General features: G+C 42.3%; 2 protein-coding genes and 1 pseudogene across 2 annotated transcripts; 1 reads left to right on the forward strand and 2 right to left on the reverse strand.

Moving 5' to 3' along the window:
• Positions 1-21,083: 21,083 nt before the first annotated feature.
• CH25H (cholesterol 25-hydroxylase) lies at positions 21,084-22,899 on the reverse strand. The gene has a single exon (XM_028513718.2). It carries the CDS (start codon positions 22,438-22,440, stop codon positions 21,628-21,630), a length of 813 nt encoding a protein of 270 aa, XP_028369519.1. The 5' UTR covers positions 22,441-22,899; the 3' UTR covers positions 21,084-21,627.
• Positions 22,900-30,468: 7,569 nt separating this feature from the next.
• Positions 30,469-56,155, reverse strand: LOC114497479 (lysosomal acid lipase/cholesteryl ester hydrolase-like). Its single transcript, XM_036026967.1, has 10 exons — positions 56,132-56,155; positions 55,767-55,878; positions 54,703-54,820; positions 45,858-46,056; positions 44,657-44,766; positions 42,867-43,003; positions 38,896-39,042; positions 37,850-37,921; positions 31,519-31,590; positions 30,469-30,699 (listed from the first exon to the last, which is right to left on the reverse strand). The coding sequence occupies exons 1-10, from the start codon at positions 56,137-56,139 to the stop codon at positions 30,469-30,471; spliced, it is 1,206 nt and encodes a 401-aa protein (XP_035882860.1). The 5' UTR covers positions 56,140-56,155.
• A 6,879-nt stretch (positions 56,156-63,034) lies between these two features.
• On the forward strand, positions 63,035-63,632 carry LOC114497072 (annotated as a pseudogene).
• The last annotated feature ends 8,457 nt before the right edge of the window (positions 63,633-72,089 follow it).

Here is a 72,089-nt window from a genome sequence, read left to right on the forward strand (position 1 = left end):
CTCCAAATCTCTACAAAAAAAAGAGAATCTTTCCAATTCCCTGATCCCTGAATTTTATGACCTCCTATCCTACAATGATTGTGTCCACCACGCGCTACCTTAGTCACTCACTCCTATAGTCATAACCTAGGTGTCATTACCAGTAACTTTTTACACCAAGACCTAATTTCAAAAATCCCATCTTTCACCACCCCACCACCTATCTTTGTACCCCACTCTTCCTAAAACCCCAGCTCCATCTGTCCTTTGACCTCATTAAGATCCTTAATCCATATGTTCTTCCCACTTTTCCATAGCCTCACCGTGGCATAGTCTCACTTTCCTCTTTCCCCAGGTGAAATGCAGTGGTCAGTTATTACAACCCTTCCTTTGTTTCCTCCCTCATTTTCCTTACCTTCTATTTATTAACATAGTTGCTTGGCAAAGACCCAAATTTGTTCAATCCAACTCGCTACCTATTTCACACCTGCCCCCACACAAACACTTGGACCCATGAAAAATGCATTCATGCTAGCTGGTCATGATTGAAATGCACAACCACTAACTCCAAATGGGACCTTCATATTGCTCGGCAATCACACTGCTTTCCCCTAGCCCACTTACTTTTCTGCTCACCTACATGGGATTTGTATTCCTTCTCCTCTTCCTCACGCTTCCAGCCCCTTTTCCCTCATTTTGTCTCTCAGCTGATGATTTTGATTTTTCACTTCACTGAGAAAATAGAAGTAACCACACAGAAACTTCCACAGGCTCCCACCCCCACATCTACCCACATAGCTGCATGAATGCACATGTGGCTGCCTTCTCTCCTGTTAGTGGGGAAAAGAACGTCCCATACTCTCGTTAGGGCCAGCAGAGCATCCCCGTAAGCACACTGGACACTGCCTTCTCCTATCCCCTCAGGGATACAGGTCTTAGCAAGAGCTTCCGCTTTTCTCCATCAGTAATTTCCATGACCACACAATCTGCTCTTATTTCACTTGTTTTCAAAAAAAGCCTTGTCTCCATTTTCCTCATTTCTCTCCTTTCTTTTAAACTAAGATTCTATGTAGAATGCCTACACTTGCTGTCTCTAATTTCTATCTTCCCATTCCCCTTGGGCCCACTCAAATCAGGCTTCCACCCTGACCACTCAAAGTGTCTCTTGTTGAGATTGCCAGTATCCCTACATGGGAAAATCTTGTGGCCAGTGCTCAGTTGTCCGCTCACTTGGACCATCAGCTGCATTTGACAGAGTAGCTCCCCTCCTCCTTTAAACGACCTTCTCTTCACTGAGCTTTGAAGATATTACACTTGCCTGGTCTTATTCCTACCTCTCCATCCTCTCCCTTTCTATCTTCTTTGTTTACTCCTCACACTAAATATTGCAATGATGTCTCATGTTTTCTAGTTATACTATTTCCTTTGTGAATCTCATTGAGTTTCATGGGTTAAAATGTTTTCTACATGCTTATCACTCTCAAATTTATATTTCTGGCCCACATTTCTCCATTGAAGCCTATATTCACATATCCACCTGCTTAAATGGAATGTCCATCTAGATTTGTATAGACATTTTAAACCTAATATATCAAAAACTAAGCTTCTGCCTCTTTTCTTATCCTAAATGCTGCTGCTTCCATAAGTGCACCCATTTTCATAAACCAACATCTCAGCCTTTCACTTTCTCAAACCAAACTTTTTTATTTGTCTTATACTTTACATTCAACGTGTGAATCCTGTCTGTTACACCTTTAAAATTTATCCAGAATCCAAACTCTTCTCACCCTCTTCACTCATGCATCTGGGTCCCAGTTGACACCATCTCCCAACTCTCTACTCAGTTCCAATTTCTGTAGCTTATTCTCATACAACAGCCAGAGTGAGTCTGTTAAAGAGTCAAAACATGTTACTCCTCTGCACAAGCCCCTCTTACGTCTTTCCATGGAAGGATAAAGTCCAGAGTCCTCATACCAGCCTATAACTAAGCCTATAACCTGGCCTATGACCTGGCCTCTTTGGCATCCTCTCTTATATACTCCCAGACACCGATTCCACTTTAGTCTTTCTGTTCCTCACAAGCTCTAAGCATGTGTCCACCTCAAGCCATTACCCTTGGTAGTCCCTCTAACTGGGATTCTTCCAGTTGGGTCCATGAACCCCTCACTTCCTCTAAGGCATTATTCTAACGTCACCTTCTTAATGAAGCCTTCTCTGGCTACCCTACAGAAAACTGTGTGGCAACTCCCACCACCATCCAAGCCAACATGTCCTTTATTCTTTCCTTGCTTTATTACTACTCCCCTCAGCACTCAGAAATCTCAAATATACTACACATCTTACGTATTCACCCTGATTATTGTCTGTCTTCCCCACTACAATGGGATGTTTGTTTACTCATAACTATATATGTCCCAGTAATTAGACAGTCTCTGGTACATGGCAGGTACTCATTTGGTGAATGAATTAATAAATTACCCCTAGCTGGTATGGTTCAGTGAATTGAGTGCTGGCCTGCAAACCAAAGGTTGCCAGTTTGATGTCTGGCACATGCCTGGTGTGTGGGCCAGGTCTCCAGTAGAGGGTGCATGAGAGGCAACCAGACATTGATGTTTCTCTTCCTCTCTTTCTCCCTCCCTTCCCGTCTCTAAAAATAAATAAATAAAATCTTTTAAATAAATAATCCTTTAAAAATAATAATAAATTAATAAAAACATGCATATTTGCTAGACATTAAGAGCTAGAGTGGCCATTGAAACACCACTCCTGTCTTTGGGATTTTAATGGTACTGAAGAGATGTTAAATGTACACAGATCACTGTAACACAAGGCAGTATGTGATGAGTCCATGACAAGAAAAAGTGCGGGGTGGAGAATAGAAATCACAAGGCAGGTTGAGAAAGCTAAGAATGTGTGATGAGTTGCCACTTTGTTCCAAAGAAGGCAGACCTGGATTTGATTAATTAGGTTTGGACTGATTTAAGATTAGAATAATTACGTGGAATTTCAAGTGACTATATCCATTTATTCTATACAAGTCACTGGAGATTCAGGGGTGAATGTGTCAGACATGATCCTTCCCTGCCCGAAATTTATAACCTAGTTATAGAGAAACTGGCTTCAACCTGGATTGGAGAAATCAATGTAAGCATCTAAAAAATGTAGATTGAACAGCTTCAACATTCAGAGCTTGAAGAGCTAGTCTGCATTATAACTGAATCAGATCTGTAAAGAAAATGACTTAAGGCTTAAAACTTTAAGTTAGAGCAACTAAATAAAACTATAAGTATGTAATTTTTACTCCAGTGGCCCATAAGAAGTTTTGCACTCTATTTTCTATGAAAGTAGTGTTAATAGGGGCAGGGGGAGTAAGGTCATGAAAGAGACAGGCTGTAGTCCTAAAGAAGCCACTTGGTTAAGTGACCCTTCAGTAGATGTAGAAGAAAGAGCTGCAGTGTTCTGAAACAAGATATCATCAAGAGTGGTATTTATGATGGGGGGTTGGGGGTGGCTAATATTGATTAAGGTTATCAAGGGTAACTTTATGCAAGAAGTTAAATAGTTGATAGGTATACAGGATACTTAAATTGTTAAAAAGAGGGAGTAAGTTGCCAGAGCTGAATAACCAGCCAGATCAGAGGCACAGATGATGGAAGAAGGTGTGAGGGACCAGGTCATCCTCACCAAGCAAGGCTACATTGCCCAGGACCATAGAATTATATACAACTGCTGATGTTCAGCTCCGTGCACAAGTATGGTCTTACCAGACATGAAAATATTGAAATACAACTTACCCTCATTATTCAAAGACTCACAAATTTAAGAATTTGCCTACTTGCTAAAGTTCATTTGAAAATGCCACAAAATCATTTTTCATGGCATTTTCAGTTACCCATGGATATAAGAAGAGCAGCAAAAACTTTGAGTCCCAGCTGAGCTTGAAGAAGGTGGCACGCCGTCCTCCTGTTTCAGCTCCCATACTGTGACTGTAAGCACATATTCTGTTTGTGGTCTACACAGTGCTATGTTTTAAGCATTTTTGTGCTTTTTGTGGGTAATTTTACTGTTTTAAATGGCCCTGAAGTATAGTGGTGAAGTGCTGTCTAGTGTTCCTAAGTATGAAAAGGCTGGATAGTGTGCCATAGGAGAAAATAAGCTTAATTCAGGCTTGAGTCATAGTGCTGCTGGCTGTAAGTTCAATGTTAATGAATCAATAATATATATTTAAAAAGATGCCTTTACAACACACACACATACACACATTCATTTTCTTCCACCAGTACTGCTGCAAACTGCACAACAGATGTGCCAGGGAAAGAACACACTTGTGGACCCTTCCTGTGACTGTGGATCTCCCGTGGAGAGTGAAGCCATTAGCAGCAGTTATGCGATCAGAGCTCTGATTTGGCTCTGTGTGCTTGCCTGTGTTCTTGTACCAGATCTTAGCTAGGTGTTAGATTAGCACCGATCACGACCCTTTGTACTTTCCTTTGCTCTTTCCTGTGCAGCGTTTTCACTCTCCACAGTCCCGCCTGAGAAAATTATCTGACTAGGAAACAAGCCAGCTACTTTACATTCCCCATCAGTCAAGATCACAACGTATAACTCTATTGCATTTCTGATTGTATTACAACTCATCAGAGCTGGAAAGGAAATTAGCAGTTGAGGTTCATGAATAAAAAATGAGGGAAACCAACAAGGGAGGCAAATTGTGCAAGGCTCTACCTGGTGGGATAGGGCCATGGAGACGAAGAAAACCTGTCATTTCTTTAAACTTCTATACCAAAGTTCTTTATCACACAGGTTTATTCTATTCTCTACTTGCAGAACATTACTTTTAAGAATACCTACTAATAGAAGACTTCATCGACGAAAGAGTGCTTCTCAAAGGATAAGGAGAGAAGGCACTGAATCGGGGCAAGATGGAATTTGAAATTTAAATGTTAATTAAAAGGGAGGTATATGTTTCCAAAAGCTTGAAAAATATTGTTTGGGTAAGAGAACTCAATAAATACCAAAAGGCTTCTTAACAGTCATCTTGTTTCCTTAGAAATGTGTGTAAATTATGCTAATGGATTTTATAAATTTTGTTGTGTTGTTTCCCATGCAGCTATTTCTGAGTAGAGGTGACAAGATTGAGGGGTAGTTGGGATGACAGACATCATCAATAATCTGGGGATATCTTGACTATAAAAGACTGATTTTTTGAAACAAGAATAACATAACTGAGTCATTTCAATGAGACATTATAGGACTAATTTACACCTCTTACAAAGACGTCACTGTCTCCCAGAAACCTCTGGAGGTATGGGCAAGGAAGGGGATGAGGGGATCTCTTTTAACCCACCTTCATAGGTTTTTGTCTGCTACTTATTATTTCAACCGTCCTCTCAGGCATTAAAAACTATTTTCTGACATTGGAACTGATTATGGAGCCAACATCATTTATGAAGATGCTTTCTTGTTTACAAATTGCTTAATATTCTAAAACCACATCAGCCATACCTACCTCTCAAAGCTTCTTTGTGGATTGATTGATTAGCATAACCCTTTAAAAACACTTATTATGTACAAATGTCAGTTGTTTTTACCCTCTAAAGCTCACACCTTTATAGTCATAATATTTAGCAACTAGCAAATTAACATAATCACCAAGGAATTTGGTTTTTCCATTCTGTCCTGATAATAGATTTTGAAAGACATTGGTAATAAGATGACTTTCTTTGAAAGAATGTGATTACAAAGATTTGTATTGTGTTGTTCTGTCATTCTTTCCACATTCTTTTGAACACATTTTGACTATTACTTGATATTTTGGGGGCTATTCCAGACTTTGAAAAAAAATGTGTCAAAAACCTAAAGCTATATACAGATTCAATGCAATCTCTATTAAAATACCTATGGAATTCTTTTCAGAATTAAAACAACTAATTCTAAAATTGATATGCAACCATGAAGGACCCTGAATAGCCAAAGAAGTTGAGAGAGGACAAAGAGAGCGGTATCACACTCCCTGATACCAGACTATACTACAAAGCTATAACAATAAAAACAGTATGTGCCGGCATAAAAACAAATATATAGATAAATGGAATAGAATAAAAAGCCCAGACACGAATCTTCACATACACAGTCAATTAATCTATGATAAAGGAGGCAATAATATACAATGAGGTAAAGATAGTCTCTTCAATAAGTGGTGTTGGGAAACTGGACAGATACATGCAAAAAATTAAATTGGACCACTTTCTTATACTATGTACAAAATCAACTCAAAATGTACCAAATGTAGGACCTGACACCATAAACTCCTATAAGAAAATATAGACAGTAAATTCTCTGATATTTCTCTTAGCAATATCTTTTTAGATATATCTCCTCAAAAAGGGAAACATAAGTAAAAAATCAATAAATGGGACTATATCAAACTAAAAATGTTTTTGTACAATAAAGGAAATGATCGACAAAATGAAAAGACAACCTACTAAATGGGAGAGGATATTAGCAAATGATACATCTGATAACTTAATATCCACAATATATAAGAAACTTACATAATACACTTAACACCAATAAACAATCTAATTAAGAAATAGGCAGATGACCTAAACAGACTTCTCTAAAGAGGACATACAGATGGCCAACAGAAATGAAAAGATGTTCACCATTACTAATTATCAGGAAAATGCACATTAAAACCACAATTAGATTCCACTTTGCACCTGTCAGAATGGCTATTATCAATAATCAATAAACAACAAGTGCTGGTGAGGATGTGGGGAAAGGGAACCCTTGTGCACTCTTGGCAAGATTGCAAATTAGTGCAGCCAATGTGGAAAACAGTACAGAGATTCCTCCAAAAAATTTAAAATAGAGCTGTCATATGATCCAGCAATACCACTTCTGGTTATTTATCTGAAGAAAACAAAAACACTAATTCAAAAAGATATATGCACCCCTATGTTTGTTGCAGCATTACTAGCATAGCCAAGACATGGAAAACATGATATCCATTAATAGATGAATAGATAAAGATGTGGCATATATATATACTTATATATATATAAATAATATATAAACTCAAATATACTTATATATAAATAATGGAATATTATTCAGCAAGAATAAAAGAGAATGAAATCTTGCTACTTGGACACCATGGATGAACACAGAGGTTATTATACTAAGTGAAAGAAGTCAGACAAAGAAAGATACCATATAACTTCACTTATATGTGGAATAAAAAATAAATAAGTGAATAAACAAAACAGAAACAGACTCATAAATAAAGAAGATAAATGGATTGTTGTCAAAGGGGTGGGGAAAGGGGGAATGGGACTTTTAAAAATATGTCAAAAGAGCAATTCAGCCTACAGCTGCAGCTGGAGCCATCTTCCCAGGCCTTGATCACTGCAAACCCCACAGCCGGGGGGTGAGCTGGGAAGCAGGAAAGGTGGAAGTTACCATTTTGGGGATCTCTGGAGAATAGAGGTGGGTGTAAGATAGCCTTTAAGACTGGCTCTGAGATTCTTAGTTTGCCTAGAATTGAAAAAATCTGGAAATGTAGTTGTCACTTCCAAGAACAAACAGTCACCTCCTCTCTCCTGCAAAATTTCAACCAGGATCTCTCCAAGTGTGGCCCACGTATGAGGACTCCTAGTCCCTATCCCAGACCTGCTGAATCAGAATATACAGAGTACAGCTCAGGAACCTATGTTTTTTATGGTTTCCTGGAGTGATTCTTATGTATTTTAAAATTTGAGGACCATGGTTTTACAGGTTCTCAAAGCCTACTTCTAAGGTGCTTCTAAACTAGACTTGACAATATATCAAGGTAAAACTTCATCAAGCTGAAAGATTCTTTAGTGTTATGTGTTTTATTCTTTATTAGGACCAATTAGCAAGAAGTACCTCTCTAGGTAGGCAATTATGAGGATATGAAGACATACTCATCCTCCTCAATATGTGTACTTTCCCATGCTCCCTTGGTTTTAGGTAATTTTACCACTCAAATGCAGATTTTTAAAACATATTTTATTTATTTAGTTTTAGAGAGAAGAGAATGAGAAAGAGAGGGAAAGAAACATCAGTGTGTGGTTGTCCCTCCATACCCACAACTGGGGACCTGGCTGAAAACCCAGGCATGTGCACTGACCGGGAATTGAGCTGGTAACCCCTTGGTTTGAAGACCAGGACTCAATCCACTGAGCTATACCAACTGGAGCTCAAATACAATTTTTTAAAAAATATAGTCATTTAAGTGTTGCAGGTTCGATTCCCAGTCAGGGTACATGCCTGGGTTGCAGACCATGACCCCCAGCAACCACACATTGATGTTTCTCTCTCTCTCAATCTCTCTCTCTCTCTCTCTCTCTCTCTCTCCCCCCCTCCCTTCTCTCTCTAAAAAATAAATAAATAAAATCTTAAAAAAATATAGTCATTTATGTAATGAATTGCTAAACTACCCAGCAGCTACCATGAGACAGGTCTTCTGTTTGTCATCAACAATACAGAAATTAACATACTAGGATTCTACCCATCAGGAGTTCACAGTCTAATCCTTTTTTCCTGGTCTCTAGCAATCGCTACAGAACCACCACCTCATTTCCCACAAAGAAATTCCAGAAATTCCCTAGTCCACTGGTTGTTCACTGTGTACCTTGGAGCTCTGAAGTGCCTCAGATGTTCCCCAGGGGATGTGTGTGTGCTCAATCAAGACGGCTCCGTGCAACCACCTGCCACTCACCCATAACAACTCCAGTTTTCTCTACTTAGTTTGTATTACATGTCCACGTGAAATTTCAAGATGAGAAAGAAACTTTTTAAAATATCACCCTAGAATAGATATATTTTCAAGTGTATATTTCTAACAAAGAGTTTTAATGCTGTACTCTGCTCTGTCCCAATCTCTCCTTCTTGTTTATTTTTTCAATCCTCACCCGGGGATATGCTCATTCTTAGGGAGATAGGGGAAGAGAGTGAAACATCCAAGTGAGAGGGAAACATCAATCAGCTACCTCTGGTACGTGCCCTGATGAGGAATCAAATCCACATCCTTTGGGTGCACGGACAATGTTCCAGCCAAGTTAGCCACCCAGCCAGGGCTTGTCTTCTTTTGATATTTCTGGTTAAGAGAATACCTCAAGTTGGTGCTGACATGTCATAAACTTCCCACCAGCTATAATTTGATAAAGGTGTTTGCCCTCAAGGGACCTGGAGGCAGTTAGAAACACTAACTTTCAGTGAAATAATTGTCTTGGTATTTCACTTGGAAAAAGCATTTTTGAAACCATGTCATACCATACAAGAAAATTCAAAACCACAAACCCTAGTTTACCCATTTCCTGCATTCTCATTTCAACCTGCTCCAGTCCTGGTCTAAGCTCATCTCTTTGCCAGACTTCCCATTGAGCTAGAATTAGAAGATGTTTCCATTTTCTAAATAATATTTGCCTTTCACACCAAAATCCTAGCTTTGAGTTAGTCCAATCATTCACAAGAACCTATTTGTTAAAAGAGAACTTGGGGGGCCTCTTGTCTGTCATAGTTAATGATGTACACGAATGCATATGCTTCTATCAGCGTGCACATTTAGACACGAAAGTGCATGGACCCCAGGCCACATTTAAAGACAGGAGGTGGACGGGACCATTTAGGGTGTGTAAGCACTGGTTTCTGAAGGGATGAAGTATTGCCAAGTGCCTGAGAATGCATATAGCGTCATAGTCTGGCCGAGTGACAATCAAATAGGCTGGGCTGTTTGGCTCTCTATCTCCCTATACCTCCGTAGGCCAATAGGGGCTGCTTGTTTACGTGGGGGTAAGAATACCTGGTTTTTCTTGGGGTAGCTCTTGTCTAAACAGTTCTTAATAGATGGAAATGGAGTTCTGCCCTTTATTGTTCATGTTGGCTCTTGAAATGATTAGGGTTACAGAAAGGGCTATTTCTGGAGAAGGCAGTTTGCAGAGACATGGATTTATTCTACTAGAATACTCACTGAACTCTAGTCTAAAGTCACTATAATTATTTGGACGGGTTTTAAGTGTGCTTCCCAATGTTGTATGAGTCGTTGGGTTTCGAACTTGGGAAAAGCAAAGGATGTAAATCCTCATGACCTCTGAATGAATGCAGTGATTGACACAGGCATTCTGGGATGCAAAGCACAGGCAGGTCCCGGGGCTCTGATTTGCTTTGTGAACTTGGATGTCTTGTTTGATGTCTCTAGCTTCATATTCCAGATTTCTCTTTTGAAAGACATAACATTATCCATCCATCCTCGTAGGATTATGATATGGATCAAAGTTCTTGACTGTGAGAGCATTCAGTGAAACTCTATATAAATGTAGGGAAAAGATGGCCATCTTTTTGTAAATATTACTGAGGTCATTAAATAAAATCATTAACTGGACCCAGCCTAGACCATAGACCCTTCTCCAAGCCACTGAAAGTTAGGATTTCTATGGCCTCCCGCTCCCTGGGTGCAGACACCATCGTTAAGGCTCAGCTGGCAGAGAAAGGCCTCTGTGGACTATAGCATTTAGGAAGTTGACCTAGAGAAGAAGGAAACATGCCCCCCCCAACAAAAAACTATTCACGTCCTCTAACTTATTCCTAAAGTCATATTTCCTACCCATACTCATATGAGTAAAGGCACAGCCAAAACCGTAGAGCAACGCTAACCTGCATTTTCTGGAAAATGAGACATGAAAGGGCTCATTTCATGGAAGACTGCCTGTGAGACATTTAGTGGCTTAAGCACAGACAAGCACATGAAGAAAATCTTCCAAGGTGGACTGAACGAAAACAGCTCACTTTTGCCTACGTGTTGGCATCATACTGCCAAACGGAACTAAGTACACAATTTCTTCTGCAGTACTTTTTGGAAGGCAGCAGACATGCAGGGGCATGCAAAAGGTGAATACCCAAATAGTACAAATGCAGGCATATCCACCTGATGAGAAGTGCTGTGGTCAGGTCACTTCAGGTCATTTGCTGAGAATTAAAAAAGCATAAAAACACCTCTGAGAATGATTGAAAAGAAGAATTCAGAGGTGACAGTAGCTGTCAACACAGTAGAGGAGAGGTCACTGTCAACAAAACCCCTCCTCTCTCTAGCTGCACCAGGGCTTCCTCATGTATGTCTGAAAGTTGTGTTCTGCGTACCTTCAAGGGGGCGCCATTCACATTAGTACATACACAATAGTACATACACATTAGTACATATGAAAATGATACTCCCTGTGCTTGTTCAATGTACAACCTGCATGGCAGTACATAGCAGGCCCAGCAGAGCCTCTTGTTTATTCAAGGGAGGGAGTGAAGGGGAGGTGAGTGGAAGAAAGAGGGTTCACTCACAGGTTGAATTCATGTTCTGGTTTCCATATACACTCTAGACATCATCATAGACAAGTTGTCATGTAACCTCTCTGAGTCTGTTTCTCCTCTGTAAAAAAGTGATAATAAAAAGCCTCCTGGCTTAATAGTTCAGTTGGTTACAGCATCATCCCAATATGCCAAGGTTGTGGGTTTGAGCCCCAGTCAGGGTACATACAAGGATCAATCAATGAATGCATTGGTAAGTGGAATAACAAAACAGTGTTTCTCTCCTTCTCTCTCTCGCTCTCTCCCTCCCTCCCTCCTTTCCTTCCTCCTTCTTTTCCTCTTTCTCTCTCTAAAATCAAAGTTTTAAAAAATTTTAAGTCTCTACAAGGTTGCTGGGGTAAACAAGGACTCAGTGAGATCATATAGATAAAAGTGCCTAACACAGGAGGGACGCCCCAACTGACAATTACAAAACACACCACTTAACAGTGGAAATACATCCTGAGAAATGCATCGTTAGATGATTTTTGTCATTGTGCAAATGCCATAGATTGCACTTACACAAAGCTAGGTGGTACAGCCTGCTATGTGCTGTCCTTCTGTACAACTGGCTGCACAGTATGTTTTTTGACACCAGCATACCAGAAACATGAGTAATGAGTAGTGTGTTGCACTACCACTTTAGGATGGGTGCAAATTATGGACAGCTACCACATTATGATGGTTGTGACGTTACCATGGCTATGATATTACGATGCTAGGGTGGCTGTAATGATGCTAGGGTGACATCAATAGGTAATAGGAATTTTTGAGCTCCATTATAACCCTATGGGAACACCATCAAATATGTGGTCATTGACAGAAATATCGTCATGCAGCACATGGCTGTATTAGCATTGACTCAGTCTGCTAAGCAGATACTAGAGGAAGGAGGCTGCCTTTATTTGTAAAGAGTGATAATAATTATGATCAGAATAGTCCTTTAAGTAGTGTTTTATGTATTACTATCACAATAACCTTTTGTCTGATGTATTACTATCAAAATAGTGCTGTTTTGTAAGTGCTATTAGTAGATCCATTTTACAGATTTAGTTAAGTCACTTCCCCCAAATCACAAAGCCAGCAAGTGGAAAAGTCAAAACTCAAATTCCTTGTCTTGATTCAAAGTCCAATGCCCTATCTCTGAGTCACTGAGTAAGAAACAAAGGGTGGGGGTGCGGGGAGTTGTAGGAGGCTCCTGAATGAAACTCTGTTGGTAAAGTCAGTTTTGCTACTGAGCTTCTTTGGCAATGGACTTTAAGGAGTCGTGAAAATTTATTTAAGATGCCTTCCTTTTCCTCATCAGCTGCCTTGGGACTCTTAGGGACAGACAAGAACAATCAGTTCTCAGGCCACACACAAAACACCGAGAAAACAGAATAGAGACATGGAACTTAAATGTTGGCTCCAGCACAAATTACTCCTAGTTTGATAGGAAATGTGTTTTGTTTTCTCACCTAATAATAGATGTGTGTGATATGCCAAAATATGAACCAGTTCAACAACTACCACAAAACACAGAATTTTCAAAGGAGCTTATACTCTAATCACATTTCTTACCCTGATCCTGCCCCAAATTTAAATCCTAGCGTACTAGTCAAAACTGAGGACTCTGAAATCTAACTGCTTGGGGTTTTATCCTGCTATGTTAAACTTGGTGCAAGGTTCTTCACTGCTTTGTACACCAGTTTTCTCCTCCTCTCTAAAACTGAGATAGTAAATACTGAATAAGCCCTTACAATGAAGGAGTTTATGTATGGAAAGTAGGCAAAAGAATGCTTGTTACATAGTAGGTGCTCAATAAATGAAGATTGCATAATAATCCTAAATGTTTCTACAGCTCATATAACAGATTTCAAAATACATGAAACAAAACCTGATAAAACCGAAGAAGAAACAGGCAGATACATCCACAATTTGATCAGAGATCTAAAACACCCACTTTCAATAACTGATAGACCAAGTGCAAAGAAGAAACAGATGTAGAAGACTTAGGTAACACTTTAATCGAGTTGATGTAATAATTGAAAATTACAGAACACTTCACCTAATGGAATACATATTCTTCACAAGTACTGTTATGGACGGATGTTTGCGCCCCAACTCCAATTCCCATGTTAAATCCCTGCTCCCCAGCAGTAGGTGTGGGGTCTTTGGAAAGTAATTTGGATTAAATGAGGTCATGATGGGACCTCCCATGATGAGCTTAGTGTTCTTATAAGGGCGAAAGAGGGACCAGAGCTTTCTTTCTCTCTCCCTATCATGTGAGGACATAACAAGGAGGCTCTCAGCAAGCCAAGAACAGGACCCTCACTAGGAACTGAATCTACAAGCCTCTTAATCTTGGATTTCTCAGACTCCAGAACTCTGAGAAATAAATGTCTGTTACTTAAGCCACCCAGTCTATGGTTTTTATTGTGTGTATGTGTGTATTGTTATAGCAGCTCAAAGCTAAAATATAGTACATGAAGTCCTAGATTAATTTTTCATCATTATTGTTATTATTCAGTATGATTGATAGACAATACACTACCCATATTTAAAGTGTACAATTTGATAATTGTACACTTGTAATTTTGCTATACGGATATACCTGTTAAACCAACACTACGATTGAGATATGAACATCTCCATCACTTGTGAAAATCTGCTCGTTTCCCTTGGTTATCCAATTTTCTTCCCTCTCCCTCTTCCAAACAACTACCCATTTACTTTCCATCATAATGGATTTGTTTGAAATTTTCTGAAATCTTATGTAAATGGAATCATATAGTACATGTTAACATTTTTTGGTCTGGACTTTTTTACTAAGCAAAATTATTTTAACACTCACCTTTGTTGTTGCACGTATGAACAGTTCATTCCTGCTTATTGTTGAATTGTATTCCATAGTATGTATGCTCTTTAGAAGATTTCCTAAACAGAGAGTTTTAGAGCTCACATAAATAAAATAAATGTCCACATCAATTACCACCAAAGTTACATGGCAGGGTAGATCTTAGCAAAATTTGAAATAATCACTTCTCTCAAGCTGCTACAAATGAGCAGAGCTGTTTATGTTGTTTCATGCAAATGGTTTAAAAGAATATGGATGATTTCTAATAATGTCCCATAACCACATTTCTGGTCCTTAGCAAGAGATAAGGTGGCTCCGAGAACACAGCGCCTGGGAGGGACGCAGCTGGGAGAAGCAGGAAGAGCACAGGCCTTTGAGTTCTAGCCCAGCTGTGTGATTCAGGCAAACACACTTCTCATTTGAGCCTTGGTTTCCTTATTTATGAAATAGGGAAACTGGACAGTGGTGTCTGAGCCTTGGCGTTCCTTGACTCTCTGACCTTGCCTGGTGTCAGCACATGAGCTCTCTCCCCTTGACCATGCTGTATCTCAAGCTAATCAAACCCACTGCCAAGGAGGAGCCACTTGTTCTCTTCTCCACCTAACTGGGGACTCAAACTGCCCAGTAGGAGGTGACATTTTTTTGTTGCTGTCCGACTGTAGCAGGCTCTTTCTTTCAAAAGCCCTTCGCTGACAAATTCTACTTAGTAGCAGACTTGGCTTAGAGCCTGTCCTTGGCGTGTCTTAGTTGATATTATTTCCAACTCTGGCACAAATACTACTGCTCTGGCTACTTCTGCAAACTGTGCTGACCTGTGGCCAATTTCCCCTAACTCTGGTCCCTTTGAGGCATCCCATATTCTCCTGAGAGTCAGCAGAGAAGCAAGAACTGGTGGTAGGGCATCGCAGAGGAGAGGAATACAAGGAAAGGAAGCTGGCGTGGGGCCTGAGAGGCAGTGGCTGGACTGAGAAAGCCATGAAAGGGCATCTTTATGGCAGAGATGGAAAAGGACAGGAGCTGTTGTACCTCTGTGCCTTCGTAGCTGCCCAAGCTCCACACTGTCACACTCTCTTACAGAACGTTTCTTCATCCACTCAGCATCTTCTTCATTTGATCTTCACAGCAGCTTGAGGAAGTAGGCAAGGCCAATTGTTATAACCCCAACTTCCACCCCTTTCACAAAGAAAAACTGATGCTCAGAGTGGTTCAATGATTTCCCCCAGACAAAAAATCAGGCAGCTCAACCCCAGCTGCTTCGGGCTCCAAATCCTAGAGCCTACACTCCAGTGACACTGACTGAGTACCTTCCAAGTGTAAGTAAGCTCCTTGAAGGAATCAAAGATCCATAAGACACGGCCTCTTCTTTCAGAGACCTTCTTTTCCAGTAGAAAAGGCACAAAGTGGGATTACTGTAAGAGCTGCCAGTGAAGTAGGCAGGAGAAGAGGAGAGCAAGGGAACTGTGCCGCGGCTGCAGCCTGCTGTTTCAGGTGCAGAGCAGTCACAGTGCCAAGCCAGCCTTTCGTGGGAGCTGGGGAAGAGAGACAATTTCAGTTTCTTTTCTTGTTTTGAGCAGTGATCAAAAGATGTAAGAAGAAAGAAATAAGCAAAATCTATTTAGAGGGGAAATGCCTTGGGCCTTTGTCTAAAAAACTTTTGTTAACACTAACTTGCATTTTTTAACTTCTAAACACAAATTAGTGCATCCGAGCTGAAAGGGAGAAAGACACTCTGAATGACTGATTTCTGGTTTGGTGAAAAAATGATTAACTTGGATTATACCTGCAGTGGGAACAAATTCATTAAATGGGCACAGGAGTTACATTTTACTTCACGCTGTTCTCTAGCTTTTGAAAGTTTGACATCAGCATGTGTTACTTTTATGACTGGAGAGAAAGCCATTTCTTCCTCCACACCTCACCTTCACTTTTTGGGGGTCAAGCATATTGTCTCCCGTCACCCATACCATAACCTTTTTGTAACAACTGGTAACAAAAGAGCTTCTATTTACCAAGTGTTTGCTATAGGTGAGGCCAAGCTAAAGTCTCTAAATATCTTACTTATTCCTTACCACAATTCTAAGGGCAAAGACTACCACACTCATTTTTACAGATGAAGAAATGGAACCTCAGAGAGATTAAGTGACTTGCTCAAAGTCACAGAGTTCATTGGCAGTGGAGCCAGAATTGGAATCCAGGCAGAACTTGCAACGGCCTCCGAACTGGACTCACTATCACCATTCTCCGCCTCCTCTTATTACACCAGATGGAATCACATCACTTATGTGCTTAAAATCTGTGGCACTCCCACCTCACCCCTTTCACTACCCAAATAACACAACCTCAGCCTTTTAACATCTCATTTCCAAGTCCAGTTTTCAACACACTTATTCACATACTCATTATAAGTGAATGAATAATAGCAAGACCTAACATTTGCATTAAAGCAATTTTATATACACCTTCCCCAAACCGTGTGACATAGGCAAGTGAGCAAACACTTCTAAGCAGTTTCAATTGCTTATCAAGAGGCAAAATGATACGCCTTGACTTTCCTTCCTTGTTCTCACGGTGCTCTGATCTTTCTACCACGTTTCAAGTATGTCACGTTCCTTCAACTCTCTAATTCTGCAGCACTGTTTCTGCTGGTGAGCATGCCCTTCACCGTGCCTGGTGAGCACATAGTAATCCTTCCTGATTTCTCTGGCTCAACTGACCCATCTTTCTTTGGGCACACTTAACAGCCCATTAATGTCCTGCATGATCACACTGCCTACATGAGATTAGATGCATCTGTTTGCTTGACTCTCTTTTCCAGTACACTGTGGACTTCTCTAGAACAGAGATTATGGGTCATGTGCATGACCTCATTTAGGAAGCTAGGTTAAACTGGCAGTGGGGAATGGAATGGATGAAAAAAGACATGATTCACAGCAAGGGTGTGTTTTTACTGCTTCCAGGATTCATGCAACACTGAACCAATAATCATCAAGAGTGAGACTTGGTCCTAGGGGCTGAGATAAATGGTGGTGTGTTAGGTGTGTATGTATGTATGTGTGCAGAAAAAGAAGGGGTAGGGTATGTATATAGTGGATATACATATATAATTTCTCTGTTGTACATATAAAATGTGGGTACATGTATATAAAGTGTGCATATATAATGAGTATAAATATACTCGTGTATACATGTATAGTCTGTATAAATATGCATGCACATATATAGTATACATACATGTATAGTTTATGTGCATATGTACATATATAGTGTACACAAACTTGCCTGTATACTTATAGTGTGTGGATATATAGTTTGTTTTTGGTCTTCACATAAACAGTGTATATATAGTAGTGTGCATATATATGAGGTCTGTCCTGAAAAAGTCCAGCCATTATTAATATAATGAGAACAGTTTGGATGACATCCACGTAACCTGGCAGCCAAGGAGGGTGGATTCTCATGTGCAAACAATGAAAACTTCACTGTACTAGTCAGTGGGGGCAGTAGATGCCATTGAGTGAGCATGTGTACTTTGTGGCCATCACATTCAAAATGACTAAATAGAGCAACAAATCTGTATCAAATTTTGTGTTAAACTTGAGCACTCCTCCATGGAAACTATTCAGGTGATTCAGAAGACTGGGTAGCTATGGGCAACTCGTGATTGGCAGCTTCATCACAACAAATCACCCACTCATGCATCCCATCTCATGAAGAATTTCTTGGTGAAATACCAAATCACCCAGGTGACTCAGCCCCCCTACAGCCCAGACTTGGTACCCTGTGACTTCCAACTTCTCCAAAAATTAAAGTCACCTTTGAAAGGGAAAAGATTTCAGAACATCAATGAGATTCAGGAAAATACAATGAGGCAGCTGATGGTGATTGGGAGAGCTGTGTGAGGTTCCAAGGTGACTACTTTGAATGGGACTGAGGTGTCATTGTGTTATGTACAATATTTCTTGTATCTTTTTCAATAAATGTTTCTATTTTTCATATCACATGGCTGGATACTTCTGGACAGACTTCATATACAGTGTAGATTCACACACATGCATGGTATATGTGTGCACACACCTCATCTATGTGTGTGTACTGTAACACAGCTCGAGCAGAGACTTAGAGGGTACACTTGAAGATGGTAGGAAGGACATTTATTTAAACACAATATACATATTTTTAATAAAATTAGAGGCAGCTTGAGGCTTGCCTCCTTGCTGAGGAGAGAGCATGCCCTGAAGAAGAAGAAACAGAATTAGGAAGGAAAATAGCTTAGAGAAATCTCACTAAAACCAAGCAAGAACCACATTCTAAGAAGATGCTGGTTAGCAAAAATAAATACACTGTACCTTTAAAAAACAAAGCCAAGGAAATGGAAAACCGGGGGTGGGGAGTGGGGCGGGCAGCAGTGGGGGAATTAATGGATTTGACAATTAGGAAGACAGCAGTGAATGGGTGGGGAAGCTGGGGGAGGTGGCGGGGGTGAAAGTTTCCGGAACAGGTAGAATGACTCAAGGTAAGGAAGTAGAGTCATATACACACAGACTCTCTTTCCCACACTTTGGCCTTGAAAGAATGACAAGAGAAGCCACTCTCATGCAAGCAAAATACAAGATGACTTTCTCTGGTTCCTGTAGGATTGGAAAAGCTCAAACAAGCGTGTGGACAGAAGACCACAGTCCTGAACTGTTGTCCTAGTATTCACATCATGAAGCATCAAACATAGCAAACACGGCCGAGACCTCCAACCCATCTAGTGGTAGCTCAAAATCTCTCACAACAAACCTATGAGGTGGGTTCTATAATTATGTACATTTTATAGGTAAGGAAACAAGGCCCAGAGAGGTTAAGTAACTTTTCCAGAGTCACTCAGTTTTTAAGTCTTAGAGTCCAGGTTCCCCCTCACTCCCCCCAGACAACCTGACTTCAGCCTGTGTGCTCTTAGTTGATGTGCAGGGAGGGACACAGAAAAGAGTCTTGACTTGCCTCCTGCTTTCCCAAGTCCTGCTTGGCTTTCTCTCAAATTTCCCAGCAGAGGTTTGGAACCATGAACGTCCACATCAAAGTAATGGGCTAGGGGAACACTGTGTGGGAGAGGCAGTGGCTGGGGAAGAACAGAAGAGCAAGGCCATTTATCCGTGTTGAAGAGTTTGCATCTTTTTAGCAGCTGTGAAAATGGAGATTGTCTTAAGCCTCGTCAGAGGAAAGGTAGAGTGTAAATTTCCAGTATTTCACAATCTGGGACAAGTCCACCTGTGAAGGTACCAATTCTTTATCCATAACACTAGATGATGATGATGATGATAACTTTAAAGGATAAAAGTAACTATCTTACATCCCTTAGAGTATTGTAAGGAGCAGGTGAAACAATGTGTGATAATGAATTTGAACGTGAACTATTTCATCATCATCATCATCATTATTATTATTAGGCTATTAAACCATCTGAAAAATTGCTCATCATCTTCATTCTCCCACTCCCACCTCCGAAGGCATTAAAAATTGATAAGACATTTGATTTTGAGATAGTCTTGCTAAACCCAAATAATTTCCATGTGTAATATTTGCCCCAAGCTAAATTCCCTTATCTGGTGAGGCAGCATGACACATTGTTAAAGCTTTCAGAGAGTGAGCTGTGGTCAATTGTCACTATCTAAGATCTTCAAGCAGCTTGGAGGTGCCTGAAGCAGCTCAAAACCACAAATAGTTGTGTCGGATATTCCACGCCTGCCTGTTCATCCTTTTATTTCTCCACTCAGCATGTTGATCACTGATATACAACCTTCAGTGCAGCATTCCCCCTTACATCTCACTACCTGTTTCGGTGGATTTCACGTTCATACATCAATACAGCCTTGAAGTCCCAGCATGGTCTTGCTGAGGACAGAGGAGGAAACTTTAGCAAAGAAGCCCAGAGATCACATAGAAAACCTGCCCGTGAGTTGCCCTTTGGACTGCATTTTACCAAAGATTTGGAGAGGTCTCCTCTGGCAGACTGTGGAGACCAGGTCTTCAGATGGATTTTTCACCTTCAAGCAAGATAGTTGGGTTCATATATATAGTTAGTCTAGAATTACAGGCAAAGCTGCCACTCTTTATACTTTTCTTCCTAACCTGTGTTGATTTCTAACTTCATCTAATTACACTCCAAGGATAAAATTAAAACAATTAGGCAGCAGCTGCCTAGCTGGTAGCTGTCATGGGGTACATGATGGGTGATGGGTGTGTGGTCAGTAACAGGGACATTTTACTGTTACAATCTTCAAGAACATCTGAGATACTACTTCCTTTCATAGATTAAGAACCAGGGGTCTAGGGTCAAATTTCACTTATCTTTTTTTCTTTGAGAAAGGGATATGCAGTTCTCATGTTTGTCTTACTTGACAAAAATGAATATACAAAAATCCCAGACTGCAGAGGCAATGCATATTATGGTCATTTGCACTAAATGGCTTCGTGAAAAGGGGGGCGTACTCTGAACCCCCTTTTGTATCTATCAGCCCCTCTAATGCACACACTTGACTCACCAGTTTCCCACAGCAAGGCACTCCACTAATTCTATTCATCTCCAAACACCACCCTCCCCCCAGATAATCAAACGGTTGCTCAGTGTTAATCTCTCTAACACTTTCCAGGGTAATTCTTTCAGTTGCCTGTTATGTAGAAATCAGTTGAAACAGTCAGAACAACAGTGTTCTTTTTTCTCTGTAAAGTCTCTAGACCAAAACAGACAAACAGACACCTTCTCCTGCCCCCTTCTCTCCTATAATCCCCACAAACACCCCTCCACCAAATTACTCTCTTTCCGAGAGAGGGCGGGTGAAGGCTCTGACGGATACCTGACATCCCAGCTCCCTCTTCCCATTTTAGTATTTTTATTGAAAATGCCAGTGAAACAGGAGCCAGTACTTTTCTTGGTTTATTTCTGTTTTTTTTTTAAGCACAAATAACATTTCTTTTATATAAATACAAAGTTCTATGAAAATATAGAAATTACAACAATCCTAGTCACTGCCCAGCAGCAACATGCTTCCTTTTCTAAAGCATCAGAGATCAGATTCTCCATTAAAAAAACAGGGTTTTTTTTTTTGCCTGGTTCTAGGGCACTTTCAAACATCAGAAATTCTTTGTCCTACAAACAAGTCCTTTTAGAGATGACTTAAATATGCCAGTGATGAATGTCTAAACTGATCCCAGAATTGAGGCTATGGAAGTGAACTAGAATTCAACACCAAGTATACAACTGTTGGTACACAGAAAGTATATAAATTACTTCATCAAATTACAAAAATAAACAAGATTTTATCTATAAATCTCTATCAAGTAATAAATTACTTACTAAAATATAAAAATAAAAAAGCTCAGGTGTGTTTCTTCTGATTCAAGTGCACAACAGTCCTGGTTCTCAGGGGCCACTGCCCACTGCAGCCACCACCGCCCGGGAGGGACGCATGTCACTTGCCATGAGCAGACTTTAGAGTTCCCAGTATTCTATCCCAGTGTGTGAAGTAAGGAGCGAAGTTGCAGTTAAACTGAGAGTGATGCAAGTCGTGGTGCGCCACGCCCCCGTACCACCCAAAAGGTACCAGTTTATGCGTGGACCAGGGAAATTCATAGCCTGAGTGGTCCTCCACCGACAGCCAGATGTTGACCACGTGGAAGGCCATGGCAGTGAGCGGGTGACACTGGAGCAGCGTGATGTTCATCATGTCAAAGAAACCCAAGGAAAACAGCTCCCAGAAGCTCATGTACTGCGTGGCCAGCGCGAACGAGGGCGAGTTCTTGTGGTGCACCTTGTGAACGTTCCGGTACAGCCAAGGCACTTTGTGGTGCAGCAAGTGCCACACGAAGAACTCAGCATCAAAGAGCAGCAGGCACAACACGACCTGGTACACCAGCTGGAGCAGCTCGGGGGCTTCGCGCGGCGGGAGAGCCGCGCCACTGGCCCAGTGCAGCAGCGTCGCGGGGAACACGTACACCAAGTGCTGGTAGAGCGTCTGCCCCAGGCACGGCAGCAGCTGCCGCGCGGTTGGCGAGAAGTCGGGCTGGATCTTGTAGCACCGCAGCGCGGGCACCCAGGGGCACAGGACGTCCAGCATCGCGAAGGGCAGGCAGAAACCCAGGTACACGGTGATGGAGAAGATGGCTGGGAAGAAGGGCGACTGGGTGAAGGCCTCCCGTGTCCTCAGGCGGTCCCAGACCGGCTGCAGAAACAACTGGCCGGAGCTACACACGACGTGAGACTCGGAAGTGTTGAGGACGCTCATGGCGAGGCGGTTCACCGCAGCCCCGGCAGATGCTCGCGCCCCACAGGCTTTATTCGGGACTTGGCCCCGCCCTGGTGACGCCAGCGGCCTTTTGGCTCCCTTTGCAGGCTGCGCAGGGCATGCAGAAACGAATAGTCTCGCCCGGGTGCGTTTAGTTGCTAAAATACACGTCTGCAGCTACATTTAATGGGCTTTTATATGGGCGACGGGAGTGGCACTTAGTAACTTCATTCACATGTGGAATTATGTTCTACTTTTTAAAATTGATGTACAATTTGCAAACGATAAAGTGCATACATCTTTAGAGTTTTTACGAGTTTGGACAGCTCTACCCATCCGTGTCATCACCACCCCCAAACAAGATCGAGAATATTTCCTCACCATCAGAAGGGTCTCCTTTCAATCAGAATTACTTGTCCTTTTAAATGCACACATACAATTCCGTCTATGCGTATTCAGAAAAACGCGAGTATAACTGCGTCTTCAAAAACTTTAAAGTGACATAACTTTTGTATTTCGGATCTTTTCTGTCTGCACACCTTGTATGCCTTTAACCAGCTGCGAGGCGCAAACTAACCTTTCTCAGAGGGGGGCCCGGCCACGCGCAGCTGCGATCAGCGCAGGATATCAGAGGAGACCGGGTGGCAGGACCGGGACCTCTCCAGTTCCAGTCTCCGGGAGGGATCTGTCCCCGCAGGCGCCCCGCAAGCTCCAGATCTCACGACACAGAGACCCGCCCCGGGAGCCAGCAAACTTGTGCCGCCGACCGTCCCTCCCTGGCTCTGTCAAGCGCGAAGAGTAGCGACAAGAACTGCGAGAGTCCGGGGCAAAAGAGGGGACTGCGACTGTTAGGCTTCGCGCTAGCAACAACAACAAAAAGTTCTGGTTTCAACATCTAGAGTCGACCCATACCTGGCTAAAAAGGCGCTGCGTCTCAGGAAGAAATGAAATCAGTAAAGCACCTACTGTGTTCCTTAAGGGGACATATGCGTGATCCTGAAGCCTCGTGGAGCTGTGGGTTGGAGACACGACGTCGCACTTACCCTGCACTTCCCTGGGGTGGCTTCGCGGCACCAACTTGCCCTTGGAATACGCCCCTTATTCCCCCAAACCATCCCAGGCTCAGAGCCAAACTGCAAGGCCAGCTCTATCCCTGCGTTTCTCTGCCATCTGAGTGGGGTTGACAGACGGGGACTGAACATGAGAAGGTCGGTACTGGGAGAGCTCTGCGGAGACCCCCAGACCTGCCGAAGGGGAGAGGGTGGAAAGCCAGCTGCTCTTTGGACCCGGATGGCTAACACGCAAGGCAAGGAACACCTGGAGAATAGGTTGGGACAAAAACTCTGAAGCCAGGGACACCGGCTTTGCCCCTTGTGTCTGTGAGATTGGAGCCAACTTTTTACCCCTCCAAACTCCCCACCCCCAGGGAAATAAATAACAGTAGCTATCTCGTGAGTTTATTTCAAGCATCAAATAGGAAATTTAGAATAATACTAAGGCTACCACGTGATATCTTCGAGGCATTAGCTAAATGTTTTACTCAATGCAATTTCACCCAATCTGTGGAAGTTGTCACTGTTACTATAGCTGCGATGCTACAGGAATAAAAAAACAGAGCCTGGTGCACAGTAAACATACAAAATAAGACACATTATTTCAAATTCATACTTCACATTTTATATAAAGAATAATGGAGAAAGTTTGCAATTAAAGTCAAATAAAGTAATGTAAAGAGAAGTAAAAGATAGAAAGTCATACATTGTGAGGAAAGAATAAGTACAATGAAAATATAGACCAATATCTCAGCCTAGAAATATAATATAGAAGATAGGTACACATTCTAGTACATGTATATACTAGGTATACACAGGGTATATAATAATATTCATAATATATAATTATATATTAATATATAATAGCATATAAGATATCTATGGGAATATATGGATATATGTTACACACACACACACCTATAATAGGCCAGTTCATAATTCAGAAACTCCCAGCTAGTGTGTTTCCCAGAACTGCCACTGATGGGTTATGGATATTCTTTAGATGCCCATTCTCTGAACCCCAAGCAGACTTGGGGTTCTGAACCTACAGCAGACTTAAAAAAGAAACACACCTCAGTGTGTCCTAAGATTATTTTGGTATTCTGCTTGTGCCTTGAAGAGATCAAGTTTCAGAAGCAGCTTTGAGCAGCAAACTGACAAATATCAAAAAGGGAAGACAGTGGAGTTGGCTCACGGTTTGGGTATCTGGATGGGAGCAGAGACAGGTACAATGCAGGCCCTTGGCCTCCTGCTTGTGAGGTTTTTCCAGGTTAGAAAACCCATCGTTCCTAGTCTCCCCTTCAGCCTCCCCGCTCCTCCAATTCACTTTCAGTGCAACCCAGGAACATTTGTCTTTTTCCATTCCTGGCAGATATCACCCTGTGCTTGAATTTTGTATTGCCCAAGCAGCACCTCAGAGACAAGAGGAAGAGTTTCTTCTCCTTTGCTCCTTTCTGTATGATTTAAAAATAAAAATAAAAAGGTTTATTTGAGAATGACCTCGCACTATTGAATGGAGCATACACCATTTACTAAGTCTTCATTCTTGAGCTCCTCTGTGCTCCAAAGGGACCATCAAAGCTCCCCTTCTCAGACTTAAATTGAACTCTGCTCAGAGGTAAAACATCACTCAGATTTGCCCTCAACAGAAACTAAGTCAACCTTCAAATTTCTGTCCGGCACATGCTGTCCTTTTTTGTGTGGTCTCAGCTATCATGCATGCTTGCTTCGGATGCTCACAGACTTTTTTAAGTGGGTGGAATTGGCAGGTTTGCTTAATTTGGACTTAGCTATTAGATTGTTGTTAAGACTGCTGCCTGTGAGCTCCCAACCCCAACCAACCTATTCCTTTCCTTCTTTGCTTCTTCCATCCTCTGTAGCTAAGCCTGTTAGAATCTTCCCCATAAAGCCCTAGGCAGAAAGACCTGGGAGCCATGGCTTCAGCATGGTTTGCCCAGGCCCTCCCTCTTACTCTCAGCACATTGGAGAATAGCCACCAGCTTCTCTGCCTCTCCAACACATGCAGCCAGCCACCAGGACAAAAGTTTGTGTCCAATGTATGGGTTCAACCATCTCAGGGCAAGTGGTCAGTTAAAATCGGATCAGCTGTCCACAGTGTTATAGAGGGTGCTGAAAAAGTAGGTGCAAGTTGTTGGGTGACTCAAAATGGCATCACTTAATAGAACCAAATAAAATTGAACCCTGTTTATTTTTATTTTTTTAACTTTATTTATTGATTTTTAGAGGGACAGAGAGAGAGAAACATCAATTTGTTGTTCCACCTATTTATACATTCGTTGGTTGATTCTCGTATGTGCCCAGACCGAGGACTGAACACACAGCCTTGGTATACTGAGATGACTGAGATCCCGGAAAAGGCAGATTGAACCCTATTTAGTCTTGACTGAAGTGGTGTCATTTCTTGAATTGGCAAATGTGCACCTTTAAACATTTTCAATTTACACAAAATTGATTTAACAGCTTCCTAGATGAACAGGTCTTTTTAGGGTACGGACTCTATCATCTAGAATTTTTTCCCCACAGTGCCAAGCAATATACTTTGTACATAATGAATGTTCAAAAGTTATTTGTGGTCTTAATGTACATTGTAAAAGATATTGGCTATAAATTGAGGCTAAAAAAATGGAACCTCTTTTTTGAGCACTGGTTATGTCCCCTGGAATGGTTTTTCATAAAGGGGGCATTTAAATATGTCTTATGGCATTACCTATGACATAATCTCTTTTTTGTGTGACCTTCGTGGTTGTTTCTTTCCAAAGTGAGGTGAGACTATCAGCATCTATCTAGCCAAAACAACCATTCCTGAACATCAAAGATGAGAAGTGTTGTGACATCTTACAATTGTAACACATTCAGACTCAGAGAGGGGAAAATGTAGCCCCTGCTTGTAAACATGAAAACAGCCTCAGAAAAGACTAGCCAGGGTCAAACAGCAAGTTATAGCCAAAACAAGAGCAAACCTGGTCAGAGTCAACTTGAAGACAGATGCCTCCAGATCAGAAGGGGTTTTGGATGGGGCATTGAAGCTGCATCTATAGGACAGTTTACAAGACTCGGGAAACATGAAGTGTCCCTGCGCAAGCAGAGTGCTGATGAAGGACGTGACCCGATGCTGATGCACATTTGGTTGTAAACACTTGCTCTTTATATTTTTGATCCATCCGGGTGATCTGTATTGGGTGCTCCTACTGACATTACTGGAACTCTCACCAACTCCTTTAAAATATTTAAAGCATATAAGGCCACTCCCATTAAGAGGCATAATATTACCTGTAAGGCAGAGAAAATACTCACCTCACCTGTCAAAAGGGTTGTTGGGAAGATCAAAGTCCTTATGAGGATGCTTTAAAAACCCAGAAGGCACAATGTAAATATAAAGTATTTGTGTTAGTACTACTATTTAAAATATGTGGACAGAGAAAGAATTTTCTGCTTAGTTTGGAACTGAACTTGAAATCTGCACCTAGAATAATACAATAAATATTCTTGAATGAATTGCTGACAATTTTTTTAAAAGATTTATTTATTTATTTTTAGAGAGGGAAGGGAGGGAGAAAGAGAGAGAGAGAAAAACATCAATGTGCGGTTGCTGGGGGCCGTGGCCTGCAACTCTGGCATGTGCCCTGGCTGGGAATTGAACCTGCAACACTTTGGTTTGCAGCCTGCGCTCAATCCACTGAGCTACGCCAGCCAGGGCTGCTGACAAATTTTTTAAATCAGAATTATTACAACCTGGTGTTGCCTTCCAGGGGTCACATTTTGAAAATTTCTCCATACATTCAAAACTAAATGACAAGAGTTAAAATTACAGTGTATTTTAAATGTTTACATGGAACAAATTAAGACTTTTAATACCCACAAGAACAAAATGTTATTATTTGGAAATAATATCAACAATTTTGGACCTTTGTGAATCCTAAGGTTAAAGACGTTTCCATTTCCTCCCCCATGTCTGAGGTCCTGACCACTCTATTAGGCAAATTTTTATTTTCATGTCACTTTTGAAGAGAGTCATTCTTTGAGAATATTTTTCAGATGATATGCATCAGACAGAATTAATCAGAATCCGAGAAATGACCACAGATGTGGTGGATCTTATCAGTCCTCAAATTACAAACTGGTTCATAAATCAACAATAGTTCTCTGCCTCTCCCAGAGGGACTAGAGAAAGCCTCCTCCTGAAAAAGTTTGGAAGTAAAGCCACGAGTGCCCTCCTATGGCGAATTTAAGAAATTAACCAATTAATTGTGTTCTCAACTGTGACTTCATTTGGTGGCTTTGCCCGCGTAAACACAGAACCTCAGAATTCCAATTTGGCAAATACAAACTAGTCTTTTCCTTGCTGTGGGGTCTGTGCACACCTTTGGGATATGCTCAATAGAACATATATCAAATGCAGCTGATAAGAACAGTCAGAATTCCTACAAACTTTCTACCATGTTTCTTGAGGCGCAAACTCCAACCTTGCTCTGCACTCTCAGCCAAAGATGAAACAAAACTACATTGAAGGCAGCCAAGGTTATAAATATATGAAAAGTCCTATAAAGAGCCTGTGCAGCTGTGTCAAGAGCAAGAGGCCACTAACAAAGCCCAGTGTACATGTAACCCAACTGCAACAAGAAGGGCTATGCCACATTGCCACCTCCAGACTGATCCGCATGCTGAAGAAAAATCCCTAGAGATTTGGAAAGGAGGGGAAAGAAAAACCCTCCAAAAGGGGTGTGCTCTGTAGAATGAAGACATTGCTCATCACTATGGTCTGCTGTGTTGGCGTTTTCACGACCACAGGTTTTCCAGGGCATCTATCAGAGCCTCTGTGGCAGCAACCAGAGAGAAACCAAGTCACCTGTGGCACTGAAGCCATTCTCCAGCGAGCTCTGCCCTACCACTGGTGTAAAACAACAAAACGCCCGCTCACTGTCTCTATCCTTCCACCCTAGCCAAGAATCTTGTACCTGGTTGGCCAAACCAGTTTGCCTTGGTCGAAGGAGAAAGAAGTGTTCTTTTGGGGGGGGGACATTAGGCCAGTGAGGAGAGGAGTGGCATCCTCCCAGGGATGTACATCCTTTGCATCTGGTACAGTTCTGCTCTTTGCTGTACTTGCCAAGAAAACACAGATTCCACTGCAGTCCTGTGCAGTCCCAGATGTTACATGTGCATCTCACTCTATTTCGCTGACTAAGCCCACCATTTTTCACACATTTTCTCTGTCCACACATTGACTGAGTCACTATAGTCTAGGCTGTGTATAAGATTTTGGGTAAGATATCTTCCGGTCTCAGCTCACAGCGTAGCAGGACAAATCACACCAGTCCCACAAATCAAAGTGTCGGCCCCTCTGACATATTTGTCTCGGCCAACTTCTGTTGCTTCATTTGTTCATGGAGGCAGTTGAATGGACAGTCCTTGAATCCATGGTCCTGCCTGTAACAGGCCACTGCCTGCAATAGGCCACTGCCTGCAGGTGGGGTCAGTCACTGCTGAGTCTCCCCCCTGCCTCACTCGGTGGACCCTGCAGGATGCTGCTGAAGGCCAGTGCTTCCAAACTATCCCCAGTGCTCCTTGGGTTTGAGACCACTCTCTGCTCCCCACTGGAGAGGATCAGACATTCACAGGCAGTATTAGTGAGGTTCACCATGAGTCAGGAAGAGGGAGAAAAGATGAGAGGGAAAAGCATAAGTCTCACCAAAAGAGAAAGGGAAGTAGAAAATGGCTGCTAAACAAAGAACACACTAACACACAACCCTTCAAGACTATGAGCCTCATGGAGTTTTATTCAAAGTTCAAATATGGCTGTTTACATGTTACAAAGCAGTTATTATGCTGTCTCCACATATTAGCGAGTACCAATTATTGTTTATTATTGCAGCTAAAATAACCATATCAGAACCATTGCAGCTTCCGGACACAGGGGTGCAAATCAGGGGTAGTGAAAATATGTGCACATACAGAACTAAAACACAAAGTGATTCCTGAGCTTTAGTCTTACCAAGTTCACATTTCTTTCTAGTGAAAACGCATTAGGGCACTCCTCAGGGGCAGCCTCGGGGCTTCCGCCTCACACACGGCCACCCGAGCTACACCAGCTGGTGAAGACAGTACATTGACTTCAGGAAAAACAGTGGCATCATCTCTCCACAGCACTTTTCTTCTCAAAGCAGTGGATTTAGGACCTGACTCACAATTCAAGGTTCATGAACACACATGGTTGTGTGTATCAGTCTTCAAGTATTGAGCATCAGCTGTTGTTGTTTAATGAGTGGAATTTGATTTTGAGGACTGCAGCAAACTAATTTGCTTCATCTGAGCAATGTAAACTCTTGGTAAATAACAGCTATCACAGATGAGATTTGATAAAACTCATTATAGAACCTTTATAACTGACACGGCTGGAGTGTCACTGGATTTGACTCGGCACCTACTTCATGAGGACATGACAGAGTGTCCTTTAGATCCCCAAACACAGGCCCGTTCCGCTGGACAGCCTCTCGGGGCCCAGTGATGAGAACTGGGTGCTTATGCACCAAGCTTCCCTCAAGGCAGTCTCAGGTTATTTACCAATGAACAGCTCAGTCTAAAAGTTCCAACACAGGGGGCAGTGTGTGCTGTGTGTGGGTACAAAAAGAAATACGGTGCATTTGAACCTGTGTGGACAAGCAGAATGGTTATGACCTTTCACATGTCAGTGATATTTTAGAAGACTTAAAGAAACAACCCTGTGGTTGAAACACAAGCTGCATATTTGTCCATGATTAAACAACAACAGAAAAGCCAGTGCATTTCTAACCCTAACTGAAGAGACTTAGGTTATCTTCAACATCATCATTTTCTTGGATATAAAACTATAAAAGGGCTGGGAAAGAAAAATAAGGACTTTAGAAAAATTGAGCCAAGACATTTTGGACATGCTTTGATCACTGACTTAATGACGTTGAATGTGTCCAGCTGGCCTTCACTAATACTTTCTCATGAAGTTCACCACCTCCTTGTAGAGCTGCCAAGGGGCATCCAAGCCCCAGATAAAGTCCAGATGTTCCCACCCTTCAATACACTTGTGGTACACCAAGTTGGGGATCTGGGTCAGTAAGGCATTGACATCGATGACGTCCGCGAGCCAGTCCTTGTCCCCGCTCCACACAGCAGTCGGCACAGACATGTCTCTCACGTTGTAAGCGGGAGGAGAAGTCTGTAAGAAAAACCCACAGAGCACTTTGTGGTGGTTTAAGTTACAAAAACATAATTGACAGTCTCCACTAAACACTGAGTAGTTCATTGAGAATAAACTACATTTTGAAAATTGTTCTCAGTTTACTTTTCACGTCACTTTACCAGAAAAAAAAGAAACCTAACCCACAATGAAAGAACAGTTACTATAGTAATGTGGTGGGCTTGGTAACAAGTGTTTAAATCCCCTGGAAGGAGGCTGTACTCCCAGGTGGTCAGTGCAAACCCACAGAACCAAGCAGTTGGGAAGGGGCTATGGATCCATATCCTCCTCCTTTCCCTCCCTCTGGGGTGTGACACAAGGCACAGAGGGTCTCTAAGCCTCAGTTTCTTCATGTTTGATCATCATCATCATCACAGGGAAGTTGCAAAAATTAAATAAAATATGGCAAAGTGCCTTACACTTTAGAATACTTAGCACTCAAAAATGGTAAATTTCTTGGTATATGGAAGAAATGGCTTAGGCAATGTAATCTGGCCAAGGCCCTCCAGCTACAGATGACAGACCTAGTTTTGTCTGATTCTAAAGTCTGTGTTCCCGATCACTGTGAGTCACATGGAACAGTGATGGTGACAGCTGGTCCACAGGGCCAAAGACAGAACAAAGAGGGGAGGCCTGGACCACAACACCGACCACCGAGTTCAGCTTGTTCTGGAACTGAATGCTATCTGCCCAGCTCTCCCAAGCCTTTTCATGCACCGAAGCCCTGGCAGCGTCCCGACAACGACTTCCTTGATGCGTCTCCAGGGCCCATGATTTCTGAAGACTTTCAAGACTTACCTGGTTGTAATGAAAATAGTTCTTGTCCTCACTCCCCCAGTCAAAGGCTTGAAACTTTTGTGATTTTATAATCTAAAGAAGAGATAATTTGGAAAAAAAGTTATCTGGCACAGATGTTCGAGATAACGTCACAGGTTGCTAGAATCAGCCACGTCCTCAGAACCAATTCATCATCACCAAGCCCTTATTTTATGAAATGTTAAAGGGACTTATCTAAGAAAAGAAGATTAAAAAAAAACATGTATAGTAAAAGGACAGCAAACTCACATTTATTAACAACCACACCTAAAGCAAAACCAAAAGAAGCTAAGCAAACAGCTAGAACAGGAACAGAACCACAGAAATGGAGATCATATGTAGGGTCAGCAACAGGTGAGTGGGAGGAGGAGAGAGGGGGAAAAGGTACAGAGAATAAGTAGCATAGACTGTAGCTTGGAAATAGATAGGGGGAGGGTAAGAATAGTATGGGAAATGTAGAAGCTAAAGAACTTTTAAATATGACACATGGACATGACTAAAGCGGGGGATATGGGTGGGAGAGGGTATACAGGGTGGAGGGGAGGGAAGAGGGGAAAATGGGACAACTGTAATAGCATAATCAATAAAATATATTTAAAAAAGAAAGAGAAATATGGATAATGTTTATAAATAACATTGAGTGGGGAAAAGAAAATGAAAATGAACAAGCACCTTGGTTACACTTACATGACAAGTATATGTGGCCAAAGATCAGGAGGAAATACTCATAACATTAAGCTATAGGCTAGATGGGTTTTTAGGTGACATTTTAAAAATTATTTTTACATCTTGAATGGTAATAAAAATGTCAATAGGTTCAACTCTTCTAAAGTACAATACATATTGTCTTAAAGATATGCCAACCCTCTGGCCTCTAAGTCTACTTCTACAACTAGACCCTAAAAAAATAATCTAATGTATAAGGAGAGATCTTTAATTCAAGAATATTCTTCCCAGAATGTTTACTATTGCAAAAAAAGGCTATCATAGCAAAAATAATAGTAATGGTAATAATTATACCATTAATAATAATAATTCAAGCAAAGGAAAACTGTCCGCAGTTACAAATATTTAAAATCATTGACCTGAACGGGTATTTTTGATTAAAGCAGAGACGGCTAATGGCCCATTCTTGCCCTCTTCCTTAATCCCCGAAGCTTTCACTCAGCACATGGCCACCAGGGCAGGCACCACATCCCTTGCGGGCTTCCTTCCTGCGGCGGGAACACACTCGGAGACCACCCGGCTTCCCTCAGACAGAAGAGGACCGCAGCCAGTAATGGCAGAGCTGCAGTGCGGAGGGAACCGGGATCCCGCGTGACCCCCAGGAGCACCACCACACCCCCCGCACCGCACACCTGTGCCGCTGATGTCTGGACTATATCATGAGAAAGACAAACTATTCACAGGCTGTGTTTTGGCATCTCTGATTCAGCAACTTAGCAAATATAATGCTATTTAACTAAAAAATTTTTAAGCTACCTAAATGTGCAGATAGTAGGATTGTACTTTTGTAATGAAAACACTTACACCAAAACAATGTAAGCTGCCACTGAGAGAGTTCACAACATGCCACCAAAAATATGCTGTTTTGGCCATTTTAATTACTGACTTAAAAGCACTTACAAAATGGCAGATTCAAGGAAGGTACTCTGGCCTTCCTTTTTCTTTCTAAAAGAAAGATATAAAATTCCCAAGTGAAAAATCCATCCATCCCTGGACCAGAAGTAAGAACTGTTCTTGTCACCAGAGACAGGGAGAGGCCTAGAGAAACTGTACAAAAAGACCTGGATAAAATAACTCTTATCTCCTTTAGTCTCTCGTATTTATTTTAGTAATTTTTTACAGCTGTTATTCTTTGTTCAACCTAGTACATAAGCACTTAGGCCTAGGCACTTCTTTGAGTCTTCATTTTTCTTGTGAGAGCTCTTATGCACACGTAAATAAGATTCATGTGTCTTTCTCCTGTTAATGTCTTACGTCGGTCCCAGACAGAAAGCTTAAGAGGGGAAAGGGAAATTTTAGCCTCCTCTACAAATACCAACACACGAACAGTAGTTATCCCTGGGGGTGGAAACATGGGTTCTTCTCTGTACTCTCATATACTTTTAAACTTCATAATGAACACATATTACATGTATAATGAAAATTATGCTAAACGTTGTTTTATAAAGTTTTCAAGAGCCTACCTGATGTACATATATTTAGGTTATTAGTAGGTTTCAAACAACAGAACATCAGAATGGTAACAGGAACTACTTAAAATGCAGATTGCAGGAACATACCTCCAGGAATTTGAATTCTCAACAGGTCATGGGCAGGCCCAAAAACCTGGATTTAGTACAGCATCCTAAGTATTTCTGAACAACCCTGTAGAGACAGGTTGGGACCAGCCTTCTTCCAACACCAGTGAGCACTGGGGCTGTGGACTCTGGAGGCAGGGACTAGGGGACTAAAGGAGGCGTGGCTCTGGGGGGCGGGGCTCTAAAACTTGCCAGGTTTAGAAATGGAATAAGGTTTCTAAACTAAATTTAAAAGCCCAGTAGAGAACTAGGTTTTGGACTGTGTAACCACTATGCTATACATCTGAAACTAATACAAAATAAAACTGAGTGTATAGTGTAATTGAAACAAGTTTTTAATTTAAAAAGAGTAGGAAACCAAAAAAAAAAAACCATGTACAGAATAACAAGTAAAAAGTAAAAATGAGATTTTAGCCCTGGCTGGTGTGGCTCAGTGGACTGAGTGTAGGCCTGCTAACCAAACTCTCGCTGGTTCAATTCCCAGTCAGGGCACGTGCGTGGGTTGGGGGCCAGGTCCCCAGTGAGGGGCATGTGAGAGGCAACCACACATTGATGTTACTCTCCCTTTTTTTCTCCCTCCCTTCCCTTCTCTCTAAAAATAAATAAATAAAATCTTAAAAAAACAACACTAGGTTTTCGAACTGTTTAAAAAAACAGAATTGTAACTACTTAAACAAACAGTGAATTTCTGAATGTACTATGAATAAAATGGCCTGAAAAAGCACCTCCAAACTACCACAGGAACCCCAAACGTCACAGCTGAACTGCAGCCCTTAGCCTGCCAGCACCCAGAAGGCACACCTTCAGCAGCAGCCTCTCCCAGCAAGCACCACGGCAGCCTCAACCAGTGAGTTGTTGACAGGCAGAGGGGCAGCCCCTGGCCACCAGCCCAGAGGAGAGAGAATCAAGGAGAAGGCCCTATGAGACAGCTGCACGAAACAACTTTTCTCAACAAAGAGATGGCACAGGGAAAAGAGGGCAAAGGGCAAGACTGCCTCCCGCAGTGAATCTGGACTTGGGAAACGTTCCTGAGGCACATTCCAATGGGGTTAGAACCTAAAACCACAATGGGGCCCCAGAGCAGTGCTCTGAACCTCCGCCTATGGCCCCTGACCTCGGCCAGCTGCTAGATTAAAGGGTCTGGGCCACAAACAGAAGCCTGGGTTGCAGCCGGCCCAAGAGCTCTTGTGCACACCCAGCACAGTGGAGGAGGCCTGCCACACAGCGGGGTGAAGGAGCACTTCTGTACATGCAACAGCGTGGTCTAGCAGTCTTGGCTGCCACATTCCCAAAGTGCCCTGACAGGTGGGGTCTGGTGGTCATTTGCGTGTTGCTGAGGCATGTGGCACAGCACTCATGGGCTGCAGTGGTCACTCAGCTGCATAGTTCAGCATCTGCCTTCCTCCTGGCCAGTATTCTCCCTACAAAAGTGCACTAACTCGTGAGGCGAGAGAAACTGGACCTTTAAAAACAATGTCCACTAGGTAAGAGGGTAAAAAGTGTTCCAAAAGGTAGGGGCACTGTGGTGATAGAGCACACAAAGAAATCAAGTGCCTATAAACAGAAATGGGGCTGAGGAGAAAAGCAGGAGGCCTGAGTGAAGGATCCTGAATCTGAGAACTTTTCAAGGTTTCGGGAAATTCCTTAAGAGCTAAGGGGTGCTCTTCAGCATATCAACTACCTGTGTTCCCGGAGCCCCTCATCTAAGCCACAGGAAACTGGCACTGCATCACTGACATTTAACACGGGGCCTTACTGTCACCAGGAGGGGCCAAAAGCCTCAGGCACAGTCCTGCCTGGTTCCTCAGGGACCAGCCCAGGGACAGGTGACCTACAGCACTCCCACCTGCCGCAGGTCACTAAGCCACTCAGCAGCAAAGGAGTGAACTGCTGACACATGTGACAACAGGTACGAATCTCAGAACAGTTATGCTGAGTGGGAGAAGTCACACAAAGCAAGTAGAGACTTCATTACTGTGATTATACAAAACTCTGGAAAATGCAAACTAACCTATAATGAAAGAGCAGATCGGTGGTGGTTTGGGGACAAAGGTGAAAAGGGTGAAGGGGGGGTGTACAAAGGGGGCAGGAGAAAACCTTTGGGGTGATAGGTTTACTCTCTTGATTGTGTTGATGGTTTCATGGGCATATATCCATGTCAAAGCATGCTAAATTGAACACTTTAAATATTGTATGCTCTGCCACTTACACTTTCAGAAATCTGTTTTTAAAAAAAATTAAAATAGAGATTCTGCAGTCTAAATGGATTAGGACCTCTAGGGATGGGACACAAGAGCCTTTGTTTTTAAAGACTCTGATTGTAGCTAATCCAACAGCTCTGCCACCAATTCAACTCCCCTTGGGGCAGACTAAGCCTCTCTCAGATGGGTGGGAAGGTCCTTCAGTTTCTCTTTATTTTAATCCTCCCCCTAGGATATGTTTATTGATTTTAGGGGTAGGGAGAGAGGGAGGGAAACATTGATTGGTCACCCCGCCCCTGCACTTGTCCCCACTGGTGATCAGCCCCACAACCCAGGTATGTGCCCTGACCAGAAATCGAACTCGCAACCCTTTGGTGCATGGGATGATGCCCCAGCCAAATGAGTCACCCGGCCAAAGGCCAATTACTTCTAGAGCCTCTCCTAGATAAGATTAAGGTTTCACTTGAATACTCAATGCTGCCAGCCCAGGGGGAACATGGAGGACAAGAGACACACTCTGCTCACCTGCATGAAGAAGGAAAAAAGAAGAAACCTTGTGCTGTAAGAGCCAGACCCTGGAGGCAGTTCTGGAGCCACACTGTCTACCAGTGAGGGCACCCTTACTGTTCTTAAACAATATTTTCTTAAAGGTATACTTTTCAAGTAATTCTGACGACTCTGATGCAGGCAGTCAATGCCCAATGTTTGGAAATTGCTACCCAAGACACCCACTGCATCTTGGTTTGAAACTCAAAAGGTAAGTAATTTCTATGTAAAAATTTAGGGGAGGGGAATTGTACAAAAATAGCTTCTGAGGTAAAAATAAGGTCCTTACATATTGTTAGATTTTAAAAAAAGGCAAGTTACAAAAGAGCAAGAGAAGGTAAATTAATATATTTCTTCTGCACAACTGTTATTTCTATCTGTACCTTTAACCACTGCCTCCTGAAATGACACACAGCAGGAGGTGCAGGGCAGAACACAGAGACATTTCAAATCCCCGGGTACATGTTTTCCCTCTCTGTGTACAAGTATAGGATAATTCTATTTTTTAATTTTCAGTGAATTTTATTATTTGTTGCCTATGTGTAATTTCTAATTTTCTAGAATGAATATGCATTACTTTTGTGATATGTGATAAAACGATCAAACTCTACTTTAAAAGTTAGTTGTTCCCATTTACCTCCATGAGTGGTTTACCCATTGATGTTTCAGCATATTATGTTCACAGGTTGATGCTGAAATAGCAGCTTCTGTTTCCAAAGTGGTTCTAAAAGCTTGTCTTATGGAGCAATACAGAAATAAAATAAATCTGGCACCCTAGCCAGGAAGCTCAGTTGGTTAGACTATTGTCCCCATATGCCAAGGTTGTGGGTTCAATCCCAAGTCATGGTACATACAAGAATCAACCAATGAAGGCATAAATAAGTGGAACAACAAATCAATGTTTCTCTCATGTGTGCCACCCCACCCTTTCCTCTCTCTCTCTAAAAATTTAAAAAATATATAGATAAATAAGGGACTTAATGCAAAACTGACAGAGGGGAGAGAAGGAGAAAGAAAAAATGAAGTCAACTCCAACAGCTGTTTGGCAAACTCACACAAACAGTACAGTTGTGCCAGGGAGGAAAACAAAAGCAACACACACACAAACCAGGGATCCACCAATCGGGGGAGGACACCAGCTCAGCTTTGTAAGCAGACTGTCTTGCTGTTCGGGAAGGGCTTGCAGGAAGGTGTTTCATGGATGCAGAGATTGTTGTAATGCTGGTTTGACACAAATCCCAAATGCACTGCCGGGATGCCTACCTGGCCCCAATGTAACACGGTCTGCACAGAAGTCCCGGCAGGAGTGTGTGTCATGTACAACGCCACTCTAGACTGGGGAAAAAAGTGTTGAAATAAAGAATCAACAAAATAGTGTTAAGAAAGCATTGATAATAAACAAATTTCATACTTCAAAGCATTGAAAACCACAGAGCCACAATCTCAAATATATGAGATTAAGAGCAAGAAACAATTATTTGACTATAAGTATGTCCTATAACAATAGAAACAAACACCCTGGCTGGTGTGGCTCAGTGGACTGAGTGACAGACTGCAAAGCAAAGGGCACATGCCCGGGGTTGCAGACCAGGTCCCCAGTAGGGGGAGCGCAAGAGTTTACAAACCACACAGTGGTGTTTCTCTCCCTCTCTTTCTCCCTCCCTTCCCCTCTCTCTAAAAATAAATAAATAACATACTTTTTTTAAAGTAGGAACAAACCCATACATGGAGCAACATGGTAACCGGGAACAATATGGGCTGAGATTACTGCCCATTTCTATTTTCTTTATCATGCTTTTCTGTGTTTCCAAAATTTTATGCAACAAGTATACCTTACTTTTACCATGAAAAACAAGAAAAATTATCATCACTTTAAAAAACTGCCTAAAACCTTCCAGAAGATCAAAACCTGTTTTCAAAAGGGAACATTACACCCTACAAGTATATTCAGAAACACCAGTGCATTGTTGGCCAAGGGCTGACAGCTTCTAAAATAAATAAATGAATGATGATTCCAAAATTAAACAATTATAAATATCAAGACCTAAGTGATGGGGACCTCCCCACTCAACAGTGTCTGTGCAGGGGCACTCGGAAGTGACCGTCCCTGGCCTGAGGACAGCAGCAGACGGTGCTCCAGGCCCTCGATGAAGTCCATTCTAGTGCCTCTTGAGTGAAGGACCCATCAGAGGTGTAATGAGGGCACTCCTTCCTCTCCAGCATCCTCCCACACAAACAACCATATTTGCAGATGAAATAGAATCACTGGAAGTTTAAAGCAAGTCTTGTTATGAACTATTTAATATTACCATATTTAAGTTTTTCTCATTGAACCCACACGTAAGGAAAAACATATTTCCACAAAGCTCCTTTAAGACAACATGATCGCAAAACTGAACACTCAGCCACTTCAGCAATGTATTCTGGGGAAGAAGTTCCTTGTCTCCAAGTACATCCTGCCAAATAAGAAGAAATGCAAGAATACCTCAGCATTACATCCTGATCCATGGGCGGACCCCCATGACCCACCCCCAAAGCGAAGGCAGGTACACATGTGCCAAGCATCTCCACAGGTGGCCTCAGGACAGAAACGAAAACCAGTGGGTGTTCGAACTGGAGTACTTGTGCAATCTGCTTAGTAAGACAACAGCAGTTGTTACAGGTGTGTGTTTAATCTTTCAAATGAAGAAAAGGAGGCAGAAAGTCAAATAATTCACACCAACGTTTACAGTAGGAAAGGGCCTTAGTGGCCGCTCATCCCAGGGCCGACCCCACAGTGTTTCACTAAACTCCAGTGGGCGGGCAGGGACCCTGGAGGAGAGTAGGAACAGTGCTTGGCCAGCAGCGTGCCTGCCCAGGGCACACACATCTCATCTGATCTACTGGCCAGTGTGCCGAATCCTGCCCACTGCCTGCTGTTTCCTTTAACACTTTTTTTATTGTGGCAAAAAGCTACCATTTTCACATGTTCCACTCAGTGGCATTAAGTACAGTCACATGGTACGACCAGTGCCACATTCCATCTCCAGAACTTTCTCAACATCTTCACCTGAAACCCTGTGCCCGTGAAGCAGTAACTCCCCATTCCCCCTCTGCCAGCACGGCCTGCCTTCGCAAATAAAGTTTATTGGAGCACAGTCACCTCCTTTCTTTGCACATGTCTCTGCCTGTTTTTGCATGATAGGGGCAGAGATGAGTAGTTGCAGAGACCATGTGGCCCACAAAGCTGAAAGTAGTGACTACCGGGACCTTTATAGAAAAAGTTTGCCAACTGCTTGTATACATCGTGCTAACCAATAGCCACGGAACCTGTGCTCAAGTATTTCCGGGATGGCCTCAAGGCAGATCTCAAAGTACTTCTCCAGCAGGAAATAAGAAAAAGATCTTCCTTACACTGAACCCACATTTGTCCCCTTATTGCTTACACTTTTTTGCTGATGCCTACCCTCTGGATGGACAAGCAGGAGTGAAAAATTCAAATGCCAACAGAGGCACTTTTATGAACTGAACTGTGATTCACCCACCACCACTGAAAAGATACATCAAAGTCCTAATCCCCAGCATCTCAGCATGTGGCATTATTCAGAGACAAGGTCTTTACAGATGGAATCAAGCTAAAATGCAGTTGTTGAGAGTGTGTTCTAAGCAATAGGACTAGTGATCTGACAGGAAGGGGAAATTTGGACACAGTGGACACAGGGACAGACACAGAGGGAGGTCTGAACAGACACAGGGAAAATGCCAATTGAAGAAAGAAGGCAGAGATTGTGGTGATGTTTCTGTAAGCCAATGAACACCAAGCAAACCAGCAGGAGCTAGGGGAGAGTCATGGAGGATTCCTCTTCACAGTCCTAGCCAACTAAGATGGGCGGGTGTGTACATGCAGATGATAAAATGGCCAACAGCATGTGAAAAATCGTCATCCTGTCCAGAGTGAGGATTAGGGAACAGTGAGAACGAGTGGACAGAAAAGCTTATGCTCAGCCTCCAGCAACTGCTCTGTGGCACACAGCTTCATCCCCACCCCCGAAAAATCCATTATCAAGATTTCACGTTAAATATCCTGCTCTGTAAAAAAGGTGCAACTAATTTAAAACATTGCATGAGCGCATTCAACACTCTTCGGGCAAATCTGGTCTACTGCCACTTGTGATAAGTCCTCGACCAGGCAACCAATGGCTCTCTAAAGACAGACACCAGGCCTCCTTGAAGGCTCCTTTGCTCCAGCTTAAAAACACTAAGATTAGCTGGGGAGAATGAGGAACCAAGTACCACAGCAGAGAAAAATCACAGGCCATGAAAAGGCATCAGTTTCCAAAACTCCTGGTTTTGAGTCTACATAATAGTCACATAAATGTGATATATGTATATGTTTTTGAGGTTCTACATAATAGTCACATGTGATACGTATGATAAAACTCCTGGTTTTGCGTCTACATAAAAGTCACATGAGATCAAACTCCTGCTTTTGAGTCTGCAGAATAGTCACATGTGATATATGTGATAAATGTATATATTTTTGAGGTTGTCTACTAAAAACAAGTTAGTAAGATCACTGACTTAAACCATAGTAAGCTAAGCATACATTTTGACTGACAAAGAATGTGAAGTTGTCTTGTACGCAGGAATGTCACCCAAACATTACTGTGGCAAAACTCCACTGATCATTAAGGCAAAGCAGGATGGTATTACAGAAAAATTTGCCTTACATTTACAGGCCTGCTCACCCCAATTCTGATGTCTTATAATACATACCTTTGCATTCTGAGAGCTGCAATACTCTCAACGTCATAGAAGCAACATATATATCCAGCAACAGCAAATTCCAAGGTTTTGTGAACATAACCTTGAAGAACAAGGTTTTCTTTCACTTTGTCACACGCCCAGAAAATACCTGTGTCTGGAACAATAATTCCTAAATACCAAGTCTGTTTGGCCTACCTTGAAATCAGGTAGGGTGCTAGGTAACACCTCAGACCCTGGACCCCACGCCAGTGTAACAAAACACCATCTCCAAGGCTGAGGGAGCAGGGGGGCAGAATCTGTATGTTTACAAGGCTACTAAATCACAATCTCCAAAGATGAATTAAATTGAACACATTCCTATGACACAGCAATTTCAGTTCTCCATAAAAACGGGGCACAAGGATCTAGCAACAGCAAATTAGCAAGAACCTAACAATCCACCACAGCACCTGGTTTAATAAGTAGTTGTATTTCACAATGGAAAACTTACTACGCAGCAGTTAAAAAAATGTAATGGAGTTCCATGTATTAACTTAACAGCTGTTCAAGAGTGAAAAATGTAATCTGCAGAAAATATGCATACTTGAATCCTGTCTACATTAAAACAAAACAATATATTTCTCTCTGGAAATTCACAGACAAGGTCTATAGGAAAAGACCCTGAAGTGAGCACTGGGCTTAATTATGAGGAAGGCGGAAAGAGAAGCTAAGGTAGTTAAGCAGTACTTTATTGGCACCTCTGAACTGTTCATAATGAAAACTGAGGCTTCTATTGCCCAAGGCATTACAAGTTAATTTGGTTTTTGAGGGAATCACATCTTATTTGCATGTCTAGTCACCTATGCAGAGAATCCCATCTTATGTGAGTCAGATTCTAAATTCAGAGTACAGTCTGTATTTCTTGTGAAAGTAAATGGCCAGTACACATGTTATACCTCATTTTAAGTATACATTCCTCAATGGGATTTAACATCTGTGTCTGTATAAACGTGCCATACATAAAACCTATACAGTGCATGCACAGTGGACCATCTGGCCTCCGCTGGCTCTCAGCTCCTCATAAAAACTGCTTCCTCCTTGAACAGAGCCTGGGGGTCACGTAGCTCTAGGGAGAAGCCCCCATGAGGTTACTGGCTTGTGTTTAGGGGCCACGTTATAAAACATAACAGCAACAGTGTCTTTACATCGCCCTCAGTGTGGTTCGGGTTGGGCACGTGGGAACAGTGCATTTCCTTGTCCCATCTCCAGCCTGCTCCCATACACCACTCACTGCACAGAATAAAAGGCAACTCCCAAAAGGTTTAAGGTCCCTTCTCCCAGACTTTCCTGTGCTTGCTTTGTGTGATTGGTGGAGATTTGCACCTTCCCTGACTCTCCAGGTTCTGAAGGAAGGAGTGAATGGGAGATAAACCATGGAGAGAAGAAATCCCACTTTCCATGATAGCAAAACACAGAGAAGAAAAACACAGATTTCCCCCTAATGGCCTGTTCTTCAGACCTGAAAAGGAAATTGGGGGTGGGGTGGGTTAAATACCTTAAGGAGAACTTCTGGCAATTGTGTTAGCCGAAGTGGAGGGCTAATAGAGAAGGTGATTGTAGCTGCAGGAGCCAGGGCAAAAAACATTTTAATCTTTTCGGCCAGTGCTGGGAGCCATGTAAATGCTATAAAACCTGTGGGACAAAGGAAGATGACAGGAATTTGATCTTCTGGAAGGAACTTTCCATGAAAAGGCAAGGGCAGTTGTGCGTGACGCCCTCTAGTGGCAACATGAGAAACATGCGAGCAAACTCTTCAGATGGGGTCCTCTGAACTTTTCTATGCAGAAACACTGAGTTTGACTAAACGAGTAAATCAAGTATTTCTTACGTGATTGTTTCAATATTTCAACCTAGATACTCACTGGAGGAAATCTAGGTCGCTAAAACCAGATGTTTCCTGTTCCTCTAAGAATGTAAACCAAGCTAAGGAAATGCTGTATTCCTAACAGCTAGGGCCCCACCATCCCCATCTACCAGTGACCCTCCCACAATCCCCAAGACCAATTTATAGAGGCATTCAGATCAACCACCAACAACTCTGAAAAGAGTTATGCATTTAGAGTGCCCTAGCATTAAAGTATCTTTTAGCTTCCTCTCGGGTTACTGCGGGCCTTAAACTTGGCTCCAGAATATTACTACAGAAAGCAGTGAGGCAAAGGACATTTAGTAGACAAATCATGGAAGAAGAAATATAAATGAAGAGTAATGCTTAACTTAATGAATAATAAAGGCAAAAGGTTTGCACATTAATATTTGTTTGTGGCCTCTCAAACTGGCAAAGAGTGTTCGCTTGGTAGTGAGGATGAGGCCATTTAACTAATATACATCAAGAAACTTAAAAGCATTCATATCCTCCATAGACTAATTCTCCTTCTAAGGATGTGCTCTAATGAGACCCTGTGATATGAACACAAAGCTATTGGTCACAGTGCACACTCAGCCCTGACCAGTGTGGCTCAGTCGGTTCGGAGTCATTCCAGAAAGCCAAAGGTCACTGGCTTTATTCCCAGTCAGGGCAGACGCCTCAGTTGCGGGCTCCATCCCCAGGAGGGGTGTGCAGAAGAGGCAACCGATAGATGTTTCTCTCTCATACCAATGTTTCTCACCCTCTCTTTCTACCTCCAGGCCCCCTCTCTAAAACTAAATAAAATCTTTAAATACTAAAAGGGGGAGTTCTTTAAGTTACGGGAGAGTCTCCTAATCCCTAATCAGGGGAACACTTGTAGAATTATGGGCAATTTTTATTTTCTTTAAACTTTGCTAATTTCCTATTTTTGTTTACAATGAATGCACATTACTTTTATATCACAAATAAAATGTATATGACTTTTAAAAACTATTTATTAAAAAAGTATAACATGGCATCTTTGTAGTTAGTTTCACTCCACTTAATGTTAAAAGTTAGTGTACTTTCTTGTTTTCTTTTTAAATGCCTCTGCACTTACAAAACTTGTGTTCTACCCTCTCACATCCCCATATTGCTTAATGAGAGAAATACATAACAGGCTGTGGCTTACATTAATTCCTTTAAATTCAAGAGAACCACAAAACATGTCTATCCACTCATGATAAAGCCTGAATTCCCAGAGAAGACAAGCACTACCAAAATTCTTAGGCTTTGCCCTAATCATTACTTCTCCTTGGTATTTAATAATAATAATAATATTATTATTATTATTATTTGAGCTAACATTTGAGCTAACATTTTTTATATTTTACTTTTCAGAACAAATGCAAACTGCGACAAAACATTACATCAACTTCCAGTCTTTATATCATACATACCTATTGTGGTGCCTTGGGAATGACTCACATAATACACTTGCTTTTGGCCGGTTTTGTTCAAAATGTAGTTAATGGAAGCCGGTAAGTCATAGATGGCCATCTCATGAAAACTGCAACCCAAAAACGGAACTCTTTCATTGAGACGTTGCAGCAAATACAGCAGCACACACATAGGAAGCAGAGAGTGTGACCCCTTATCACAGACCGAACACAGCTGCGTGAGCTGCCTCTGAGTGCAGGAAAGAGAATTCCCAGGACTGCAAAGGCCCCCGGGGCCCCTTCCAGGGCTTACCCCGTAAATGAGTTCCACCCATTTTTCAACTTTTCTATAAATTGGATCAAACAGTATGCATTCTTCTATATTAGGCTACATCCAAAATGCTGCACGTAGTTATAGGTTGTTCGTTGTGCAAACATACCACACTTAATTTGCCCATTCCTTGCTAATGGGCATTTGGTAGTTTCCAATTTTTCACTATTACAAACAGTTGTCACACATGTCATTTTCAAAAGCTCTTGGTCTTGCATTTCATGGCCCTAGGTGGGCTCTGCTTTACACCTGCAAAGCAACACTGGAGGATCCACAGCCTGACCCTCTCTGCCCCTGGTATCAAGAGAGAGCCCTGGACCTGGTGTGCAGGAGAGCGTCTTTGTCATCGGGAGAGTGACAGGCCCATTGCTGCCACCACTCATGATGGTGTGCCAGGCTCTTTGCCTGGATCGCCTCTTTTAACCCCCCAATAACCTGATGAGATAGGTATTCATTATCCCCACTGTACATGAAGAAAACTCAGACACAGATGGCTTATGTGACAGGCCTGATGTCACACAGTGATTCATCAGTAGAGCCAGAAGCAAAGGGGAGGAGAGGAAATCTTCTGGGTACAGAATAGTGAGCATTTGGAATGTGTGTTGATAAAGGAAGGAAGAAGGTTATGGGACATAATTCACTCGGCAGCTCCCACACCACCAGCAATGCCAAAACAGCCAAAACATTTCTGATCGAATCTAAACCTCAGTGTAGTCATTTACTTAAAATTTACCTCACTGCTATTTAGTAAATCCCTAAAAAGGTTTCCAATCTTTCATGATCCATCAGTCTCCTCTCCCATGACCCTGAGTTACCCACCTATCTGCACCCGTGTGTCTGTTGAGAGCACTAAGGGAGACTGGAGCCCTGTCACGATCAATCCAAAGATACCTGAAGGCCCAATACTCAGCCTGAAGAACTGAAAGTGTCTTGTGTTTCCGAGACCAGGTGTTTCCCCGGTTGTTCCCCATCCACACGTCAAAACCGGCGTCTGCCAGAATGAAGCCCAGGCTGCTGTTGGGTAGGTTTGTGACCCAGTTACTCGAATCTCCCAGCAAGCCATGCTGCAGGAACACCACTGGCTTGGGGCCTGAAACACACTCATGTTTAGGAGCAAGCAGCACCTATCTTCAAAACAAACAGGTAATGCATAAACAACCCCAAAGCAAATAGTGAAAGAGGGACGAGTTAAAATATTGAGGTGGCAGTGTACTCATATATAACATTACCAAAGAATTTTTTTTTAAACACCACTAGCAAGGTAACAGTGAAACCAGACTATTTTTGCACATCTAGTAACAAGACACACTGACTTAATCATCAAAAAAAATTTAATATATTTTTAAGAACTTATGAAATGTTTCTGTATTTTTCTCCAATAGATTTCTCAGAATTCATCCTAACAAAATAAACCAAAAGGAAAAAAATATCTCTCACACACAAATTTGTAAATATATATATACATGTATTCATATGTCTACACACACATATATATTTATATGTAAACGTATCTCCTACTCACCCATACCTGAGACAATGATACAGTAGAAAAAACAGACTTGGGAGTAAAAGAAACCTGACCTGCAACTGCTTACATTGTGTTAAGAACATTCAGTGATTCATTAAACAAATATTTACTGAGCACCAGCTACATGCCCAGCACCTCGACTGTGTGCTGCAGGCACAGCAGGGAATAGCAGCAAATGAGTAAAAAAAAATGAAAACCTCATCCTCACGGAGCCAACATTATATTGACCATGAGTTTGAGAGTCAGACACTCCTGGGTTCAAATGTGTCCTTTCCTAGTTCTGATGTGGCCTCTTGGGCACAGTATTTCAACATCCCCCAAAATTTATGTCATCCCCATTCAGAATGGAAAGGTAATGTGCCCCTTACAGGGAGTAATGAGATATGAGATATTATATGAAACATTCTTAGAAAAGTGTCTGACACACAGTAAGACTTCAAGAAATGTTAGCTCACATTATTCAGTCACTTAACCAGTCCCAGTCTCAGTTGCATAAATAACTGCTAGGAGGAATAAAAGAGATCATTAACTGTATGGTGGAGTGACTGACACATAGATCAAAATAAATAAGAACTCCCTTTGCCTTCCACCCATTCTTTATAACAGAGAAACACCAGATATGAGCTGATGGTTGAGCGGTAAAATACTTCATGGCCATCTGACTGGGGCCATGACAAGGACAGCGGCAGCACAGAGAGAGAAGCTTCCGGCAGAGCTTAAAGGGGGAAGAAGAGGAAAAGTACAAAATTAGGGACTACTCTGCACTACAGCTATGCAGTCATGAGGTATGCAAATGAGGAGTCTAAAATGTCCAAGGAAAATGAGAAGACTCACTGGATAGTCAGATGGGAAGTGAACTGACGAACTTATTTCTCTAAATCGGATTTCTTTGCACCTTCTTTGCTGAGAAAAGCTGGCTGGAATAACACCGAGGCATTATCACGTGCTTGTAAGTTCTGAGGTGCTGTGGTGAAAATCCTGTGAAGCTGCCACTATTCCCACTTAGCAGACAGGGAACTGTGGCTAAGAAAAAAGTAATTTGACCACTATGAATTGAGAGACAGTAAGTGTGGGAGTTGGGACAGGAAGTCAGGTAGACCTGGTGCCAGGTCCATGATCGGAAACGTGCTGGCATAGGAAAGGACGTTAGCTGGAGAGGAGTCATTCTACACCATCCAGAAAGTCACTCTACCCCTCAGAGAATGACAGCCTGTGGAGGGGACGCTGTCTTGGAGGGAGCTGAACTGCATGCTTGGAAGGAAGCAATCTCTGCTAGGTGGAGGAGATAGAGAATGGGGACAGGGACATGCTACTCAACTTGGCTGCTCAGGCAATTCCCCCAAGGACCAGCCTGGCCCATGCACTCCAGCACCTGAGGCCTGGTGTGTGACACAGCAAACTGATGTGTCAGGGCCAGGGCTACCTCCCCTGGCTGTGCCTGCAATTGGTTTGTTTCTCCCAAACTGGCTCTGGGAGAGCTGGGAACTGACCGAAGGAAAGTCCCAAAGGCAACTTGGACCAGAGAGGGCAAGTGACATTCTCATGGTCATCTAAATAGTTAGCCACAGAGCCAGCAAAGACAGGCAACCCTGTGATGGCCCAACTCAGTGCTGCCCACCTGATTAGGCCCCGATATGGGCAGCAGTGTGGAGGGGAGTGGTCAAGCTCCAAAAACAAATCTGCTAAGCCCACAGTCTCAAAGGAGGAAGATGATGAGCACAGGCGGGAGGAAGATGATGGGTGGGCAGGGAAGTTCCTTCTACCTCCCAAGCCACTGGCCTTCTCTACCTGGTCAGGCCATCACTGGTCAGGCTCTGAAATGGTGTGAGAAATCAGCTGACATGCAGGGAAGAACAAGAAGAACAAGGAGGAGGTTACAAAATCAAGGCGTGAAATGGACCTTGTTTCTTACTAGTTAAGAAACCTGTAGGATTTACTCAAGCTCTCTGAAGTGGAGACGTCCTTTTCAAAGTGGGAAGGATACCGCGGCTGACACACAGTAAAGCTCAAGAAGTAATGGCTCATAAAAACAATACTGAATATACAACTGTAATAAAATAATATTAGAACAGAAGCACAGGCAGGAGGGTCCGAGTGAGAGAGAGACAGAAAGATGCTACACTGCTGGCTTTTAAAGATAAAGGATGGGGCCCGAAGCCAAGGAATGCAGGAAGCTTCTAGGTGCTGAAAAAGGTAAGAAAACAGATCTCTCTTGGAGTCTCCAGAAGGAACACAGTCCTGTCAACACCTTGACCCTTGGCCTCTGACCTCGAGGATGATAGGATCATATATTTGTGTTGCTTTCAGGCACTACATTTATGATGGTTGGTGACAGCAGCAACAGGAAACTGATTCAGTTGGGGACGAATATTCACCTCCATTTCTCATCTAATGACTCTGAGGCACATTGTGGCCAAGTAGTCTTTGCACAGCCGTACAGCCAGCAATCCCGGCAGGCTCCAAGGGCAGGACTCCAAGGCAGCACTGTCTCCTCGGCCTAAAGAAAAGAGAGAGCCCTGGCTCCTTGTTAGTCTAGCAGGAGCCTCCATGACCTAAAATCTTTCAGGATCTCCTAGAAGATGGCCTGTGAGTTGCATAAGAGCCTACCTCCCGCCGCCCCTCTGCAAAGGCAGGCTCTAGACAAAATGGCATCAAGGACTTAGCTTAGTGCACATAAGCATTCCCACCCCTTTGTAGTGAGTGATGCAAAGCCAGACCTGCTCCCTACTTTCGACCTTTCTGCAGTCATGCAAGGGATCAAACAATTCAGGGAAGCTCAGCACCCAGCAAAGCAGGCCCTCGGCTCGCACAAACCCAAAGTCCAAGGGCTGACTCAATCATCCCTTTTGGTTTTAAGTCACTGAAAGCTTCAGGGCCTGGGAGGTTTCCTGAACCTGCCCCAACTACTTAAGATAAATCCTAGCAAGCACTGGTGCCTGGCTGATGTTAGCATTAGATATTAGCATTAGCATTAGCATTTGTCATAACAGCTAACGGTTAGGTGCCTAGTGCTTCATCTCACATGACTTATACTGTTACAAGAGAGCTGGTAAGATCCATCCTGTGTTAAAGAGAAGGTAACTGATGCGTGGACAGAAATTAAGTGACCTGCCCTGGAAGACTCACCTCGCAGAGAGCCAGAATTGAAACCCAAGCCAGCCACGTTCCAAAGCCCTTGCTTTTAACTACTAGAGAACAATTCATTAGAAAACAAAGTGATGGGAGAGACAAGGTGGATTTATGAGTATTCCAGCCATTTCTAAACAACCCAAGCACTACGTCCTCAAACTGGCTGCACATCAAAATCACCTAGGGCGCTCAGACGGCATGCACATTCCCAGCCCTGGCTCTGATTCAGGGAATCAGGGACCACAGGACAGAACCTGGAAATACTTAGTCTTGCCTCGCTTCTGTGGCTCTTCTGATGCAGCCCATCCATAGCTGTGTTCAAAGTGGAGTCATCTAACAGGGAGCTTGTTCAGCCCTCAAAAGGCAGCCCCTTGTGTTTGCCAAGGAAAAGTTCAAAATGTCTGTGCACACTGAAGGCATTTATTCATATCCCCGAACGCCATCAGGCACAAAACTTTTCAGATACTATTGGTGCTTTACTTCCTGATTGTTTTATTGGACAGTTTATATCCCACTTAGGCGAGAAGCAGGTCTGCCTTGTGGCTCTTTATGTACTTCAGCCGAGGCCTGTATGTATTTCTTTGTTTTGGCCAAATGAGATAAATAGTCTGTCATGGGATTAAGTTGCTCAGTACTTCCTACACAAGGCCATGCTCTGTAGTTTAAAGAACACTGACTCAGACTAGCTGGCCCACCATCCTTGGCTCTCAAGCAAATCCCTTTTCCTCTTGGAACTTGGCTGTGTCACCCAGTAAAATAGGGTATTGATCTAGAACACAGGTTCTCAAACCCAAAGACTTCACCTCAGAATCCACAGGAGAGCATGTTAACAATGAAAGCTCTCCAAATCCTTGGCCCATGTCGGACTCTGATACCCTTCTACTTCGAACATCCCCTGACTTTCTGAACTAAGGCTGAGCAGATAAAAACAGAGATACTTCCCTAAAAATGATGAGTTTCTGAATTTCAATTCCCTTATACAGTTAGTGCAAAGCAGGGATAGGTCAGCACTCCACAGAGCAGTTTGCTCAACCTTGAGAAACAGCATGTGCCTACCTCACAGCTCACCGAGAGCTTCTGAGAAATCAGTCTAGACCAGACATGAAAATGGTTCTCGAAAGCAACGGGATTGTGTGCTCATTCCATAAACTGTCTACATATACAAACAAAATTTGTGTGCACACAGGTGTCTTTTAATTCACTAGAGAGAGGGCCCATTGCCTGCATTCAGCTGTGTACCCCAGCTCTGGAGACTGCCCTGCTGTAACTGTCACTCAGGTGGCCATGCCACAGACATGGTGCTGCTAGTCCCCATGAGGGACACAGAGATGACAAAGACATCAAAGCCTTCAAAGACTGAGGGAGGGATGAGGCAGAGAAAGAAGCAAAGAAATAAGTTAACCCAAAGCATAATAAGAAAAGCACCTCAAGCAGGGTGTTGGCAAGGCTGCTGGGAGTTCAGAGAAAGTGTGTGTCTCCTCCCTGCTTAAGCAACCAGGGAGACTTGGCAGTTACACTGGGCTTGGAAGGATGAAAAGAATCCTTTAAGAGATGACAGCTGGGGTGGGGAGGTTAGCAGGTGGAGGGATTGAGCAACAAGGGAAAAGGACCCATGGGCATGGACAATAGGGTGGTGATTGTTGGGCGAGGGGAGCACAAGGGGACTCAATGGTAATGGGAAAAAAATACAAGATTAAATTGTTTTAAAAGAAGATAGTAGGCAGGATGAGCAATATTCCAGAGGTTGTATTCACCAGCCAAAATCCAGGGAGACTTTAGCAAAAAGGAAATAACTCATGAGAGTGAGATATTTGGATTGGAGAGTGTCAGAAAGTAGTTCTCTAATACTTATTAACATAACAAATGCAACTTCAATTACAGCATTAATAATTTGGCTATAGTGCCAATTTAAATCTGTACAGTCAATAAGTTATCAATGTTTCTTAGATAACGGGTAAACACAGCTGGCAACCAATAGTTCTCAAGCACTCCCTGTACACCTTGCAGAATAGGTGTCCAACCCCATCCTACAGAGGCAGGCGCCATGGACATCAGAGCCTACGACTGTACCCACTAACTCAGGGAATCATCTCCACGGTGAACTTCAAAGGCCTACTGCTGTGCAGAATGGGGGCGAACAGTACAGACAACATCTAGGACAGACAGGATATTAAGGGGAGGTGTACATCTTCATTTCACAGGCCCCTGTAGATGCTGAATGGCAGGATCAGGCAGTTGTGCCCGGGCTCTGAGAAGGTCAATCCTGTGGGACTACACGAGATGAATGAAAACCGCCAGGCTGGCAGAAAAGACAGCAGCTGCTGTGTGTGGAGGAGCAGTGGCTAAGCCCTGTGATCATAAAGCCTCCAATAATCTCCACATGAGTCTCTACAGGCAACCAGAGGACCACTGACACAGGACTGAAGGATGCTCACCACACAGCTGCAAACTCTGCTTGTGGCAGCACCACAGTGCAACCAAAACACTGAGAAAAAAACACTTTGAAAAGGGTAAGAAGAATGGTTTCACCTTGTCCTCCATAAACGACTCATGTTTCACTGTATCTTGCAATGATTTGTAGATAGTATAGATGTATGGTTATTTCTGTGTGTATTAAAAGTACTAATTTCTTAAAAGATAGGCAGACTGAGTATTTTCACATTCTTGTTTTGATATTCTTTTTTTTTTAATATACAGGAAGCCTTAAAAATGGAAGTGGCTCAAGCCTCTTTTGGGCTCTGAGTTTGTCTCAGGTGTCCAGTGAAGTGCTAACAAGACCTCAAGGAAGAGTGGATGGGAGTCAGGAGTGATTCTGCAGTCTCTAGCTGAGGTCATGTGGAGGGCGATGGTGGTATTAATAGAGGAGGAAGTCAGGAGAGGAAGTGGCATGAATGAGAAGGTGATGAGTTCTGTGTGAAGGACTTTATGACTTCATCTACTTGGCTCGAATGAGCCAAGTAACACCAACAACACTGTTGCTGACTGTGAGTGAGGACAATGAAGAGCCTCTGCCTTGGACCACGAAATGCAAACCAGCTGTCAGAGAAAACCCCAGGCAGGGTCAGGAAAACCACAGGTTCCTTTAGATCACTGAGTCTCTTGTCCCAGATTTCCTCTGAAACTCCCCTCAGAGCCAGCTCACCGCAGGTATTATATAAACACCACTGAGGCCTCTGAAGAAGAGAAGAAGAAGGTGGGAACCTAATGCTATGGCCAGATTTAGGGTACTCTCTGTTCCCCATTTTGAAGACCAATGTTATCCACTGCCCCACACCTCTGCCAAAACAAAACAAAATGCCAGTAAAACAAAAAGAAGGTAGAACATAGCCTATAGAACCAGAGAGTGATAAAGATAGAAGGGAAACAGCCAATCGACTATTTTTACAGATGAAGAACCCTAGGCCCACACACGTGAAACCACACAAGCACTTAGGGGCTGACACAGCCCTAGCACTGAGGTCTCCCAACTTTTCTTCCTACCCCCTGGGGATGAATGCAAAATCCTGCTCACTCTCTTCATATTCCGGGCCATAGTACCTTCCCCTGCAATGGTCTCAATGCATACACACAGGGCCTGTGGCTCTACTTGCTTTAATTGCTATATGGACAGAGAAGCTTGCAGGTGGCAATAGGATAAAAAGAGGAGGCACAGTCTCTAAGCTTGCTCTTACTGAGTATCCCTGCATCTTTTAATAATGACTTACATTGCTAATTATCTTAGTCAGTTAACCACTTTTAAGAGAAATAATATCAACACATATTTTTCTTTATGGACTCTGAAGTCAATATACAGGGCTTACTTTAGAAAAAAAAGAAAAGAAAACATCATATGATCACTGTGGAATGAAATACAAGGTTTGTCTGGAAAAACTCAAGCCATTGTCAATATAATGAGAATGGTTTGCACGACATTGATGCAACCTAGTTGCCAAGAAGAGTGGACTGGAATGCAAATGTGTGAACAATGATGACTTCCCTGTTCTAGATAGTGGGGGCAGTAGATGCCATTGAGTGAGCATTTGTACTGTGTGGCTGTTGCATTCAAAATGACTGCATCAAATTTTGCACTAAGCTTGAACATTCCTCTGCAGAAACGATTCAAGGGATTCAAAAAGCCACAGCTATGGAAACTGGTGATTGGCAACTTCATCACAACAATGTGCCCACTTATGAATTAGATCTTGTGCAGAGATTTCTGATGAAACATCCAGCCAGCCAGGTGACTCAGCCCCCCTACATCCCAGCGCACATTTGGCGCCCTATAGCTTCTGGATTTCCCCAAAATAAAATCACCTTTGAAAGGAAAGAGATTTCAGATCATTGTTGAGATTAAGGAAAATACAACAGGGCTGCTGATGGAGATTGGGAGAACTGTGTGAGGTCCCAAGGTGCCTGCTTTGAAGGGGACTAAGGCGTCATTGTCCTATGTACAATGGTTCTTGTATCTTCTTCAGTAAATGTCTCTATTTTTCATAGGACATGACCAGACATCTTCTGGACAAACCTCGTGTATGTTTTGTGTGTTTGAGCACAAATTATATATAGAAGCCCTCACTATAGCTCACTATTCATTTCTGTGATATGCTGACAAAAGGGAAGCTTAATAATGTGTATCTGTAAATCATAGAAATCTTAAGAATTAGAAATTAAATTTCAAAAAGAGCAAGGGCCATTTTAAGCATCATTAAAAACCTTATTATAGTTAGAATTTATGGAAAAGGAAATAGACAAGTCAGATATTAAGAAAAAAACAGATAATGATCATTAACGAGGTTTTTAACTTTGCTTTGACTACTAGTTTGGGAAGGAATTGAGACAAAGAAGGCACTTCTGCTCATATAAAAATTTAACTAAAGAAGAGACAATTATCCAATTACCTTAATCTCAACCTTTACTTATTAAAGAAAGTTTCTAGACCCACAAAATGTTCAAGATTAAGCTACATCTGGAGAGGATTAAATAATCAGATCCTTATTCTGATATTTAACAATTTCAGGTAATCTTTCTAGAAATTCCTTAATGTAGTTACTGATATAAAAACTGGCCCAGTTCCTGCCTTGACACAGACAACACCCTTACCTTTGTCAGAATGGTCCTTCCTCCCATGAGGAATTCGGTGGAGGCAAAGAATGTATCCATCTTCTGTCTCCACGAGGTGTTCCTCACTAGAAAACCCCCAGGAGGAGATAATTTCACTCTATGGAGAAAATACATAATTATAGCGGAAGTTCTATGGACAGAATCTGACAAAATCTCCCACATTCACAGGCAAAGAAGACACGATGTCAACGACAGTCTCCAGGCTTTGTTTAAGAAATTGAACTGTCAGTCTGCTAAGTCTAGTCACACTCCCATCACCAGAGGAAATCCTCCACGTGTTTCATCCCTGCGTTCTATTCCTCAGTGTTTGGTGAAACCTCTGGTCACCCCAGCATGTTCTACACCAAAGGTGACTAATTCTGCCACAGCTGTGGGCCTCTTTGTTTCCATCCTGGCCCCCAGGCACAAATAAACACTCTCTTTCTTTTCAAAGTATGCCAGCCAATACTGCGGTCTACCTCCATTTTTACTTTAAAAGGCCCCATCCTGGTCTTTAAGTAATCTCTATTACCCTGATACTTTGCACCCAAATAAGGTATTTCCAGACTTTATGGTTTATTTAGGATTAAAAACTTTGAAATGTTTTAATTACTCAAGGGATTGTTTTTGTTTCTCTGTTCTAACAAAATGGATTTTCCAGATCTTTTCATTTTGATGTTGAACTGTGCTTCCTGGACATTGCTAATCACGATCCTTGTTCAATGTATTGGAAAGCAGCTCCCAGTAGTAATGTTCTTGCAAAGTTTTGACACTCTTTTATTGTTCTTTAAACAGATTTAGTGAGACTTAAGAATTAAACAAATCTATACAAATGTCATTTATTGCTCAGTAAGAAGCATGTAGTTTTCACAGTAAGGGGCAACCTGTAAAATACACACCACCTGTGAGGAGAGTCTAGCAAACTGAATCTAAGCTTCAGAGAACTTGAAAAGCACTGAGATATCAAGCGATGAGAGAGTGTGGCTCCATGTAACCCTGAATTTAAGAACATACTTAACACTTGTCACATGCATTCCAAAAGCAGGTGACTTTGAGAGACCTACCACATTCATATTTGTTTCAGGATCCACAGGTGGTGTCTTCCCTCTGGATGTCTCAGAATGCAGGGTCCCAAGGGCCAAACAGAACACCAAACCCAAAAGCCACATTTTCATTCTGTATAAAACAGTCCATTGTTATTTGTCCAAATTTTACTGCACATAATTACATTCATAGATTAATTTCCCATAGAGAGTTCAGAACCAGGTTCAGGGCAAATAAACCTTAGGTGAAAGGCAGATATGAAACAACTGACTCCAATCACATCTGGAAGCACAAAAAGGAGGGATTCTTTTACTAGGAGACCCACCACCCCCACCTGCTGCCCCCAGTTACTATGTGACCTTTGGAGCCCAGCACACCTACTCACTGCTTCATCACGAGGTTAAATAAGTTATTACTGGAGCGGTAGCAGAAGGCCGGACTTACTGTAGAGGAAACTAGGCTGAGAACAAGGAAGATCCTCAAAAATCCCAAGCCCGTTAACCTCCCGCCTTTTTCTCTCTAATTGTGATATCAACACTTGTGAGTTTGGCCAGTATTAGCTTTTGTCACCACTACCTACTAACTTCCATTCTTGCTCCAAAGTATGTGTGAGGATTCAAATTTGTCACCCAAAGGGAAAAAGTGAAATGAAAGAAAAGAGCCTACTAGAGGAACAGAGGGAGAGAAGACCACCCCTCTCTCCTCCTGGGACCCTCCAACCACTGACAAAGACCATCTGGTTTCTGGCTGTGGCAGCACAGAATCACAGCATGGCCGAGAACTGGGGATGGAGGTTACAGGCACAGCGAAGGGACTCTCCCAAGGACACCCATATGGTTAGACACAAGGCTGGGATTACAGCCTGGGCCTCTGGAATTGTTTTAAATAAATACAACCACTTAAAAAGGTCCATGTGTGTATGTCCACACAAAGTCTTAGACAAAAATGTTTATCACAGTCCAGCTTGTGTGGCTCAGATGGTTGGCGCATCCTTCCATGCACAGAAAGGCCGAAAGGCAACTGTCAGGCACATGCCTGGGCTGTGGGTTCAATCCTGCTTGGGGCACATGCAGGAGGCAACCAATCTATGTTTCTCTCTCTCTCTCTGTCTTTGGAATCAATAAACATATATTTTAAGTGTTTATAACAGGTTATGTATCATAGCGCAAAACTGGAAAATCCCAAATGCCCCAAATGAGTGAATTGGTAAGCATATTATGGTGTATACACACTACTCAGCAATACAAAGGAATGAACACAGCAACATGGATAAATCTCAAAATAACTCTAGTGAGTTTGAGAAGCCAGACTTCCCCCCAAAAAATCCTATATATGATTCCAATTACATAAAACTCTAGAAAATGCAACCTAATCTATTTTCACAGAAAGCTGATCAATGGCTGCCAGAGGGGAAAAGAAATGGGAGGAAGGAGTTACAAAGGGCTATGCACAGGAAAGCTTTGGGGGTGGGGGTAGGGCGTGATGGACAGGTTTATTATATTGAATTTACTGATGGTTGCACGGCTGTGGACATATATCAAAGCTTATAAAATTGTACATTTAAAATATGTCTTGCTATTGAATGTCAATTAATACAATACAGCTGTTTTTAAAGACTATGCTTAAACCGAGTACACGTATACCTCAGTGATAGGAGGGTTTGGTTCCAGACCTTCCCAATCCAGTGAGTATGGCAACAGAGCTTTATTTGTTTATTCAATCTGGAAACAAACTCCAAATATCTCCAAGGTATGCCTGTATTCTACAAATCTGAAGAAACTGGTTCTCAGGAAGATGCAAAAGCGACCTGACACCTTCTTTCATGCAATTCCTGCTGCTGCTGCACTTATTTGTCCAAGCAGTGGTGAAGCCCACACTTGTAGATGGGGGAACGTTATCTTGGGGTCTGCACTGGCAAAGCAAGCCCACTTGCATTTATGCAAAAGTTTGTATTTCTTTATGGCAGTTAGAAGGGCTAACTTTTATTTTAAATATAACCTCTCAAAAATCTGTTATTACCAGGAATTAAGTCGATTGAAAAGAAAAATGAAAGGTTATAAGCACAATTTAAACAATGAGGCATCCAGCACTAGCCACTTTCCATTCAGCACCTGTCCTACAGCACCTGGACCCGCTGTCCACAGAGGACTCTCTCCACAGTAACAGCTGAAGCTACTCCAGGAAATATGGCCCAGCTAAGTTTTCCTTCCTACACTACACTAACCAAGCTACTAATCAACCTACACTTTCTCAACCTACTAGTCAAGTGATTACCATAAGGATGAAGATTGACAGGAGTAAATGGAGGAAAAACCCTTTCAGGCTGGATTCCAGGGGCTTTTCTGGGCTCCCTCAGCCACTTTCACTCACTTCTTTCTCTATTGTAACAACCCAATTATCTGCCCTCATTTCAGCCAAGCTGGAGGGCACAGTGGGTGTCTCATTCTACTTTAATCTCTAGGACCTATCCGGGTGCTACTCACATATGAGATGCACAGTCCAGATTTTGCAGTATGGAGTAGGAGCGGTCCAACAGTCCAGTGGCTGAAGAAAAGCCCCAAAGCAGTTTGTCATAGACCTTAATAATAACAACAACAGCATCAACAACAGCAACAATAACAACATCGACTCCCATTTAAGCTCTTGCTATGTGCCAGACCCCACAGGCAGTGCTTATGACCTACTATTTTAATTACTCCTCCACCACTCTATACAGCAGCCTTCAATACTTTTTCCAGGAAACTGCGGCTCAACCAAGTTAAGTACCGAACGCAAAGTGCCAACTGGTTAAACAGTTGGAATTTTCACCAGCACCAATGCCAAAGTTCACTCTCGACCAGGTCGTGAGTTCACAAGTTAGTAAGGCCGGGTAAGCTGCCTGAAGGACCTAAGGGGAGTAGAGGGCCAAGAGGAAGCCAGGAATCCAGAATCCTGGCTGTCACCGCAGTCGAAAGTCTCTGGGCAGCTTCCCTGAGCAGACCACGCCTGTCTGGGAATCAGAGGGCACCCGGGGAGAAGGGGACAACTTCGGAGAGCTTCCGACTCCTGGGTCACTGCGATGTGGCTGGGCCACCCGCAATGTGCTCCGGTAAGGTGCCTAGGGCCAGCAGATGCTCGGGACGGCGGAACTGACACCCCAGGAGTGGTGCCTACGCTCCCCTGGAGCCCGCAGGATGGATTCGAACTGCAGCACTGTCACCTGGCGGAGCAGCTGGGGCAGGCACTCACCTGGAGCCGCCCTCCCAGGACTCTGTCCAAAGCCGCGGTGCCAGCCAGCAGAAGCCGGGCCTCTTAGAGTGGCCCTGGAGAGGGCGGAGACAGTTCCACCCGAGGGCGGGCGTCCACCCCGGCCTCAGGCTCTTAGCGCCGCCAATCAGAACTGCCCGCCACCGGGAAGTGCAGCGACCACTCCCCGCTTGGCTGATAAAGGTGGTTCCGGAGGAGACCCTAGGCCCCCGCAAAGCATGAGCCCTGGGCCGGCTGGAGAGGTCTGACAGCCTGGGCACCGCCACCCAACCCGCAGCAGATCGCAGCTCCTACGCCAGGCAGATAACCCCTAGTCTCTTAGCTCTGCACCTGGAGCTACTTCTGCAGGGCCCACACCCTCGGCTTCAAATTACATACTCCATATGAAACACTTAGCATTGTGATTGATGCAAAGCAATCTTGCTGTATATTTTATTGTTATTGCCAAATGTGCCAAGCATTATTGAGACACTAGGGGTACAGCAGCCAAGAAAACAAGATCCCTGTCCTCCTGCCTACATTCTAATGAGAAGAAGCATACCACTAATAAATAACTATATAAAATAAACTAGTAGAAAGCGCTATGAAGATCAACAAAAGGGAGTAAAGGGGTAATGAGAGAAGATGCAATGTTACATGTAAGGTAATCAGAAAAGGACTGATGAAGTGACATCTAAACACAAACAGAATGGTGTTTTCAGAGCAGAGTAGGGAGTGGAGACTGATGCCGAGAGGAGGGAGGGGGGAAGAGGAGGAGGAAGAGAGAGGGAGACAGAGAGAGAGAGAGGAGTGCCAGCCTCCAGGATCCAAGGTCTTCAAAGGGTTCCCTTGAAGTCTTGGGCCGAGTACCAGTTCGGTGCTGCATGTAAAAACACTACACAAGATCAGGAAAAGACCCACCTAAAGGAAATAAATGGGAAGCCCCGCCCCAAGTGCACACAGGATTGGGTAGAGTTTTCAGGTTCCATCTGGCCAGAATGGGAAAATCCTGTAATGTAAAGGCACTAGGTAAGAGTCAAGAGGATAACACCTTGATGTTGGAACAAAATTAGCCCTGGAGTAAGGACACTTAAATATAAGAGTCCCGAATTATTTTTTACCAGGATGCCAAGACAATTCTGTGGGGAAAGAATAATCTTTTAATAAATGTTGCTGGGGAAATTGGATAACCTTACCTCACATCTTACACAAAGTTAACTCAAAATGGACCATAGACATATGTTTGAGACTTAAAACTGTAGAACTTCCGTGTTGGAGCGGGAGGGGGCATGGAGAAAATAGTAGTTTGCCAAAGATTTTTAAAACACAGTATAAAAAAGACAACCCATGAAAGAAAGAAAATCAACAAATTGGACTTTTTCAAATGAAAAACTTGATTCTTTGAAAGACGCTTTATAACCACAATGAGATAGCACCTCGTATCCACTGGGATGACTATAATCAAAGACATACAATAACAAGTGTTGCAGAGGATGTGGAGAAATTGGAACCCTCACACACAGCTAGTGGGGATGTAAAATGGCACAGGCACTTCAGAAAACAATCGAAGTTCCTCGAAAGGCTAAATATCCAGTTGCCATGTGGCACAGCAATTTTACTCCTATGTATCTATCAGCCCAAGACTAAGAAGAACTTATGTCCACATAAAAATTTGTCCATGAATGTCCATAAAGCATTCATAATAGCCAAAGGGTAGACACATGTCTACCAACTGGTGAATGGATACATGAAATGTGATAGATCCATACAATGGAATATTATTGCATAATTTTAAAATGCAGTACTGATACATGCTGCAACATGGATGAAGCTTGAGAACATGCTAAGTGAAGACAAGCCAGTCACAAAAACACAAAACAAAACACTCCATTTACATGAAATGTCCCAAATAGGCAAATTGATAGAAACAGAAAGTAGATTAGTGGTTGCCTAGGGACAGTGGTGGGGGATGGGAAGAGTGGGTTGATGGCTACAGGGTGTGGGGTTCCTTCTTTCAGATATGAAAGTGTTCTAAAAATAATGGTGGCGAAGGCTCTACAGCTCTGAATAAACTGAAAGTCATTCAGTTATACACTTTAAATAGGTGAATTGTGTGGTATGTGAATTATATCTCAATAAAGCTGCTTTTAAAAACTTTATAAAAAATGATGAGACGTTCTCCTTACAATTTAATAAGGAGACTAAAAGCCCAAACAAAATGGGCAAAAGATGGAACACAGCACCATAGTAGATATACACATGGCAAATAAACACATGAACATATGCTCACCATCATCAGCCATCAAGGAAATGCAAATTAAAGCCACAATAAGATATCACTGTTCTACCCATGAGAATGCCTAAAATTAAAAAGTGTTGAAAAGCATGCAGAGTAACTAGAAATCTCACACATTACTAATGGGAATGTAAAGTGGTCAGCCACTTTAGAAAACAATTTGAAAGGAAATAAGTTTGCCTCATATGACTAGCGATTCTACTCATAAGTGGAAATGAAAATTTCCCAACAGAAATAAAAATTATTTGTATACAAATGATCCTTGTCATTTTATTTGTACAAAGGAAACACTAGAGGCCACACATATGCCCATCAACAGGTAAATGGGTAAACAAGTTTTGATATATTCATACAGTGGGTTACTCAGCAACAAAAAATAATGAACTATCTTTTAATCTTCACTTGAGGATATGTTTACTGATTTTAGAGAAGAGGAAGGGAGTGAGAGAGAGAGAACACATATTGATGTGAGAGAGGAACATCGATCAGTTGCCTCCAGTATGCACCCTGACCAGGTATAGAACCTATAACCTAGGTATGAGTCCTGACCAGGAATCAAACCCACAAACTTTTGGGGTATGAGACAATTCTCCACTCTATGCAGCCACCTGGCCTGGCCAGGGCAAAAATAATGAACTACTGACACACACAGCAACATGTATGACTCAAAATAGTTATGCTTACACAAATGAAACAGACAAAAAAATGTAATACTGTATTATAATGTAATAATACTATATTATTTCACTTAGAGAAAATTCTAGAAAAATCTAAGCTAGCCCATATTGACAGAGAAAGATAAGTGGTTGCTTGGAGAGGACATATTTTGGGGGGAAGTGGTGGTGGGAGGAGGTCAGATCACAAAGTAACATGAAGAAAGTTTTGGAGGGAGTAGATATGTTTACTATCTTTATTGTGGTGTGGGCACTGAAACAGAGCCCAGTTGTAGCATTTCTTCTCAGCCCCACACACCTGGTCATCTTGCATTTGACAAGCTTGTTTAGAAGCACTGGTTTAGGAATGAGTCTTTTCTCAGAAAGTTTAATTTCCTAAACCAACTTCTCCCTTCCTCCAATCCATCCTCCTATATCGAGTCACTCATCACAGATTTGCCACTTCTAAACGCTCGAACTACCATGAAAAGTCACTAAGATTTTTATATTCAAGAATCATGGTTTCAATTTGAGATATACCAAAATGGTCTCATAATTTTATTGTTATTAGTTGTATCATAGGTATTGGACTTTACCTACAAATGTTCCATTTTGTGAAAAGCTATCCCAAAGCTCTTCAGTGAATTGCTATCAAATAATTAGAGGTAACAAGTTCCCTGTGTTTGGATCTTTCGCTGGTTTCATGTTCAGGAAAACAACTTGTTCTCTGAGATTCTTTCTGTTTACCATGGTAGGAACTACCCTTCACCTCTAACTCTGCCAAACATATCATGCAAAGGCAATAAAACAAATATACACAGAAAGGTATGATTAACTAGAGTTGCTTGAGAAGCATAGATTAGTTTAAAGAAGTGCTAACAGCATGTGAAATCAGTCAACATACTGCATGAACCAAGAGCTACAGAAAGAGTGCTCTTGTTCTTGAGGACTTGTATTCTTTTATTTTTCTTCTACATTTTAAAAACATGTTCATTGAATCCATAGAATATCTGTGGAGCACTCATTATGTGCAAGGGTTAGGTTTAAAGATTATGAAAGGCTTCATGAGTCTTCTTCCTGACCTGCTTCTTTTGGTTGATATTTGTGTCTTGGAGCCGCTAAGAGCAAGATGTGTTCAGGAAATGCTGAAACTGGGCACCCTGCCTCCAACTTCAAAGCCATAGCTGTTATGCCAGATGGTCAGTTCAAAGGTATCAGCCTCTCTGACTACAGAGGAAAATATATGCTGGTGTTCTTCTACCCTCTTCAGTTTACCTTTGTGTGCTCCATGGAGATCATTGCTTTCAGTGACAGGGCAGAAGAATATAAGAAACTCAACTGACAACTGATCAGGGCTTCCATGGATTCTCGCTTCGGCCACCTGGCATTCATGGATCAACACATCCAGGAAACAAGGAGGACTGGCACCCAGGAACATTCCCTTGATGTCAGACCCCAAGCACACCATTGCTCAGGACTATGGGGTCTTAAAGGCTAATGAAGGCATCTCATTCACAGGCCTCTTTATCATTGGTGAAAAAAGGTATGCTTCGCCAGATCACCATAAATGACCTCCTGTTGGCCCCTGTGTGGATGAGACTCTGAGAATAGTTCAGGCTTTCCAGTACATTGACAAACAAGGGGAAATGTGCCCAGCTGGCTGGAAATCTGGCAGTGATACCATCAAGCCTGGTGCCCAGAAGAGCAAATGATAGTTCTCCAAGCAGAGGTCAACACAGGATCATTACATGGTCACAGCGACAGTGTAGAGCCTTCAGAACAAAACCTCTCTTTTCCTACTGTCATGATTTAAACCCAAGATCTCAGATTTGGGCTGGATGTGGTCTGGGACGAGACAAAGCTTTCCTGTTGGGTGTGGGGAGGTCAACCTTTCTTTTTCTGGAGGAAACGGCCTGAAGTAATGTAGCAGGCCAACTGCCTTGTACAATAGTGGAGCAACATCTTTTATTTTAGGTAATTCTATTCAAATCGAACTGATACTTTAATTTGAATGATTGAAAGGATATTCTTGTAGATGATTTCACACAGTCCACAATATTATAGACTTTACTGTTTCTAACATTTCTGATATCTGAAGAATTGAGCAATGAATAGGAAAATAGCCTTTTATTTTATTGGCAACTGAGATGAGAACTACCTTCAATACCCAATGTATCTATTTTGGAGAAAAGAAGAGTTTCCTCTGCTTTTTTCGCTGGTAGCTTCTGTTAAAATGGGAGTCCTGGTGCCTGTGTAAAGCAGGTCTCTTTCAGTGGCAAGTAGAGTAAATGGAGTGGCCACTGGGCAACATGATTCCTTTCTCTCTCCTAGACCACTTGCTGAAGATCATGTAATAAACATAGTGACCACAGCAAAAAATGCAGGTGTTTCTCTCTATGCCTCCTGCTAAGTGGTCCCAAGCTTCCCACTAGTGGCAGCTGGACTTGGTTCTCAGCATAGACTTTCCAAGATGCCTCTATTCCAGCAAAGGCAAATGCCAACCACAGATCATTTTGCAGCTCCTGCAAAGTGGCTCCAGGCAAGGCGCAGGCAGCACAGGATCTTGGCCTGCACTGGAGCCTTTCCCAAGAGGCCCCAGAACCAACACATCTGGTGGCCAACTTCAGGTCACACCAGAGCACCATCCAATTAAGTCCACAATTGGCATACACAAAGAGTAACTTTGCCAGGCACCAGGCCCTGCTAAAGCAAATTGCCTTCCATCAGGTCAGCTGCCACGAAACACCTTCTCAGCTATAGTCATGGTCAGTCCCCATGACCAGTCAGCCTGAAAGTCATTTTCACCCACTGACATGTCAACAGCAATCAAGGGTCAACAAGAGGGCACCACAACCCACTCAAGGGACACCCCTGGAGCACTTGACTCAGGTGAATTGGGAGATTGCACCACGAGGTCACACAGGACACCTACTGCATAAGGACACTCTGCCAAGACTAGGATATAGCACTTCCTCCTATTACATGGACACAAAAACAGCCAAAATGGGGAGACAAAGAAACATCTTTGAAATGAAAGAACACGAGAAAGCCCCAGGAAAAAAAAAAACTACATGAAATGGAGGCAAACAATCTACTGTACAGAGCTCAAAACACCAGTTATAAAGATGCCCAATGAACTTAGGGCAAGAAAAGATTAACTTAGTGATAGCCTCAACAGAGACTTAGAATTTTTTTTAAATAGTCAAAAATGAATAATACAATGACTGAAATGAAGAATACATGAGACGAAATCAGCAGCATATTAGATGAAGCAGAGGATCAAATTAGCAAATTGAGAGGCAAGGTAGTAGAAAATGCCCAAATGCAACAGCAAAAGGTAAAAACAATTTTTAAAAATGAATATAGTGTACAGGACTTCTGAGAAAACATGAAGTATAGCAACATTTGCATCATACTATAAGGAAGACACAGAGCAAGGATTGAAAAGCTGCCTGAAGAAATAATGACTAAAAACTTCTCTAACCTGGTGTTGGAAAGAGACATACAAATCCAGGAGGCAGAGAGAGTCCCAAACAAGATGAACCCAAAGAGGCCCTCACCGAGACACATCAAAATTAAAACACCAAAAGTTAAAGGCAAAGAGAGAATCTTAAAGGCAGAAAGAGGAAAGCAGATAGTTACCTACAAGGGAGCTCTCATGAGCCTGTCAGCTGATTTCTAAACAGAAACTTTATAGGTCCAAAGGGACTGATGCAAAATATTCAAACTGATGACAAGCCAGGACCCACAACCGAAGTTTCTCTATCCAGTCAGGCTACCATTTAGAATCAAAGGGCAGATCAAGAGCTTCCCAGACAAGAAAAACACAAAGCAATTCATTAGCACCAAAACAGTATTATAAGAAATGTTAAAATTTCTGTTCAAAATGGCAGCAAAGGTAAACGTGGCTCACCCCCTCATACAACCACATTAAACTTACAACTAAATTGTAGAACAATCACCACTCAGGATTGACAGTAATTGAGCTGAGTGGAAGTCTGACAGCTATGGAATAAAAGAAACCACATCCATCCAGACTGGTAGGAAGGGCATAGATGTGGAATGGACTGGCCCCACATCCACATGTGGTGCATAAAAATTTGAAATGGATATATTGTGAGCAAAGCATCCCAGCCCCACACAAGGGCCCCCAGCCCATGGTTACAGTGCCCACACTTCCCCACATAAGTCCCCACAACTTCTGGCTGCAAAACCAGTGGGGACCGAGTTGGTAGGAAACAACTCCTGGAGTCCTAAGCAGTTCCTCTTAAAGAATCCCTGTGTGGACTTACTGAAACTCACTTTTCTCTGAGTTCTAGCCCCTGGGTAGCAACTTGAAAGGCACCAGTGGCATATAGGGATGAACTGAGGGCCTGGCAGCAAGGCAAAAGCTAAAAAACAACTTTCTCCCATGCAGAAAACTGGGCAGAGGCTATTGTCCTGTTTCTGAGCCCTCCCCTGACAGAGTCACTCAGCTGGCAAGCTGGACCCATCTCTGAACCCCCATCAATCTGGCTAACACTGTGTGTTCCACCCTGGAGATTCCTTGAGGGTCTATCCAGCCCAAGTCACACCTGTTAACTGTGGCTTTTCCATATGAAGGACTGGTCTTGGGTCATGCTTCACAATTTCCTGAGTCCTTTCAAATAAGCAACAGCCAGCCACTGAAAAGAAAAATTCTCACTGACAAAGGCAAATACATAATAATGCAGCCGATTGACCAACTATAAAGCTATTACAAAGGTAAAAGGCAAAACTAGAAAAAAATCTGTCTCATTACTACAATAAACTAATGGATACAAACACACATACACAAAAGAAGTCAAAAATAATACCAAAAATGTAAATGTGGAGGGAGGGAGCAGAGAAATGGTAGTGATTTTCAAACATGTTTGAACTTAAGCCATTGTCAGCTTAAAACATGATGTTGCAAACACTGTTTGGTATATATAAGGCACATGCTAACCACAAAACAAAAATCTACAGATGCTATATGAGAAACAAAGGAAACCAAACACCATATAGAGAAAGACATCAATATATAAGAGTGGAGAGCAAGACAAAAAAACAACAACAGAAAACTGCAAAAACAATCAGAAAATAATTAATAACTGGCAGTAACACATACCTGTCAATGATTAGTTTAAATGTAAATGAAATCAATGGTATAATCAAAAGATATAGGGTCACTGAATGAATAAGAAAACGAGACCCACACACATGATGCCTATGTGAGATCGACCTCAGACCAAAGGGGTGAAAAGACATCTGAAGAAATCCAAAACATTAGTTCAAAAAGATATATTCAACCGCAGCTTCATTGCAATGTTATTTTTAACAGTTCACATGTAGAAGCAACCTAAGTATCCATCAATAGATGAATGGATAAAGAAGATGTGGTACAGATATACAATGGAATAGTACTTGGCCATAAACAAAAATAATGTTAATGTTTGAGACAATGTGGAAGGACCTAGAGGGTGTTGTTCTGAGTCGATCTGAAAGAAATAAAGAAATGAACAAACAAAACAGAGATAAACTCATCAATACAGAGAACAAATTGATGGTTTCCAGGTGGGGGGCGGATTTAGGAGGGTGAAAAGGGTGAAGGGATTAGGAAATACAAAGTGGCAGTCACAAAATAGTCAGGGGGACATCAAGTACAGCATGGGGAACATAGTCATAACATTGTGATAGCTGTGTGCACTGTCAGGTGGGTGCTGGGCTTCCTGGGGGTTTGCCCTGCATGGTATAGAAATGTCTAAACACTAGGCTGTACACCTGAAACTAATGTAATAGCAAATGTCAACTGCTATTAAAAGTAAATTAATTAAAATTTTAAAAGGAAAAAAACTGGTAAGATGTTATAATTTAGTGAATTTGACCAATAAAACTAATTTATGTTGGATAGATGTGGGTAACAAATTTGAATTATAAAGTAAATCTCCAGGATTCAGACCCACTAAAAGCATCATATTTTTTCTTCTCTTTTCATCCTAAACTGTATGGGGTGTGGTATCTCTTCAAGGTGGTGATTTCACCTCCTTTGGATATATACCATAAGTGAACTTGCTACATTTATTCTATTTTTACTATTTTTATGAAGAAGATTCTATTTTTATAGGACAATTCAATTTTGAGTATTTTGAGAAACCTCTGTACCGCTCTCGCAACAGTGGTACCAACTATATTCCCACCAGCAAAGCACCAGATTTCGCTTTTTTCCACATCCACAATGGCACCTGTTATCTCTTTATTTTTGTTTTGTATTTTTTTTGTTTGTCTTTTTTTTAGGATGGTGGGATTTGTTACTCATTTTAACATGTGTCAGGTGATTTCCCTTGTGATTTTTTATTTGCATTTCCCTGACTGTTACTGATGCTGAACACACTTTCATGAACCAGTTAGCACTCTGAATGTCTTCTTCAGAAAAGTGTCTATTCAAGTCCTATGCCCATTAGTCACTCAGCTTGCTTCTTTGTTGTTGTTTGTTTGTTGGGGTATTTTTTGCTTTATTTTTGTTTTATGCTATTGAGTTGTACAGATTTCTTACAGTTTTTGCGTATAAATTCTTTATCAAATATATGGTTTACAAATATTTGTCCCATTGCACAGGTTTCCATTGCATTGTGTTGACCATCATTTTTTTACATTCAGAAGCTTTTTAGTTGATGTACTATCCCTTGTTCATTTTGACTCGTATTGCGTGCTTTCAGTGTCATATCCAAAAATTCACTTCCAAGAAGGCTGTCAAGGAGCTTTTTCTGAAAGGGCCAAGCCTAGAGGAGTGGGAAGAGCTAACAGGGTGTCCCACTAGGGGGCATGCTTGGACAATTCTCCCGCCTGCTGAGCTGCTCTGTGGTGGCCAGTCTATACCTTCTTCCTCTACAGGGGCTACCTTTTACCGCCTCAGGAGTCAGTGCTTTAAAAACGAACGAACAAACAAAAACAGCATTTTATATTGTAATTCTTATTTGGCAAACAACAGATAGAAAATTGAGAAAATACTGAAAACCACAAGTAAGGAAAAGAAAAATTGTCCCCAGCCTCAGAACACTGGGAGTCATCCCCTTAGCAATTACCTACGGAATGAGCCGGCTTTTCTTTTTTTTAACTAAGCTAACAGCTGACATTCAAATTCTTCTTTTGGGGAGGAGCTCTGTTTCATATTCATTTCCATTCCTTTCCCTCTCTCTTTCTTTGAGAAATATATAAGCTGACACATTTTCAGTGTTCAGCGTGGAAGGACATCTTGCCCTAGGAAGAGATGGAGTGTGGGGGCAGGGTGGTCTCCCTTAAAGGGGCTTCAACACGCCTCTTCTCTCTTTGCAGCACAGTCTCAAGCACAGGTTCAGTACACGTGTTTAATGAACGGGAGATTTTGAGTCAAAGGGCAGCCACACACAAAGTAAGTGTTGGGACTCTTCCCTCCCCTCCCCTGTCTCCATCAGGCTTCTCCTGTTCTGGTGAAGCAGCACCCTAAGCTGACAGTTAAATCTGCTCCCACACTGCTTAGAGGAGCCCTGACAGAGGCAGCAGTCCTGACTCCTGCCTCCAGGTAACTGGACTTACACGGATTCTTTGTTTCTTTTTTAAAAGATTGTATTTATTTATCTGCTCAGGGGTAGGGAGAGAGAAAGAGCGGGAGAAACATCAATGTGCAGTTGCCTCTACTGCGCCCCCTACTGGAGACCTGGCCTGCAACCCAGGCTTGTGCCCTGACTGTGAATGGAACCAGGGACACCTTGCTCCCCAGGCACTCAATCCACTGAGCCACAACATCAAGGCCAGATTCTTTCTATGTATGACACTCGATGGGTTTTGCAAAGGATATAAGGATTGGCCATGGTTCTGTTTTCTGAAGCAGAAAGTGAGTGTTGGGAGTCATGGAGGCAATGGGGAAAGGAGAGAGGGAAGCTGAGGTTTTCTATTGGCATGCTTTGATATACTTTATTATTTTGACTTCAAGTAGGTAGACAGTTTAAAAGATCTCATTTCAATTCTGAAAGAACTTGTTACCTCTAGAAGAAAAATGTGAGGACAAAAACCTATGTCTGGCTATTTTGAATTTGAATGATGGAAAGGATATTCTTGCAGATGATTTCAACCTGTCCACAATTTTGTAGACTTTACTGTTTCTAACATTTCTGATATCTGAAGAATTGAGCAATGAACAGGAAAATAGCCTTTTATTTTATTGGCAAATGAGATGAGAACTACCTTCAATACCCAATGTATCTATTTTGGAGAAAAGAAGAGTTTCCTCTGCTTTTTTCGCTGGTAGCTTCTGTTAAAATGAGAGTCCTGGTGCCTGTGTAAAGCAGGTCTCTTTCAGTGGCAAGTAGAGTAAATGGAGTGGCCACTGGGCAACATGATTCCTTTCTCTCTCCTAGACCACTTGCTGAAGATCATGTAATAAATATAGTGACCACAGCAAAAAATGCAGGTGTTTCTCTCTATGCCTCCTGCTAAGTGGTCCCAAGCTTCCCACTAGTGGCAGCTGGACTTGGTTCTCAGCATAGACTTTCCAAGATGCCTCTAATCCACCAAAGGCAAATGCCAACCACAGATCATTTTGCAGCTCCTGCAAAGTGGCTCCAGGCAAGGCGCAGGCAGCACAGGATCTTGGCCTGCACTGGAGCCTTTCCCAAGAGGCCCCAGAACCAACACATCTGGTGGCCAACTTCAGGTCACACCAGAGCACCATCCAATTAAGTCCACAATTGGCATACACAAAGAGTAACTTTGCCAGGCACCAGGCCCTGCTAAAGCAAATTGCCTTCCATCAGGTCAGCTGCCACGAAACACCTTCTCAGCTATAGTCATGGTCAGTCCCCATGACCAGTCAGCCTGAAAGTCATTTTCACCCACTGACATGTCAACAGCAATCAAGGGTCAACAAGAGGGCACCACAACCCACTCAAGGGACACCCCTGGAGCACTTGACTCAGGTGAATTGGGAGATTGCACCACGAGGTCACACAGGACACCTACTGCATAAGGACACTCTGCCAAGACTAGGATATAGCACTTCCTCCTATTACATGGACACAAAAACAGCCAAAATGGGGAGACAAAGAAACATCTTTGAGATGAAAGAACACGAGAAAGCCCCAGGAAAAAAAAAACTAAATGAGATGGAGGCAAACAATCTACCGTACAGAGCTCAAAACACCAGTTATAAAGATGCCCAATGAACTTAGGGCAAGAAAAGATTAACTTAGTGATAGCCTCAACAGAGACTTAGAATTTTTTTAAATAGTCAAAAATGAATAATACAATGACTGAAATGAAGAATACATGAGACGAAATCAGCAGCATATTAGATGAAGCAGAGGATCAAATTAGCAAATTGAGAGGCAAGGTAGTAGAAAATGCCCAAATGCAACAGCAAAAGGTAAAAACAATTTTTAAAAATGAATATAGTGTACAGGACTTCTGAGAAAACATGAAGTATAGCAACATTTGCATCATACTATAAGGAAGACCCAGAGCAAGGATTGAAAAGCTGCCTGAAGAAATAATGACTAAAAACTTCTCTAACCTGGTGTTGGAAAGAGACATACAAATCCAGGAGGCAGAGAGAGTCCCAAACAAGATGAACCCAAAGAGGCCCTCACCAAGACACATCAAAATTAAAACACCAAAAGTTAAAAGCAAAGAGAGAATCTTAAAGGCAGAAAGAGGAAAGCAGTTAGTTACCTACAAGGGAGCTCTCATGAGCCTGTCAGCTGATTTCTAAACAGAACTTTATGGGTCCAAAGGGACTGATGCAAAATATTCAAACTGATGACAAGCCAGGACCCACAACCGAAGTTTCTCTATCCAGTCAGGCTACCATTTAGAATCAAAGGGCAGATCAAGAGCTTCCCAGACAAGAACAACACAAAGCAATTCATCAGCACCAAAACAGTATTTAAGAAATGTTAAAATTTCTGTTCAAAATGGCAGAATAGGTAAACATGGCTCACCCCCTCACGCAACCACATTAAACTTACAACTAAACTATAGAACAATCACCACTCAAGACTCACATTATTCGAGCTGAGTGGAAGTCTGACAGCTATGGAATAAAAGAAACCACATCCATCCAGACTGGTAGGAAGGGCATAGATGTGGAATGGACTGGCCCCACATCCACATGTGGTGCATAAAAATTTGAAATGGAT

This window comes from Phyllostomus discolor, chromosome 5 (assembly GCF_004126475.2).
Source record: "Phyllostomus discolor isolate MPI-MPIP mPhyDis1 chromosome 5, mPhyDis1.pri.v3, whole genome shotgun sequence".
In the NCBI taxonomy this organism is placed as follows: Eukaryota; Metazoa; Chordata; class Mammalia; order Chiroptera; family Phyllostomidae; genus Phyllostomus; species Phyllostomus discolor.

Excerpts from the sequence above, each read along its gene's own strand:
- CH25H (XM_028513718.2), bottom strand. The coding sequence starts at position 22,440 with ATGAGCGTCCTCAACACTTCCGAGTCTCACGTCGTGTGTAGCTCCGGC.
- LOC114497479 (XM_036026967.1), bottom strand. Across the intron at positions 44,767-45,857 it reads GCTGAGTATTGGGCCTTCAG|TTTTCATGAGATGGCCATCT; the intron begins GTATCTTTGGAT and ends TTTGGGTTGCAG. Across the intron at positions 37,922-38,895 it reads ATGAGAAAAACTTAAATATG|TCTAGAGTGGCGTTGTACAT; the intron begins GTAATATTAAAT and ends TTTTTTCCCCAG.